At 44.5% G+C, this 72,089-nt stretch overlaps 2 protein-coding genes and 1 pseudogene across 3 annotated transcripts; 1 reads left to right on the forward strand and 2 right to left on the reverse strand.

Moving 5' to 3' along the window:
* Positions 1-19,916: 19,916 nt before the first annotated feature.
* Positions 19,917-28,411, forward strand: LOC307111658 (lithostathine-like; the record flags this gene model as incomplete). The annotated part of the gene is made up of 5 exons (XM_079791643.1): positions 19,917-19,992; positions 20,541-20,656; positions 20,850-20,987; positions 21,615-21,741; positions 28,350-28,411. The coding sequence occupies 5 exons, from the start codon at positions 19,917-19,919 to the stop codon at positions 28,409-28,411; spliced, it is 519 nt and encodes a 172-aa protein (XP_079647769.1).
* Positions 28,412-34,674: 6,263 nt separating this feature from the next.
* Positions 34,675-35,302, reverse strand: LOC307111615 (ribonuclease H2 subunit C-like; annotated as a pseudogene). Its single transcript has one exon. The product of its transcript is annotated as a ribonuclease H2 subunit C-like (transcript).
* A 6,053-nt stretch (positions 35,303-41,355) lies between these two features.
* On the reverse strand, positions 41,356-43,505 carry LOC307111796 (lithostathine-like; the record flags this gene model as incomplete). Its single annotated transcript, XM_079791893.1, has 5 exons — positions 41,356-41,423; positions 41,706-41,832; positions 42,424-42,561; positions 42,755-42,870; positions 43,430-43,505. The coding sequence occupies 5 exons, from the start codon at positions 43,503-43,505 to the stop codon at positions 41,356-41,358; spliced, it is 525 nt and encodes a 174-aa protein (XP_079648019.1).
* Positions 43,506-72,089: the final 28,584 nt, after the last annotated feature.

Raw genomic sequence — 72,089 nt, forward strand, 5'->3', positions numbered from 1 at the left:
CTGCCCCGTCCTTGTCTTTAGAGCTATTTTACCGCAGTGACTGATAACAACCAGATAATTCTTGTCTATAGACATGCCAAAAAAAAATCTCTTGGAACAGACCTCTCCCCTAAATCAATTGTAAATACCATGGTTTTGTAACCATTTCAAAATTCACTTTATCATTCCTGATCTAAAAACAGCTCTTTTGACTTCTTTAAACCTCTTGTAATATCTTCTTGGTCCCCTCACTTAAAAATGAATTGAATACAATATTTGACACAATTTATTTTAAATCTTAGTCTTGATGTTACCTCTTTTCAATATACCCTTTAACAAAACCCAGGAACCCATTAGCAGTCATAGTCGCTTTTTTTTTTTTTTATGGAAAAAGAAGCCAAGATTGCGATTCAGTCTGAGAAAGTTCCTGCTTGACCCTGAGGGAGACTTTCCCCATGTGCTTCTTCACAAATCCAAGCTCTTTAGCAAAGCTGCCTCTAAAGGACACCCCAATGAAGCCCTGTGGTTTGCTCCCCTAGACACTGTAGGAGGGCTAGGGCTCTGTGTCCCACCCAACCCCACAGAGCTTCCCCATAACCCACACCCCAACCTAACCTTCCCCAAGGCAGCCCTGCATCCTGGCCACCTCGAAGAATCCTGTATTCTGGATACTTTGAAACCATCTTCACTCCTGGCCAGGTCCTTCTTTTGGACAACAGTTATGCCATTACCTTCAGCTATGTGTCCAGAGCATTGCTGGAATCCCTGTGGTTAACCTGAATTGTAGGCCTTCAGTCTGCTGCTTCTCTCTCAGACAATGAGAGAAACAGCAGATAAGGGGGACAGGGGCTGAGACTGGCATCCTAGTAAATTCACAGGAATCCCTGGGGAGCAGTGTGCAAACCCCTTCCCCTTCCCCCTGCACTTTCACCTCCAGCTTCTCCCTGGAAGAAGGCATTCCACATGATCTAGCTCAAGAGGAAACTACCCCTACCCTCCAGCTTTGAGGTACTCCCATCTCCCGCCCTGGATCTGCCCCAGGCGGATCACTCTTCTTCTTCCTGTCCTTTGTAGATCACCAGACATTTCTCAGCTAAGTCTTAAAATGTGCCAGTTACCAGGACTGAGATTCAGATAAATGAATGAAGATAGAGATTTTTACTGAAAAACAACAGGGACTAGGGAAGCCAGGCAAAAGCCCACTTATTAGAATGACTGCACCAGGTCAGAATTGGACTGGGTCAAGCTGACACACCCCTGAAAAGCTGCCCCAATGTTCACCCCTGGACAGGGAACATCAGTGCCTCAAACAGAAGTGCAGGGAAATCCTTAAATCAGAAAGGAAATTCCTGGGCCCTCACAGACCCTTTAGCTGGGGCTATGGCACCCTCTTGTGTCTTCTTATGAGCAATGCAGGCTTCTGTCAGAACTGAGCTGCCTTTTTTTTTTTTTTTTTTTTTTTTGAGATCTTTAGCATTCCCATTTTTAAAAAATCATTTAAGCTGCCATATTCATTCCCCAGATAAATAACATCACCTCTAAATCCAATATCATTCTCAAATCTACGTATCATTCCATTTTACTTTCAAAATGTCCATCTGGAGAAGGAGGCCATGCAGGGATTGACCCCGTTAAAAATAGTGGAGGCAAAGGGCTTTCCCTGTGGTCACAAAGTTAACCTGTGACCCCAGGGCAGAGTAGCCAGTGACATCATCAGGGCTCCTGGTTGCACTGGGCTTCATGCTGGTTATTCCTCATTGCTTATTTCTCAGGACTTTGCAGGGTGAGCACAAGCCTCCACAGCTCCCGTCTCTCCCTGGAACAGGTCATCATCAAAGCAGGCAGGGGTCAGTCATCTCAAGCTAAATTAAAACGTATTTCAAGCTTACCCTGACTGGTCTGGATCAACGGATAGAGCGTCGGCCTGCGGACTGAGAGGTCCCAGGTTCGATTCTAGTCAAGGGCATGTACCTTGGTTGCGGGCATATCCCCAGTAGGAGGTGTGCAGGAGGCAGCTGGTCAATGTTTCTCTCTCATCGATGTTTCTAACTCTCTATCCCTCTCCCTTCCTCTCTGTAAAAAAATCAATAAAATATATTTAAAAAAAAAACATATTTCAAGCTAAATGAAATTTACTACTATTTTCAGCTTAAATAGTGGTAAATTTCTCCCAAGTCCTATTGATGTTGAAATATTTTTGATACTTTGGGAGTATTTCTTGAAGAACATCAAGTTATTTAAACTACAAGTAGATTGACTCTCAAGTCATCTATGGACCTACTTGTACAACTTTATTAAACTCAAGCTTCCCTTGACTGCAGTAAATCCATCTTTAAAGTGGGGCTATCATCCCAGTTATACTGGAGGGGGCCCCATTTGTGCTCTGCAGCTGAAGGGCAGGGCAAGGAGTCAGGAGCAGAGACCTCAGCACTGAAAGCTGAGTAGCCTGCACCCCAGCCACAGAACCTCACCCCAGGTCCTCTCCCCGGGCTTCCTATGCTACACCCACTCTGCTTCTCTGCCAAAGCCACATGGGCATGTGTGTGTTTCTTCATCTGTTCTCACACTGATCATTCTGCCTGGATGAATCCCCTGTTTCAGCCTGAAAAATCATACTCATCCTTCAAAGCCAAGTTCAAATGTCACCTCTTCCTTCTGGTTCCCTGATCATCACTTATTCTGTTACTAGAGGCCCGGTGCACAAAATTCATGCACAGGTAGGATCCCTAGGCCTGGCCGGTGATCACGGCCCATCCAGGCCTTCCTTTGTTCTGCGCCGCCCCCGGGTGGTCAGCGCACATCATACTGAGCAATTGAACTCCCAGTCTCCCGGTCGAACTCTCAATGGGAAACTTTGTATATTAGCCTTTTATATATATAGACTAGGGGCCCAGTGCATGAAGATTTGTGCACAGGGGGGTGGGGAGTGGTCCCTTAGCCCAACTTGCACCCTCTCCAATCCGGGAGCCCTCAGGAGAGCCCTCTCCAATCTGGGAATTTCTGTCTGTGTTTGCAATCATATGAGCGAATTGTCTGAGACTCCAACCCAGTTTGGTTTGGTGCTCACGGAATAATAGAGGTGTGTTTGTTTGTTTGTTTGCTCCATTGGCGGAGATTTGCTAGAAGTTGCAGGATATCTTTCCTTTAATTTTTTCCTCGACACTTTAACTTTACTTATGTCTCTCACCTTTGCTTTCCCTCCATCCCCCACCTGCAACAGTAACTTGCTCCAGGCTTACTTTGCTCTAGTGCCTAAGAGATCCCTCAACTTCTCTGCCACCAGAACTACGATTCCCAGCATTCCTGGTGCTCCCCATGCTCTTGGTTTCCTCTTTCAGTCAGGGGGCTGCACAAACCAAGAAGACTGCCAACTCCAGCTGCCCCCAGGCTGACAGGACAACACTCCAGTGGCGTTCTCGGACGCAGCTGCTCGGCGCCAGCATGGGGCACGCTGGCCACAGGCTCGAAGCGGGCAGATCCCGAGGACTCCCGCTGCATCACCCTGATACACGGAGGGCAGGTGGGCGTCCCGGCCTCTTTCGCCACCCCGGATCATGATCCCCGGGGCAGCTCTACCTCTGCCCAGTCCTCTTTTGCTGGAGTCACCCCTTGGATCAGATCGCAATCCCTGTGGTGGCTCTGCCTCTGCCCAAGCCTCATTCGCTGCCCTGCGGATTGCGATCCCCAGCTTAGCGCCTGGGCATCTCGGCCCAGGCCTGTTTGCCCAGGCAACATGACCGGCATCCCCAGACCCTCAGCAGGCAGGAGAGCATCCCACCCCGCCTCAGAGCTCAGCGTGCTGCCCACTGCCTACACACCCCTGCTTGCTCCATGCCCTCTGCCATCTTTGTCCTGCTAATTTGCATACTCACTCCTGATTGGCTGGTGGGCATAGCAGAGGGACGGTCAATATACATGTTTCTCTTTTATTAGTGTAGATGCCATTTCCATCACACACATATTTATCTCCTCTGTGGACTCATAATTTCCTGTGCACCTGTTCAAGACATATATTGTTTATAGTCATTGTCTCCCCTATAGTCTGTGAGCATCTTGATGGCAGAAACTACTCACTCATTTTATTTGGTGCCGATAGGAATCCACAGGGACCCATCGTAGAAGAATGCATGAGCTTTGGACCAGAGAGACCTGGGTGCAGATCTTGACCCAGCCACCCGGGGCAGTCGTGTGGGTTAGAGGCCACGCTGATGCAGAACGGAGAAGGAAGTGAGTGGAAGGCAATGGTTACAAGGAGTCCAGGGAGTCAGAGGCACTCTTTGTTGTTGTCGTGGCAGTTATTGACCCTCCTGCGTCAGCAACCAAACCAAGCCCTTCTGCCCAGTGACATTGGTGCCAACAGAAGGAGACTGAGCAGAGCAGAAGCTTTATTCTTTCATCCAGGAATGGAGAAGGGCGAGCTCACGCTCTAAGGGCACCTCCTCCCCAACTCGGAAGGAGCCCTCCCTATCTAGAGGCTGTGATGCCACATCCTTTTAGGCATGTGCAGTTATTCCCCTGTTGCACTCGGCCCTTTTGCACACGATGCCCCATTGCTAAATTGGCCTTTGCTCTAGGCACCTTGGTCTTTCCAATCGGCAATCAGTTCCCATAAGCAAGCAGAGCTCCTGACACAGTTTAGGTGCTGAGAAATGTTAGGGTCTTTGGGTGATAGCCCCGGGACAGCTGCCGTCCTCAGGTGGGCTGTCCTAAGGTAGCACAGAAATGTCTCTGTCCTGAACATCACCAGCAGACTCCAAACATGACCCTGTCCCCACCTATACCCCTACCCTACCCCCAAAAAATCTCATTTTCCCTGGTCATTAGAGCAGAAATTACCCCAGATCTAGACCATTTCTTGGAATTGTTTGTGTCAGGGCTCTGAGGCTCCATCTTGCTGAGCAGTCAGAGCGTCTCTCCCCAGCCCATCTCCAGTGTTTCTGGCTTATGAGCCAGGAACTTCCCCAGAGAGGCCAGGCTCTCAGCCATCTCTCTGGGCACTGAGCACACTCCATAGGCAGCTAGGTTGTGTCCCAAGCCCAGGCCTGACCCTGCAGCTGGATTCCATCCATGTCCAGGTTCAGTGCCTGGGTCTCCGCAGGCCTAAAAAACCCCTGCATCCTGCAATTTCAAGGACTCCCCAATGTTCTAGTCCCCAGAGTGATGGCAGGACAGTGGTGACCTGAGGCAGCTGCCCCAGGTGGGAACCACAGCCTCACTGCCAAAGCTCAAGGGATGTGGCAAAACTACAGCATGGCACCCAGCAACCCAGACATGTCCTGAGGTCTCCTCGCTGTCATGAGTGCCTGCTTTGCTCATGTCAGTCTCCAGGAGCCTGGCCTCTCTGCCCCTGAGATGCCCAAGTTTATGACCTAACCAAAAAGTGAGGTCCAGCCAACCTTCTGTTCAGCCTGTTGTGCTTTTTTGCATTTTCCAGTGATTTGTAGTGAGTACTTATTGCTCATGTAATCAAGGAGAAAGCAGCCACAGTCATTACAAAAACAAGATTGTTTTCCAAGGCTATATGCTCCTGGAAATGTTCTCTGGTTTTCTCAGGACATGCTTAGCATGTCTAGATCTCTGAGGCCTGGGTGACTCACTGAGTAACCCATCATGAATCATCCTTGCCATGGCAGGAAGAGCTGAAAAGTTAAATAAAAGAAAGATATCAAATACCCAATTCTTTGATCCACAATTTGTCTTTTATATGCACCAGCATCACATGTGTGTGTGTGTGTGTGTGTGCATGTGCATGTATTTTTCCCCATCTCAAACCCCACCTGTGGTAACAAACCCTGGGGTCAGATCAACTGAAATCTGGATGGAGACCTGGATAGACAGACAGTAAGTCGGTGCCTCCATATCTCCCTTTCTTGCCTCAGCGTGTGTGCATGGAAATAAAGGACACAAAGGCATCAGGAAAAGGGCAGAACAACGTTACAGAACAATGTCCATGCTCTTTCCCTCCTCCAAATTCTAGATCCTTGAACAGGCACAAAGGCATGCTCCATCAAGCCATCAGATGCTTAATTTATTTATTGTTTAAGTAGGGGATCTCCAGAAAAGTTGTAAATTCCTCAAACCCAGAAACAGATCATTTCCTGTAGATTTCTCCTCTTTAAATCCTTGAGCTTGAATTACAAGCGGAGGGCAAGGGCAGAAGCTCAGAGGCCGGCAGAGGACACTGACACAAGGAAATGGTGACCTCAGGAGGAACCTCCTGGTTCACTCTGGGAATTGTCACAGATGTGGTCTCCTTCCCGCAAAGAGTTTGGCAAACTGTCCAAGTCAAAGGCAGACTTAGCCCTTCCCCGAAGCAAGCAGGTGCCTAGTTCCCGTGGCCCTGAACAGCTCAGGAAGGAAACGATGGTGGGGGGAGAGAAGGTGGGCCGAGAGTGTGTGAACCTATAACAGGGCAATCTGTGAGACACAAGGACAAGGGAAGCGGATACACAGCATCTGGAGCAACTCTGCTTGGACAGTGGGAAAAGCAGTTTGAAATTCACATAACTGGCTTGTCCAACATCATACTTCTACTCTTTTTCTTCTTTCAGGTAAAGATGTTCTTTCTTTTGTCTCTGAACACCCACTTCTTACAGATTCCGGCTGTTGGCCCTCCCCTATTATGAGTTTCGTGACCTGTCCTCTGCCTGTATCACCCTGATATGTCACTGTACTCACTAAACCGGTCTTTTATTTATTTGAACGTTGACCATCGCACAAGTAGCTTGAAAGCCCATGATAAATTTCCTCTATTGAGCACACTTAAAGGTCAATCAAGATCACAGTGTCTTGTGTGAAAACACCTCTTAGTATCTGCTAAGCATCTCCCTGATGGGACCCTGCTGGCCTGCCCTCAGATCCTGCCATCGGGTGGAATTGTTTCTTAAATTTTCCTTGAACATCCCCTTCTTTTTTAAAAAAAAATATATATATATTTTATTGATTTTTTACAAAGAGGAAGGGAGAGGGAGAGAGAGTTAGAAACATTGATGAGAGAGAAACATTAATCAGCTGCCTCCTGCACACCCCCTACTGGGGATGTGCCCACAACCAAGGTACATGCCCTTGACCGGAATCAAACCTGGGACCCTTGAGTCCGCAGGCCGACGCTCTATCCACTGAGCCAAACCGGTTAGGGCTGAACATCCCCTTTTTCCTCAATAAAACAAGAGGGCCTGTTTCATTTATGAGAGTAAATGATTTTTAGAAAAAGATGATTTGCATGGGCTTAAGAGTCAGAGTAACAGATTGTTTTCCAAGACTATATGCTCCTGGAAACGTTCTGTGGTTTTCTCAGAAGATAAACCTGGAATATGTTGTAGGGTTTATTCTTAGAGCAGCTCACAAGTAATAAAGATTTAAAGTATAGGTGACAGCTTTCCGGTGTGGCAGCCCCTGGAATCCACTGAGGAGGGCAAAGGCAGGCACCAGACAGCAAAAGACCAGAGTTGGAAGCCAGCCTTCACTGCAGCACCATTTCTGTCCAATGTGAGAAGTCATAACTAGAACAGCAGAAATATTGATCATTCAGTCCCGCCACTTGAAGCCTGACATTTGAAGACTGCCAAAGAGATGAAGACATTTTCTGCAATAGTCACGACAAGCATGCATTGACGTTTATTTTGAACCAGGCGCTCTACCAAAGTGTCATCTTATTGAAGACGACATTCCGCCTAAGAGGTAGTATCATTTCCCTCAGCTACTGAAAGGCAGAGCCAGTGTGCAAACATCAGTCTGACAGATGGCAAAGCTCATGCTTTTAAATGATATGATATGTTGTCTCTCATTTATATACAAAAGGGCTAAGCTGGTATGAAACTCCAATACACACATGTACACACACACACACACACACACACACACACACACACACAGAGAGATTTACCCACTCAGTAGATTACTACATGAATCTTTGATAGATGATAGATACATACATAGATAAATATAACCTATGCTTTAGTCCTCACCAAATCCTCACGAATTATTAACATCACCATTTTCGTTGGTGTCCAATTTTAGAAATTCACAAGCTGTTAAGCACAAAGGTGGCCTTCTTCTAGAAGAGTTTTCTATGTGACACCTGATGGAACCTCACAGGCAGGACTGTGGAGGCAGGGCTGGCTGTCAGGCAGAGTGGAGGATGACCTTTTTCTGGGCATGATTGTTCTTGACAGGGACAGGCAATGTTTCAGAACCCTAAAATACATCACCAAATTGCAAAGCACCATGTCCCTTCTGGTTGATATAATCCCTCCTCCCTGAGCTTTGAACCTCCTTTATCATCAGTTTTTCTGTAATACAGAAGAAGCTCTTTCAAGTTTCACAGGAAAAACTATCAATGAAGAACTCCCTAGCCCAGCCATTGTGTCTCAGTGGTTGAGCTTTGACCTATGAACCAGGAGGTCATGGTTCGATTCCCAGTCTGGGTTGTGGGCTCAATCCCCAGTGAGTGTGGGAGGGGGGCGCAGGTGGCAGCTGAACAATGATTCTCTCTCATCATTGATGTTTCTATCTCTCCCTCTCCCTTCCTCTCTGAAATCAATAAATATATATATATTTTTTAAAGGACTTTCTCGTTTTCATTTTGAAATTCACTAGACTGAGGCATTTTTTCCCCCAGTCCTCAAATTTTAAAAAATCAATTATCCATTTGACTGCAAGTAAGTATTTATCTCTTTACAAGAACCACCAAGCCATGAGTCAGATGAGCTCAGCTTTTTTCTCTTCCGTTCTTGTTTTGTCTTCATTCAAAGAAAAGCATCATGAAAATGTACAATTTTCCCACTTTGCTCCTCATGCTTAATTGATTTCCAGCATGAAAAGAAGAGTATTCGCCAGGAAAAGGAAACCTCAAGCCTCATGCATATCCCCTTAGTAACGATTTAATCTTAAATTGTGTTCATAAATGCTAATTATCAACATCTTTAATTGTGCGTGTCGCCCACCACGGTTGAGTGTAATTCAATTTCTTGGGCTTTGACATAATGTCCTACTACTACATCAGTGGCCAAGGAACTGTCAGGAGTTGAGCTTTTTTACTTTCTGCTCAAGGAAGCAAAATTGGTCATCAGTTCAAGCCCAGTAAATCAGTCTCCATCAGTGAGAAATGTGTCTAGGGATGTTGCAGCCCGTGCCAGGGCGCGAGATAGAACCACTTGCAGGAACAGCTCTGTATTAATTAATGAATCAAGGGAATTAATTAATTCAATTACCACGTGCGGGGAACCTGGTGTAGTTTTCGAGAATCAGAGATGAGTTGAGATACAATTCCTGCCTCCAGAGGCAACTTTCATTAGAAAGAAAGACACTTTCCAACGTACTAAGGCCAGCCCTGCTGAGAGCTGTGATACTGGCTTGAGCAAGCAGTGGCAGAGGGCAGAGAATTCTTCAGACAGAAAAGAGACAGGGGAGAGGGAGACAGGCCTTCCAGGCAGAGGGAACAGCATGACCAGAATCTCACAGGAGACAACTTGTTTGAGATATTGGCCGGGGGGTAGGGAGAGGGAGGGGGGCGGGCTAGCCCTGTGGAGCTGTCTAGACTCTAGAGGGTGCAGAGTCCCTGCAAAGGCAGTGTGAGATCAGAGAGAGGACCCGTGATGTTTGCATAAGAGGCAGGGACTTCATCACTTAGACAGGGAGTCGCTGAAGTGATCTCACCTTCAATTGAATGCGATCACACTCCCATTCACAGACGCTGACCTGTGGCTCCCTTGTGTAGGTGATGTTTGTGACAGAACCCTCCACACTCTCGCTCCCCCCCCCCCCCCCGCCCCTTTTTGTGCTATTTCTCTTCAGACCTGGCACCCCTGCTCCATTGCAGGACTCCAGCTGAGGCTTCTTTCAGAATGGACAGGCTCTCGATGGATCTAGGCTTATGGCCTCCAAAACCTTAACAGGAAACAGCTCAGGAGCTGCTCATGTCTCCCTTTTACAGGATACTTTTCCTGTAAATGTCCCCCTTCTGGAAGGAAGCCGTCCAATGTGTAAGCAGCCTGGGCAGCCGCTGCCTGCCTGTGGGAAATCAGACAGCCTCAGTCCAGGCTCCCACTTCAGGGGAGAGTCCGAGGCAAAGCCAGAACTGCTATGTCCTGGAGTTGGGACTGATAGTGACGGCCACAGTGGGGGAAGGGCTTGCGGATGTAAGGAACTGAGCACAAATGCAGGCTGAGTGGGGAGAGACAGGGACCGCAGGGAAGGAAAGGGGCGGGAGAGGAGGTGTGGAGCTCAGCAATGAATTCACTGGACACCGTGCTGCTCTGCGAAGTGTTCTGTGACATTCTGTGAACTACAGCTCAAAAGCAGAAAACCAGGTGGTTTTTTCTTTGACTGTGAATCTCTTCATCTTGTTCTGACTGCTCATTCTCAGTGGTCGCGGAAATAAAGAAAAAAAAAAAGGAAACTTTAACTTTCCAGGCAAATATATTGCATTAATTTGTAGTTTAGAATTTATCTTCTAGGTAAATAGGCAATCAGGTTGTAAATGTAAAAAATGCATTTGTTTTTATAAAGTATTGATTTCTATTATTGAGATGAGTTTTTGTAAGACATCTTTAATAATAGAAATATTTTAAGTTATGTTAAGCACAGATAACCGGCACATGGAATATCTGTGTGCTCAACATACTTAGGACGAGATGGAAGGAGCAAAAGATACTTAGTAGCCATGAGGCACTGGGGTGTTAAATGATTGCTGTGCACTAAACATGCACAGGGCTTATGAAATGCTAATATGCTGAGGCACTAAATATATATGAGCACTTAATATACATGAGGCCTTAATCCTTCCTCTCTCTGAAATCAATCCATAACAGTTGGAGACTCTCATTCTGGCTCTGTGTCCTCTACCCCCAAAACACAAATAAGACAAATGAGGCAACTCTTTGGTAATTGGCAAGCTTAGCTGCTAACCAGACATAATTTCCCTAAGTCCAGAGCTAGGGTGCCACTGGCACAGGGCAAGTTCTGTCTGTGGGCCACTTGCTTGAACTTAAACTCTGGTCCTGTAACCATATCGGCAGCAGAGGAGGGGGAGGCTGAAGCATGGAGGCAGACCGGACACACAGACATCTTGAATCCCAGGATTCAGGGAGTGTGGTCCTTCCGTCCTACCTGCAGGCTCTGCAAAGGGTGCTAACTTGCCATTTGCCTGCATTTGTTAGGCTGTCACATGCCAGGACATCCTCATCCCAAACGCAGGCCTCCTCCAGTCCACCCAGGCCTCTCACACAGCCTGTTTCTCCCACAGACACATGGAGGAGCACCCAGCAAGATCCATGTGTGCCACCCCAGCCATCAAAGGCATCAGGAGGCCCACGTGTGGTTCATCCACCTAGATGCCTCCTTGTTAACAGGACTGCCCCTGTACCACACGGAGCCTGGCAGGAGAGTGCCACATTGGATAAGCTCAGATTACTTTCCGTATTCCTGGGTTTTTCATCCCAGATTTTTATCATCTTAGCCCTAAAATCAGCCCAGACCAAGGCCCAAGGGAATGGGGTACTGCATTTCCTTTCACACTCAGACATAGTAATTTAGACTTTGTTTAAAGATTTAGTCTCCATTTTCATTTTGGAGAACCTGCTCCGATGTTCTATTCTGTATCTCCCTATGCTACTTCTTAGGGTAAACCTCATCACTAAGACCTCCAAGCTTTGCCCTTAAATTTTTAAAGTTAAAAAATAATTTTCTAGCCCAGCTAATGTGGCAGAGTGGTTGAGCATTGAGTGGTGAATCAGGAGGTCAAGGTTGGATTCGGGTTGGGGCACATACCTGGGTTGTGGGCTCAATGCCCAGTAGGGGGCATGTAGGAAGCAGCCAATCAATGATTCTCTCTCATCATTGATGTTTCTATCTCTCTCTCCCTCTCCCTTCCTTTTTTGGAAATCAATAAATAACATATTAAAAATCCTTTTCTAGTTCATGAAGCCTTACACTGCAGGACTATGAATTGCCATAGACCTTGAGCTTCAAAATGGGGCAGTGGTCTCCCTAGGAAGAGGCTGGATTTACTGAACCACCCGATCAGACAGCTAAACAGAACTAAGAGTGACCAGGAATGCAAATACATTGTTTTAAAATCCCACTAGTAGCTCTATTTCAAAGGCATGCAATTGGATCTAGAGGGCTGTGCCAGCCTCATTACCTCGTGCTGTGCCAGGAAAGTCAGTGTTTCTCTTTGATTCTCAGAAGGATCTTGAGATCGTGTCTCCATTGTGTCACTGATGAGACAGGTGCAGAGAGGTTAAATTACTTGACTTACCTCACATAATCAGGAACTGTCAACACTCATATGCAAAGCCATTTCTGACCTGAAAACTCAGTTCTCTACTCTTCATCACAATGTTGCTGGAGGCAGAACCTGGTGTGGACCAGGCTGCTCCCCAGGAAAGCAGCACCACATCCTGCTGTTGGGATAAGTTTGGTGACTGTGCTGTCAAATCGCAGCCCATGCTGCTTTGCTTGCTGCCTGCCTGATTCTCTGAGGTGAAAGAAAGAACCTTAACACTTTAAAGCACACATAAAGTGTATAGTCAGAGGGACAGGACTACTGACTTTACCACAAACCATCCCCCTGTGAGATGATTAAAACATGTCTTAGACTTTTGAGTATCAGGAAGACATTGCTTATGAAGGGGAGAGGGGGGAATAATGGTGACAGTCACTGAGTCAAGGATCTTGGCTTTTGCCTTGAGCTTAAGCCAAGAATACCAAAGGAAGCCTATTCTGTTAAATACTGTAATTGAACAACTTGTCATATTTCTGTTGTCTTCTCCATTTGAACCCTGACCACCCACCCATTAGTCTCCATTAGTAGTGCTGGACTGTGAGCCATATCCTCTTCAGAGAAGAAGGTTCTGTTGATTCATGCTCATTCCCTGCAAGTGGAATGCCTGCAGGTGTGAGCAGCTGGTGGGGTACAAGGTCAATACTTTACTTCCCTTAAACCAGATGTATTAAACCATTGGAGGCTAGAGAACAAGCATCCAGAGATTTAAGTTCCTACTGGTCTTTCCCTTTAATAAAATAAAGCAAGTAGGACTGTCCACCTCTTTCATTTGACATAAAAATATAAATGTTCACCACAATGAGCTCCAAGAAAATTTTATATAAGAAAAATTGTTTTAAAAATTAGAGGCTAATATAAGTTCTACTGCTGAATTAGGAGTTATTTGGACATCAGTTTGATAGAGTGGACTGGGATTTTATACACATAAAATATGCACACACAGTTTATATGTATAAAATCCTAGACTGAATGACCTTATGAAATGCAGTTGACACTTGAGATGAAAAGCTCTATGAAAAGTGTGAAAAGAACAATGTTACTATCACCTGTGTTCCTGTCCATAGTTACAGAATAGTTTTCTCAAAAAGTTTTTACAGCATTGGTTCCACTAGATTCTCACATCATACCTCTGAACTAGGAAGGATCATGGGTGCACCATTTCTCAGGAATGGACAGTTGACACCAGAGAAGTTTCTTCCAAATTCATTGATTGTCCAAGCAAGCCAAATGGCGTTCAGGATTCAGAACACCAGTCTTTTACTGCAGAATTCTTTTGTACTATCTAGACCAAAACCCCACCAGATTAGAAGTCAGGAAACCTGGGTTTGAGCCTCAGCTCCAATAATTATAGTCACATGGCCTTGAGAAAAATCCCTTTACTGTGAGTCTCTGATGCCTCGGACTTAGGCCAGATCCAATGTTAAGGATTGAGATACAGCAATAGGCAAGAAAACTAGTCTCTTCCTTCACTAGCTTATAGCCGAGAGGGGAAATAGGTATAGGGTAACTAATGAACACAGAGCAGAAGAACCCAATCTAGACAGGATTTCAAGAAAGGACTTCCGAAGAAGTGATGTTTAAGCTGAGGCCTCAGTGATAAGTAGAAATAAACTTGGGAATGTATAAAGGAAGAAGAAGATGAGTGCTTCATTAAGAAGGAGGAACCTGCATCAAATGCTTGAAGCTGGAGAAAACATGGTGGGTTTAAGTATCATTTTCTCCACACTGGTTCCATTCATGTCAACCACACAGTCAATCAAAAGTGGCCAGTGTTTTAGTAGATCTACCTACTCTCTTATGGAATCTGAGTTCACTCTTCATGCTTCTAGCCTAGAAGCTGCTGAAATTGGACTAGATCCCCAGGTTGCCCTGAGACAAATCACTCTCATACTATCAGCCTATTCAGCTTGCCTGAGTTCCAGCCTTTGTTTTGTGGTTTGCACCTGAGTTCATCAGGGGTTGATAACCCAGTTTTACAAATCTACGCTTTACAACTGACAGCACCATTCACCAAGACTCTTAATATTTTCTTTTATTGTCTCAGATCCCTCAAATTCCAGACAAATGGCTGAGGCCTGAAACCACTGCAGCTCCCAGACCTTGACATTTATCCTCAGTCCATCCCTTTGGGTGAAGAAAGCTGTATCTAACACATTTCTGTTTGTGCCCATCCCTCACACTTATTGTTCTGAATTTGGAAGGCTGTCCTCTTATTGAGTTTTCTCTGTGCTCTTTAGACATGCTGATTAGAATACCTTCCCACTCCAGAGCGATTTTCTAGAATACACTGCAGTCAAGCTCTTGTATTACCTACAGCTGGAACAATTGTGGGAAAAGATTCCACCTGAAAAAAATCTTAGAATACATGTCTTCAGTTTTGCAAAGCAAGATCACTATTCTGAACCTATGTACACATACATGTGCACCTAAATTCACACATGTGAGTGCACATGCATTACCATGGAATCCCAATGGCTTTTTCAAGGCCAATGGTGCAACTGCAGACAAGAATAACTTAGAGCAATTCCTGCTTGCTCTCCAAAATTAATTAGACCAATATTACGTGCATTAAATATCTTTATATAAAATGGCATTTAAACTCTGCATGAGGGTTAGAATAGGTAACCAATCACCTGCTGAAAATTCCATTAGCAGAAAGCAAATAAGATGTTCAAAAATTAATGAATCCATCAACTCAGTTGAAACCTTTCAAAAACCTATCATGTCAAAGAGCAATTAATTGGATCTTTTCAGAATTTAACTCAATGCTGTTGAATGCCAGAAATAATGGAAGGAATTGGCAATTTAGACAATTGTCTAAATCAAAGAGAAGTTGGAGCTCACAGCATTTGCATGATTTATTATAGCTATGGGAACAATATCAGTGCTTGTCTGGAAACGGAATTGTTAGGATTGTACTTGTGTACATAAAGATGATCTGTTAACTCTATTGAAAACATTCTTTTTCTTAGTGTCCATTAGGTTAATGTAGCTTAGCAAATAACCACACATGGTCGTTGGTCACAGAATTTCCCTGGTGTTTTCAATCCTCTCCATGAACATACTATATCAGAAATCTGATTTTCTGGGCTTGGGTCTTCTAAATGTCAGATCCATCCCAATGGTAAATTAAATATCATAGAATAAACATTTCCTCTCACATAGTGCAGAAGTTAATGGTCTTGCAGCAAAGGCCAATACTCTATTTTTTTTTTCTAGGAAAAAATCTCTTTACTCCAGAAGTGAATAACATTGATTAAGACCATAGCTTTGGTGTTAGGGTTTTAATCCTCTTTCTAAAGAGGAATCACAGCCAAATTCAACCTCTCCAAAGTTTCATTTTCTTGTGTGAAAAACAACGTAAGCATAGCTGTCTCATAATGACGATCTGGATATTAAATACAATAATTTATGTAGAGTGCTTGTCTTAGTGCTAGGCACAAAATTACCAGTAGTGCTGAGTAACTGGTACCTATAATCAGATGAGTTTCTGCACAAATTCGTTTGGCAATTCCATGGTGACTGAATTTATGAGGAAAGTGCTTTCCGAAATTAGTAACAACTGAGAACCTTTTAAAAATAAAGATAATTTCATTGCACTTAATGCTATATAGAGAAAACAAAAGGCTGGATGGCATTGCTAGCTTGATGTCCTTAAGAGAACATTGTTAAAAGTCGGATCAACTCATAGGTGAGCTACACGAATAATTCAGAGGATTCACTGCTCCATGACTTACCTCTGCAGACCATATTTATGTATGTATGTTATTCCAGTGAAAATTATTGAGCATCTATTATGACACTATCAGGCACTGAAGATAATGTTATTAGTAGCTGTCATTTACTGTGTGATTATATGTATCTGGCATCATGCTTAAGGATATTCATTCATTATTTTGTTTAATTGCCACCCCAACCTGCTGAGATGGGTCTGTCTGACTTGAGAGCCCAACCTTTAATCACTATGCCTCACTGATTATCCTTTCCACTAACCCACTCTCTGGGCTGGCATGGCGACAAATAAGCATGGGTATCTGGAGGCTCTGGGAACATCTCGAATAAAAGCAAGTGAGCACCATAACTTTGAAGCATTCATACTCACTTAGATAATTTCCAGCCTAAGAAGCCTATTGGAAATCCCAACCCCATGTTTCTTTATTCCACACACCCAGGCTCCCTAGTCTGGTTGAGTCATCTAATTCCAAGTACCTCTGAGGGGTGGAGCCAGCATTCTCACCATTCCTGAGAGTATGTCCTCTTGAATTTGTATTCAGAAAGTTCTGCTCCTTGACTCTCTTCAGTTGTGTTGGATCAATCTCAGCTTTGAGACACACCATTCCTTTTCTGCCTAGAACCTAGTTTGGGGTATCTGATTATTTTACCTTCCTTACCTACTATTCCATTTCTAGCTAATACTCAGGTTGGTGTCCACATTTTGATTTGACCTAACTCTTGGTCATCCCTTCAGTTAAAATGGATTCTTATTCATGTCTCCATTCTCCCCTAAGCAACAAAGGTTGATCTATGAAGCATCAAGAGAAAAGGAATTATGAAAAAGAAAAGTTTTTGATGTTATGCACTGTGCTTTGAGTAGTATTTTCTATAAAAGTCCTTTCCTCTCTCTTCTTCCCACTCCAGACCATGAAATAAGAGGTTAAGGAGCAAAAGTTGCTTTCACTCTGAGTTCTAGCTAAATGACAAAATCAGATATCTGCTAACCAACAAAATCAGATATCTGAAGAATTTCAGATTACCTGATGTTTGCTTCCTGCACTTAATCCTTCTATTTTCTTTTCTTTTAGTAAACTGATGTCTAGAAATTGACCTTCAGAAGATTCTCTTTCATAGAACCTATTGCTGCATCAACCTGTGGACCCTATTCTGTTCTTTGATTTAGCTCAAATGTCAGTGTATTAATGTACACAGTCACCCTACTATACTCACATTAACCTGTAGAACAAGGAGTACTTAGAAACAGCACCTATGAAGCTTTACTAGGTTTGAAAAGAATTTCTGAAATAATATGATATTTTAGTAGCTGAATTCTTCCCTGACCATTTTTCATACATGTGCCAGTAGCCATGTGAAATACTTTAAGCACAGTGCTCTTCCTTCTCAAGCACCATAGGGGCTGAGCTCACAGAATTTAACAAATTATTACACTTTGAATAAAGATATTGAATTGAAAATATGATGAGCTGATTCTTTAAGTATAATATTTTATGCAAATATGCAAGGAGCTCCTAGCTTACGTGTTTTCATTTTGGAAATCAGTGGTTTCTAATAGCCAAGTAGTAACCACCTACCTCAATAATAAAGTGAAAATTCTCTGCAATGGCTCCGTTTCCATATAGGTTTCCTGGCAGTGTACTTTTCTCCACACTTGCTCACAAATGATCCCTCTGGTGCAATAAAATAAAAAAGATGGCCTTCTAAAAGATTATCTGAGATTTTAATATGGGCTCAGTAACTATTTTCCAGAGTGTCTCTTGACACACATTCCTGATATTCCAGCATTCCAGCCAACAATAGTAGGATTATAGAATGTACCTCTGAGACCTCTCTGGCCAACATCCTCATTGAAAACATGAGAAACACAGAGGCAAGGAGGCAAAGATAAAGTCACTTATTCAAAATGACACATTAAGTGGAAGAAATAACATCAAGATCCAAGTCTCTTAAACCTTTAAGGTATTATGCAATTAAAGGCAACTGCTACAATTGTCTAAATCATTGTGAATAAATAGATTAAGTTTTAAGTAAACATGATGTGTGCTTCATGTTTTTCATGAATACAAACTCAGGCTTGACCAATAGAGTATGATGGAAAAGCATTATGTCATTTCTCAACCTATTCTAAGAGGACTGGCAGGTTCTGCTTTGCCATCTGGGGACCCTGACCAACAATGAAAGAAGTCCTGCTATCCTGGCACCTCTGTATGATAAGAAATCCAAGCTACATGTCAAAGTTCTGTGTTGATACTGTTTAACAGCCCCAACTGAGCCCTCAGCCAACAGTTAGCTTCAACAGCCACTCATGAGTCATCATCTTTGAGGTCCAGTTCATTTGATCCTTCATATGACTAAAGATTCAGCCACTATCTGCATGAGAAACCCCAAGGAAAAACCATATAAGTAAACCCAGTCAACTCACCGAACCATGTGAAATAATAATAAATTGTTACTTTAATCTCCTAACTTTGAAATAGTTCTTGTACAGCAAGAGGTAATTAAGAGAGTCAGTAATAAAGGAACCACTGAAAGGTTTTAAACAGAAGAGTGATAATAATTCAGTTCTTAACTGAACATTTTGACTAGGCAGGGTCCTAGGAATCAGATTATTTAGCAAGGAGGAGATAAACACTTTGACCCTACTCCCACCCACATTCAAGTTTATTAGAAATTTGAGAGCTACTGGATGAAACAGAGTGACGCTCCTCCTCCCACATACAAATGGTATGTTTCACATTGATTCAGAAGGATCTCCTAAGAGACAGAGAAAAGAAAAAAGAACCAAAATGCTTACACAGAACTTCAGACCCATGACTGACAAAGTACCAGGTTCCAACTCTGGTAGCAAGCTATAAAGATAGCACGAATGATCCCTAATTCTCAGTATTCACTCGCATGCTGTGTAATTCCATGCTATTTCAGATAAGCTGACCCATGTAACGAATATGATACTGCAGAAATGGCCATGGGCAATGTGTGAGGCTAAGTTAAATGGCATTGCAGATTTTGTCTTGCTTTCCTGAGCCACTCATGCTGGTCAAATTTGCTATCCCCATATCTGTATTACTTTATGATAAAAAGCCTTCTGTATTATCAAAAAATTCCTTACCTCATGTTTTTCTTCAGAAATTTGTTGACTATCCGTGGTCCTTTGTTTTTCCCTCTGAATGTTTAAATTAGTTTTTGAAATTATCAAGAAAACCTTATTTGTATTTTAATTGTACTTCCATATACAGAAAAAAAAATAAAACATATCTATACATATGCTAAGAAGCAGATTGCTAAAAAACACACTATTGACATTTTCCTTATCTACCCAATGACACATTTTCTAAACCATGTAACCTCAGAATTTGTGCCAAAGGCTGTCTTCATTCCCAGAAGTTTTGCAGAACAAAATATCCGGGCATGGGATGATAAAGTCCCAACTTCACCTGTTCCTAAGGAAAGCGCTGGCCATTGCCAGGAAGAGGCTGTAACCCATAGCATCAACCTCCTTGAAGCAATGCCAAGCCCTTTCCCGCTATTCCTGTCCTGGGTTCTTGTTATTCCTTTCAGGGCCCCACCCTCAGATCCCCTTATAAAAGCCTAGTCTTTTCTGACTTGACCAACCATCCCAGATACCTGGAGAGGTAAGTGGGAGCTGAGAGAGGTGAGAGCCATGGCAGGGGTTCACCTCACACATTTGGGGGAGGGAGGATTCTAGGCTTCAACAAACATTGGTCTCAAGGGAAGGAGGGTATACAGATTCCCCAATTATTTCCAGAATCACATAGGGAATGATGTCTTCAAGTTCAATTTACTCATAGGGAACTAGCCAAAAGAAAGACAAGATGGAGAACAGAGTGTTCTCTGATTGACCTCTCTCGGATCATACTTCATTAATGATCTCTGATTGCTTCTTCAAGTTAGAGACACGATGCTGCCTCCCATGGCCCTGCCCAGAATGTCCTGGATGCTGCTGTCCTGCCTGACGCTCCTATCTCAGGTGCAAGGTGAGTTTTCTCTGCCTGTAGCACTTGGTTTCCAGTGAATGCTCAGAACCAAGAAGACCAGGAAGCCTCCTGTGTGACCCATGTGGCAATGGTGAGGTAAAGCCTCACCAAGTGAAACTGCAATTTCTCCATCATCACTCCTTCCTTCAGGGCAACTCAGGGTGGGAGGCACCACAGTGGTCCTTTAACAAAGGCTATTTTCATTTTGTGAGTGAACTTAATTTATATTGACAGGTGAAGAGAGAAAGCATGAAGGGTAATTGGTGAGATAAGCACAAGAATGAATAGAGGACCCAGTGTGAGAACAGTCAGCTCAGAGTGGGGGAAGTGTTGGACTTTTGAATAAAGGGGAAGAGTAGAACAAAAGGGGATGGTCCTTCATTTAATGAGGCTAGTCTGAGAGCAAGCTATCCAGTGGTGAGGTAGTCAGGAGTTGGTGTCACTTCCCCAAGCACTTGCCTCACAGATACTCCCCAAGGTCACTTCCCAACACCCATTTACACTCTTCATTTCCCTCCATCCCTCTCTTTTATGCTCTTCCTCCCCAGGTGAAGATACTAAGGAGGAGTCTCTCCCAAAAATCAGCTGTCCCAGAGGCTCTTATGCCTTTAGCTCCTACTGCTATGCCTTGTTTAGGACACCAAAAACCTGGACTGATGCAGATGTGAGTAGATTCATTTATAGTAAGAAGTGATAAGGGAAAGAACATTAGATGTGACAGAGGTCTGCATTCTCCAGAGTTTCTTGGGGGTGAGAGTCAGCACCCTCGTCTTTTGCACACACACCTCTTCTCTCCTACATTAGCTTCCCCTGCTGACATTTCAAGCTCCTCCTCAGTGTCTTTCTTCCCCACACAGTTGGCCTGCCAGAAGCGATTTTCAGGATTTCTTGCATCTGTACTCAGTGGAGCTGAGGCATCCTTCTTGGCCTCTCTGGTTAAGAAAAATTTGAACACCTGCGATTACGTCTGGATTGGGCTCCATGATCCCACAGAGGTGTGATAACATCTCCTATCTGTTACCTTTCTAGCTGCAGTTGTTACCCAGGCCTACTCCTTCTCCCATGTGCCTCTGCGGGAAATATGATAGAGAGCCCTGGAGCTCAGAGATTCCAGGGCTTATTTGGGGTAAAGGTAGGACCTTGAGGCCAAGTGAAGAGCTAAGTTTTGTGGAGGATCATAATTTCCAGTTGAAAATAATCTATCTCTTATGAAACTTTTTACAACATTGGCACATGAAGCTTTGTAATTCAGTTCTCTGAGTTTACTGAGTCTACACATAGTGTCCTGATGGAATCCTAAATGAAAATAAGATGCATTTTCCCCTATAGAATAGACATTATCTTTGAGGTTCAAAGGGTAATTACAAATGCACCCATTATTGTCCAGCCAATAACATGTTACTCTTAGTGGCACCATTGGTGTTTGTGATTATGGCTTTGAGATTTTTCAGTAGGAGCAAGTTGTTAGGGAGAATTTCCCAGTGGAGAGCTCTGTGGCAACATCTGGAATAGCAGACCAAATGCCAGCCGGCTGAGGAGGGGATCAAACATCCACCAGAGAGGGCTATGCAAAAATTCCAATAGACATTCAACCTTACCTGGCGCCATTCTCTACTCTCCAGGGCCTTGAGCCCAATGCAGGTGGATGGGAGTGGAGTAATAGAGATGTGATGAATTACTTTGCCTGGGAGAAAGACCCCGCCAGCATCCCAAACCCTGGCCATTGTGGGAGCCTGTCTCAAAACTCAGGTAAGAGACAAAGGAGCTCCCTTCTTGCCAGCCTTTCTATCCCTTCATCTTCCACTTCTGGGTCTGAACTTCAGGGAATCCTCCTCAACTAGGAAAGGCAATGTAGGTTTGTCTTTTCCCATCTGCTCTCATCTCTCCTTCCTTTGAGTCTCCTTCCCCTGGAGTGGGTCCCTGGTGACGATGAGGGCAGGGCTTTGAACCCTAGGCCAGAGTCTGGGATGCCTCTCCTTTGTGTCATAAGCTCCACCAGCCCCATTCACTTTATCTCTTCTCTCTCTCCAGGATATCTGTTATGGCAAGATTATAAATGTAATGATAAGTTACCATATGTCTGTAAGTTCAAGGGTTAAGTCAGGTGGGAGTCAGCTGCCTGAGTTGGGATGCAGCTGATCGTGGAACCACATGAAGACCCATCCCGGAAAGGAATATTTTCCCCACACCCTCAAACCTGACCTCTTCTTTTTTGACCTTCCCTCCTCCTCCCCTTAATTTCAAGCTTTACTCTCTGAGACCCCAATAGCCTGAGGTCTCAGAGAGTAACAATAAATGTTTTACTTAATACTTGTGTGCCTTTGTGTTCCAGTCTCATAGCAAGACTGAGGAATTATTGGGTGTGAGGAAAAATCTAAGTGTTGCCTTTGTTTCATTTCATTCAGGCCCCTGGGACAATGATTAATGTACATCCCCACAGTGAATCTGTGATGAGTATGAAGGCACTGCTCACATAGGATTTAGGTTGTGTGCAGACAAATCATTGGGCTCCACACACTCTACTGCACCGTCCTCCTGATGGTGTGACACCAGCAGTATCTGTGGGGTGACTGTTAGCCTCTGGTGCTATTATAACAGCAGTTCTGAAATAACTTGCCAGAGGGCTGATTTTTTTTTTCTTTAATTTGCAATCTACCTTGGACCATAACTTTCATAAAATACAGTAAAGTATTAATCACTTGGACTCTGGTAACAGTGCTGAAGTGTAGAGATCATTAAAAGTTGTTACTCTTCCTTAAAACAAGAAAAAGTCTGAACTATTTGAAAACCAACAACTTTTCCTGGGCTCCTCACCCTGATGCCTGCAGAGGCTCCAGAGGGCAGGGCCCTTGTCATTTCTGCCCGGAGCAGGAGCTGCTGGAGCCTTGAACTCTTAGGAACATTACATGGTAACTGGAGGCCCAATGCATGAAATTCATGCAAGAGTAGGCTTCCCCCGGCTGCCAGCACCAGCTTCCCTTGCAGCCCTGTCTTAGTCTAGAAGGTCCTCTGGTCTAACTAGCATATTACACTTTTATTATTATAGATTGTGACACATTGTGGGATGCTGAGTGTGGACTGGGGTTTGAGAGTGCGAAACTTCAGTCTTAGGGAGGTTGCCACTCTTCCATGGGTTTTAATTCTGGAACCCCACCAGATTCTTGTGATGAAGAGAAAAGTAACCATTTTGAAATGTGTCCAGAAAAAGACGCCCCAGGAAAAGAAAACTGCAGGATAATGTCCCTGATAATTATAGTAGTAAGGATCCTCAACAAAATGTTTGCAAGCTGATTTCAACAGAACATGAAAAGGGGCATATATTGTGAACTCAAAAGATTAACTATATCCTCAATGAACAAGTACATTTTCTGGAGAAAATCTGAGTATTCTAGCTAGAACTGGGTATTCATCCCAGTCCCAGGTCAATCAGCCGGGGTAAGGAATATTAGGAGTCACATGGTATTATTATGGGAGCTACACTAACCTCTTGAGTAGGACCTGAGGATGAGACCCAGTTATTAGAAAAAGGGGGGGCAGGAAGGCACCCTAACAGAATTTCACTGCAGTGAATAAGACTTAACTGTCTTATTCTGACCTTGGCTTCTTTTCTGACATAGACTCTCTTCCTCGGATACTGCCATGTTGCCCAGGTACCATATGTGCTTCTGATCTTGCCCTGTCCTGCAGACTTCCAGGACTTGTCCAGCTGACTATTGCTCTCACCACTTTCATAGCATGTATGCACTCTTCAGCTGTTTTGAGAACTCTGTATTTAGCCTGTTGTTATTCTGCCAGTCCCTGTGAGCCAATGAACTAGGCAATTTTTTTTTCCTGAACTGAGGGACCCTATTTTCGAATGTCCTGACTGTCACTTGGTGATTCACCCCTTTTAGTTTGAACAGAGTTCTTCCCTCTTGACCTCCAAATTTCCTACCACGACACCAGATTTATCCATTTATCCTCTAATTTTTGTGAACTCAAAAGATTAATATATTGTGAACTCAAAAGGTTAACTATATCCTCAATGAACAAGTACACTTTTATTATTATAGATTGTGACACATTGTGGGATGCTGAGTGTGGACTGTGCGAAACTGCAGTCTTAGGGAGGTTGCCACTCTTCCATGGGTTTTAATTCTGGAACCCCACCAGATTCTTGTGATGAAGAGAAAAGTAACCATTTTGAAATGTGTCCAGAAAAAGACGCCCCAGGAAAAGAAAACTGCAGGATAATGTCCCTGATAATTATAGTAGTAAGGATCCTCAACAAAATGTTTGCAAGCTGATTTCAACAGAACATGAAAAGGGGCATATATTGTGAACTCAAAATTGGACACCAGATTTATCCATTTATCCTCTATGCTTTTTAAATTGCACCTCAGGGGGTCACTGCACACCAGCCCCTCAGATCTCTGCTACATTTTTTGTGCATTTGGTACTTGGATTTGTTTGTGGATTTCTTCCTCAGATTAAAGCAGAATTACCCAAAATCTCATTCCTTGGAATACTCATTTCATGAGCTACTCATAGACTGTTTAATTTTGTTGCTTATGTATACTTTGGGAATACTCATTCAATAGTTAGATTAAGAAAACACTAAGTTATGCAAAGTGAAGCAGGTTTCCTTACTGCAGGGATTTTCCAAGTCTTTGTAAGCAAATGTATGAAAATAAAATAAAGGAATAGGGTGGGCAGCTTGTCAGGCATTTGGTTACAGGTGTGTGTGTGTGTGTGTGTGTGTGTGTGTGTGTGTATTTGAGAGAAATACCTATTAATAGATTGCAAGATAAATTCAGTTTTAATAGTAGTCTAATGAGTTGCAAATTACTGGTGCTTGAAATTATTAAATCCACTTAGTGGTTAAGCTAACATAAATGAAAGGAGACCAGAATAGAAAAGTCCACAGAATATTGCACAAAGACAGAAAATACTATTTTTGAAACTTTTATTTTAGTTATATATGTGTATGTGAACAGAGTTGAGATTTAAAAGATAGTTTTTATTATAAAAAGCAGTCCAAGTTTTGAATGACACTAGCCTAAAGTGGTGATTTTCAACCGGTGTGCCATGGCACCTGGTGGTGCTGCAAGAAATTTTAAAACATGCAACACCTGACTATTTAGTCAGGGGCATTGACCTTTTTTTCCTTAGAATGTCAAATAAGAAAATGACAACAGCCATCACAATGATAGCTGTCCAGTGTGAATAAATCAAAATTATATCTAATTTTTGTTAGATCAATAAAAAATATAACATATTTTTGGTGTGCCACAGAGTTTTAGTAATGAATTTTTGTGTGCCATCTGATGAAAAAAGTTGAAAATCACTGGCCTTTATCTTTTAGGTAACTGTAGGAAGATTAAACAAGTGGCCACTAGAGGGAGAGTTGGCCCAGCCCAGAGTCTAGCTGCACTAGACTAGGGAAAATTAGAAGCATGAGCTGGCTGCTTCTAAAAGCAGAAATGGTTGGAAAAAGACATTAGGAAAAAGTTTAATCTATCCCTACATCCTCTAAGATTAAATATCTGCTTACAGTAGCACATAGCAGAAAACAGAGGAGCAAATCTTGCAAGTGAAAATACACAGTATGTAACAGAGAGTTCAGCACTGGGTCATTCAAAGGGAGGCGGGGAACCTCTGGGATTGGATAAAAAGTGAAATGATGGACACATGCTTCTTTTATTTAGGTGGGTACAGGATAGTTAACAATTAACAGGATAACAGTTACAATGAGGGAATTTGTGGTCTCCACCCTGGTGCCTTTTTGGGGCCCTGAGGGGTCCGGAAAAAGGGAACTTACAAGTTACCCTGACATTCCACAGGTATGTTATCTTAGAGACAGAAAGTCATTAGGTTCAGTAAAGATTGAGTTGATCTTTGTCAGGAAAAATACTGGTCTAGGATGTGACTACCCACTCCAAACTGCTTTTAGTTAAATTTTTAATTTTAGACCATCCTTTGTGATTACTTTAGGTCTTTGAGTTTGCAAAACTGCCATGCAGGCCTTCCCTGAGCTGGTCAAGTTAGCATGTGGCTTTTTTTTTATTTTTTATCCACAACAGAAAATAATTTCCTTCTTCTCTCCAGTTCTCATAGCATTTGACCTTAAATTCTTAGCAAGAAGGGCATGCTCCAGGCTTTGACATTCTAAATACAGTCTTCTCAGCATCACTTAGAAGTTTGTTAGAAATACAGAATTTTAGGTTCAAGGAATTGAATCGTGTTCATTTAAACAAGATTTCCAGGTGATTTAAATGTGTAGTAAAGTTTGCAAAGCATTATTCTGGTGTACTAACTTTTGGTGAGACAAACTGACTCCTGATTCATGAGCTGTAGAAGGCTGTAGACCAAGCAGGTTAGCATCCTTTGGGGATAAGTTCTGGTCTGGGCTTGTCAAATAGAAGAGTGTCCATATCTCAGTGCAATTATTTTAAATTTATCTTTATTGTTGAAAGTATTACCATATCTCAGTGTAATTCATCTTTAGTGTCTGCTCTTCTCACCTATTCATAAGGTCTCCTAAATATAGCCTGGTCCCAGCTATTACTGGGAGCATTTAAAAAGAGGTCTCTGCTGATTGTCATGTAGCCACACGGTAGATGACAGTAGCAACCAGGGACCAGGTCTAGAGGTGGTCCCTCTCATGGCAGAGCAAACAGTAAATGTGACACATATGCAAATGGCCGAGGAAGTGAAACAGTAATTTTAGAATTGGGGTCCATGGAAAAACACAGGGCTACAGATTGGAAGAAGGTACATCTCCATAACACAAGGAAGCCAGGTGCAGTTACATCTCCATAAGACAAGGGAGCAGCAACAGGTACATCGCCACAACACAAGGAAGTCAGGTGCAGGGAGCAGCAACAGTTGCATTTACATAAGACATGGGAACTGGAAATGGCCAAACGGGTCTATATTTACAAAATAAAAAAGAAGAAAGCCAGAAAGAAAAGAACAAAGAGGGAGGAGGGCATCACATGTCCCATGTGGTGTTTGACCTTTGAGTTCAGGAGTTACTATAGTAACCAGTCTAAGGGAATAGTGACCAATCAGAGGGGATATCAAGGCACCAGGATCTGCAGCCTTTATAAGCCATAGGGAAAAAGAACTCAGTGGGACTCTTCCCCCTCCCGATGTGGAAGCCTGTACTTGTTCTTCAATAAATCTCCACCTTTGCTATACCATCTTCTGTCCGTGGATTCATTCTTCAACTCTGGCAGACAAAGAATCCGGGTTCCAGTCCAAAATTTCCATTTCAGAAGTAAGCAATGCCAGCAGGTTCTGTGGAGCATGCATGCATCCCCTGAGAATTCTGAGTGACAGAAGGAGGGGACATTATAAGAAGTTGGGTTCCAGAAAGTCAGTGGATGGGAGCTTCGTCTCAGTGACCTGGCGATGTTACCTCATTGGGTAGTCACATGTTGGTGAGATACTGACAATCTAAGAAGTGATACCGAATTTTTGGACTGGAACCCAGATTCTTTGTCCGCCGGAATCGAAGAATGAATCCACGGACAGAAATGTGGTATAGCAAAGGTGGAGATTTATTGAAGAACAAGTACAGACTCCCATGTGGGGAGGGGGAAGAGTCCCACAGAATGGACTCCCAAGTAGGAAGGGGGAGAAGGGTCCCTGAACTGACTCCCACTTGGGGAGGGGGAAGAGTCCCACTGAGTTCCCTTTCCCTATGGCTTATAAAGGCTGCAGATCCTGGTGCCTTGATATCCCTTCTGATTGGTCACTATTCCCTTAGACTAGTTACCATAATAACTTCTGGGCTCAAGAGTTGAACCTCACATGGGACATGTGAGGTTCTCCAACCACTCCCACCACACACATCCTTATTGTTTTCCCATTCCCTTTGGGCTTTCTTCCTCTCCTTCTGAATGAAGGGCTTCCTTCTCTTTATTTTGTAAATATAGACCTTTCTTGGCTACTTCCAGTTCCTTTGTCTAATGTAAATATACCTATTGCTTCCTCCTTGTCTTATGGAGATGTAACTGCACCTGGCTTCCTTGTGTTATGGAAATGTACCTTCTCCCAGTCTGCAGCCCCACCCTTTCCATGGACCCCAATTCTAAAAAATCCCTAAGTTTGCCTATGTCCCCCTAAAATTCCTGCTTCAGAAGCACAGACAAGGAGCACCTACCTCCAAAACCTTTTAATTCAATACCAGGCTGTATTCTTGCTAATGGCATGCTTGGTCTATTCTCTACCTCTGTCTGGATTTGGCTTTCAGATTTCTCTTGGCTAATCACTCCATTGCAAGCCTCTAGCCCTCCGCTGCCTTTCTTACCAGAATTGAACTGGGCATGTCCCTGATTCTAAATATGTGTTAAATTCTTTTGGTCTCACAGCCTTCTCCGGCCCATTTTCCTACTTCATTCCCATATCGGAGTTCACAGCAGAATCTGCATGAACCTTTTCATGATGCCCACTTGCAGGATAGCAAGAGGCAGGGAGGTTGAGATGTGAGGTAGGAAGACATAGAGCAGCTGGGTTGGGATCTGCCCTGGGGTCCTGAACAGGGGCTGGACCAACATTGCCTTCAGACTACCTCTCTATGGGCAGCCCAGCAGCCAGCAGACCTCCTGTGTTCAGAACCAGCCAGTTCTTGGTGCAAAGTCAGAGGAAGACAACATGACCTCAATGTGACCTTACTAAGGTCCTGGACTAATTATAATAAAATTTGCATTTTGGTTTTGACACACTCCCCGCCCCACCCCCACCCCGTGGATGCATTATGGGTAAGGGCATGCCCAAAAGAAATAGTTATAAATAGAGTTATATGACCTTTTTCTGTCCATCATCCCAGAATGCAGATGATGGTTTCCACCCAGAAAATCCCTCTGTTAAACCATATTGTTACAGAGATTCTGATCAATCAAACAATGCAGGAGGAGAGTTCGGAGAGACTTACTTTATTCACCGCCGTGGGCTTAGAGAAAATGAATTCAAATTCTAAGCAAAGGTATAAGCAGAACTTCCCTTTTTATTAAAGAGCCAGCCCTATGTGCATTTAGTGGTTATCTCGCTGCTGGCCTTGAAAACAACACAGTTCTATCCAATTAAAAGTACACCTGGCATGGCATTGAGAGTATGGGCATATCTAGTGTCTGGCCTACAAAGTCAGGCAGCTAAGTTTATCTTTCTCATTATTCAAATAGGCTAAAGCAAAGTTTTTTGCTTTTTGTGTTTTGTTTTTTTTAGAAGAAGAGTCTGTCTAAAACAACAGCAGAGAATTCCAAACAGTAGTTTTACAAAATAGGGGTTTTCCTTCTCAATATAACCCAGGAGTTAGGGGCCATCGTCTCTCTCTATTGGCCCACTCCTCCTCATTTGGAATCTGTCTTCAGTAAACACCACTTTGCTTTACTTTCATTTTCATTGGCCTTAACATCTTTTCTGCATCAAAGAGAAGAACCATGGTCCCAGCTGGTAACCCCAATCAGTGATAGAGGGAGGGGGTGATGGGGCATGTGCAGAAAATGCTGGGCATGACATGTGCCACTGAACTGCTGATTATAAGCAAAACTCACTCAGAGAATAGATAAGATTTCACTAACGAACATAATAGCTTACTATTAAAACAAAAGTAACAAAGCATATGCTTGTGATTTACAGAAACTGCTAATTAAATATGGACATGCTGACAATTCACTAAAAGTGGTGTCACCACTTAGATTTTGGCACTCCCAACCCCTTCCACCCCACCACCCCCGACCCCGTCTGCAAACATAATCTGAGCTCTGCAGACCATATATTCCATCTGTTTGTTCATGCCAGCAGTGCCAGCTCTTCCTTGGAAAACTCTGGAATGCTCCCCAAGAGAGAGGAGTGGGAGATCTTTGCAGGAGATTCTAGTGGCTGGATTTTGAATGAAGTGAGAACATCTGGTAGCTGACTTCTGGCAGCTTCTAGTTGACAAATTCTGATACCACCAGGTTCCAAGTAAGCTGTCCTCAAAAAGGGAAGGAGCAATAATTGAAAGTGTTGCAAATTGGACTCTGGCTGCTTATTCGCTCCCAGATCTAAATACATCCACATCCAACTGCCAAGTTTCCAAGATGTATGGAAACCTACAGATTCTCTCAGGTAACAGACTGGTTCCTCTCCAACCGAAGCCATTGGATGCTTTGCTCCTTCATGTTACTATAAAGTTTCTGGTGCTTCCATATTATTTTTCTCTTTCTTCTTCTTCCCAAACTATTAAAACCTTCCTCTCTTGGAATAAAAATAGAAACATCTCTGGCCCTGGCCAGTGTAGCTCAGTTGGTTGGGCATCATCCTGAACACTGAAAAGTTGCTGGTTAGATTCTTAGTCAGGGCACATGCCCAGGCTGTGGGCTCCATCCCCGGTAGAAGAGGGGGGCCGAGCAGGAGGCAGCCCACTGATTTCCACGTTCACATATATGTTTATTTCTCCCTCTCCCTTCCTCTTGCTCTAAAAATCAATAAAAATATTTTTTTAAAAAAACACATCTCTGGCAAAAGGAATCCAGGCCTGGAAGTGAGACAGGCACCTGTCTCAGACACCAGAGGCATGTTATGGACAGCCCCCTGCATCAGAGGGAGAGGACAGCCCCCCCGCCATCCCACCCCCCCGAATTCTTGCCATGCTCCTAGTGTTACAGAGATCCGGAACAATCAAACAATGCAGGGGAGTTTGGAGATACACTTTATTCACCGTGGTGGGCTTAGAGAAAATGAATTCAAATTCTAAGCAAAGCTACAAGCAGAACTTCCCTTTTTATTTAGGAGCCAGCCCTCTGTGCAATTAGTGGTTATCTCGCTGCTGTCTTTGAAAATAAACACAGTTATAAAAATTATAGGCATACCTAGTCTTGATCTACAAGGTCAGACAGCTAAGTTTATGGTCCTCATTATTCAAGCAGGCTAAAGCAGGCTAGAAAGCAAAGGTAATTTTTTTAGAATAAGAGGCCGTCTAAGAAAAACAGCAGAAAATTCCAAACAGCAGTTTTTACAAAATAGGGGTTTGCCTTCTCACTAGGAATGAATGCAAACAAGTGACTTCTGAAAATCATTGCATTGTGTTAAAGTGAATTTGTTTTAAAAAGTAAAGAAAGTGAGTTTAGTTTAAAAATTAAAGCATGCACATTTATTAAAGACTGAGAATTTTAAACAGAAACAACTGTATTAACATTTTTATTCTGACTGTAAGATTCATGTTTGTTTAATTAGTCCAATTTATTTCTGCATTTACTAAAAATAGTTATACCTTCTTAAGAGCTTATAACCACAGAAATTTGTCTTTTTATTTTTTTATCTTTTTTTTTTTTAGTTTATTTTTTAATTATATTTTTGTTCAAAAATCACAGATATCTCCTTTTTATTCCCCATTGACCTTCTCCTCCAGGCTCCCAACCCCTCCCCAGGCCTTCACCACACTATTGTCCATGTCCAAGGGTTGTGGGTATATGCATATAAGTTTTTTGGTTAATCTCTTCCCACCTCCCCTACCCCTTCCCTCTGAGATTGGTCAGACTGTTACATGATTCCATGTCTCTGGATCTATTTTGTGTGTCAGTTTATTTTGTTCATTAGATTCCACATATAAGTGAAATCATGTGATATTTGTTATTCTCTGATTGGCTTATTTCACTTAGCATAATAATCTCCAGGTCCCTCCATGTAGTCTAAAAGGGTTTTGCTTCAGGATCATTTTTTTTTTTTTTATATTAACAAGACTTGTTGATTTCCCTCTCTTTAGTGTCTTTGTGCTTAGCATGTCTAGATCTCTGAGGACTGAGTGACTCACTGAGTAACCACCCATCATTAATCATCCTTGCCATGGTAAGAAGAGCTTAAATGGTGAATAAATGGAAGATATCAAACACCCAATTCTTTGACCCACAATTTGTCTTTTATATGCACCAACATCACGTGTGTGTGTGTGTGTGTGTGCGCGCGGGCAAGAGCACGTGCATGTATTTTTCCCCATCTTAAACCCCACCTGTGGTAACAAACCCTGGGGTCAGATCAACTGAAATCTGGATGGAGACCTGGATAGACAGACAGTAAGTCGGTGCCTCCATATTTCCCTTTCTTGCCTCAGCGTGTGTGCATGGAAATAAAAGACACAAAGGCATCAGGAAAAGGGCAGAACAATGTTACAGAACAATGTCCATGCTCTTTCCCTCCTCCAAATTCTAGATCCTTGAACAGGCACAAAGGCATGCTCCATCAAGCCATCAGATGCTTAATTTATTTATTGTTTAAGCAGGGGATCTCCAGAAAAGTTGTAAATTCCTCAAACCCAGAAACAGATCATTTCCTCTAGATTTCTCCTCTTTAAATCCTTGAGCTTGAATTACAAGCGGAGGGCAAGGGCAGAAGCTCAGAGGCCGGCAGAGGACACTCACACAAGGAAATGGTGACCTCAGGAGGAACCTCCTGGTTCACTCTGGGAATTGTCACAGATGTGACCTCCTGCCCGCAAAGAGTTTGGCAAACTGTCCAAGTCAAAGGCAGACTTAGCCCTTCCCCGAATCAAGCAGGTGCCTAGTTCCCGTGGCCCTGAGCAGCTCAGGAAGGAAACGATGGTGGAGGGAGAGAAGGTGGGCCGAGAGTGTGTGAACCTATAACAGGGCAATCTGTGAGACACAAGGATAAGGGAAGCGGATACACAGCATCTGGAGAAACTCTGCTTGGACAGTGGGAAAAGCAGTTTGAAATTCACATAACTGGCTTGTCCAACATCATACTTCTACTCTTTTTCTTCTTTCAGGTAAAGATGTTCTTTCTTTTGTCTCTGAACACCCACTTCTTACAGATTCCTGCTGTTGACCCTCCCTTACTGTGAATATCCCCCCATGTCCCATGTGGTTCAGGGTTTGGGCTCTGGAAGAGGGGCTGAACACAAATGAAAGAGACAATACAAGAGATAATTTAGAAATATTGGTGGTCCAGGCGGGAGCCCAGCTCAAGAGGAAGGAATCCACTTGGGCTCTGGCTTTGCGATCCTTTTATTCAATTTGGGATCCACTTATAGCCCTTAGGCAGGCAATTTCCACTAACAGGCAGACAATCTTATCAGTAAGGATTTACATGACTGTCTGATGCGAAAGTTGCTACAGCTACCATTGTCTGGACTAAACAGTGGGTGTACAGCCCTGACCATTGGCAGAGCTTAAGGTTCACCAGCCTTCCAGGATCCTTGTCCACACTTCTCTGCTAGTGAAGACAATGGGCTGTTTCCCACACCCTACTATGAGTTTCCTGACCTGTCCTCTGCCTGTATCACCCTGATACGTCACTGTATTTACTAAACCGGTCTTTTATTTAAACATTGACCATCGAACAAGTAGCCTTAAAGCCCATGATGCTCTTTCTCTATTGAGCGCGCTTAAAGGTCAATCAAGATCACAGTGTCTTGTGTGAAAACACCTCTCAGTATCTGCTAAGTATCTCCCTGATGGGACGCTGCTGTCCTGCCCTCAGATCCTGCCATTGGGTGGAATTGTTTCTTAAATTTTCCTTGAACATCCCCTTCTTCCTCAATAAAACAAGAGGGCCTGTTTCACTTATGAGAGTAAATGATTTTTAGAAAAATATGATTTGTATGGGCTTAAGAGTCAGAGTAACAGTCTGTGCAGAGCTGGCAGCAGAGAGATGCTGAACATTTGACAATCTTGGAAAGGATGGAACTGAAGGATAAATACACCCAAAGCATTATACAACTAGAAAACTTTCATCATTCCCCATGATAAATTCTGAGTAGCACCTAAGATATTACAGTCATATTCTGCACATAGCATCTCTGGTTAACAGTTTCTTAATAGAAAACCTCTTGGTTTTTAATTAACCAAACTCCATAGTATTTGTATATCCCTCAGTGCAACATTTTTCAGCCAAAGTTTATATGAGAAAATTTTGCATATGCATCTCCAGATTTCCACGTAAATCTTTCAGTACAATAACAAGTGGGATGAGCCTCAAGTTACATTCAAACACAGTTGATAAAATATCAGAATCACGTGTTCTTTAAAAAGAATACTAAGGGTCAACAAAGGGGATAGATGTTGCTGGTGTAAGGAGAGGCATCATTGGGTCACAGTACCTCATACAAATAAAGAAAAGCTTTTAACAAACTCTTTAATAGTCTGCCAATCAGGAAGTCAAATTTAAAAAAAATTCCATTTAAACATGATAGTTTCCTATATATATGAATGTTTTATGTGTTTTAGAGAATTGATTGTGAGGTTGGAATAGAAACCTACTTAATCATATTTTTTTAAAATTTTTAAATAATGTGGTATAAACTCACAGGTAAAATGGTTATACTAAAGTTATATTTTTGGTTAATACTTATGGTTGGATTCAATTGGAAGAATTATTATTATTATTTTTTTTTATCATCCTCACCTGTTACCACCAGATTCTACATAGATAAGTCCTGGTCATTTTCATTTATTTGGGAGAAAAGAATCAAGAGGTGAAATGGGCTGTCAGTAGAAGGAATGTTCTGTCTACTCTTTTCTGCTTTTCTCTTCTACTAGAGGCCCAGTGCATGATTGAATCATGCACGTGTAGGGTCCCCTACACGCTTTCACTTTTCACGGTGGAACTGGGTGCCTGTCCACTCGTGCACCAGGCCTTTCAGAAGCCTCCGGCTCGGTGGAGGCTTCTGAAAGGCCTGGTGCCGGAGCAGACAGGCACCCAGGTCCCCCACTTTTGTTTTGTTTTTGTTTTTGTTTTTGTTTTTGCTGTGAAAGAGCTCATTTATTGGGGTGGTGGACTCAGTGGATCCAAAGTGGAGAGCTGGTGAAGGGATCGGTGGCTTCCAGTTTCAAGCGCTGGTTCTCAGTCCTGCGGCACCTGTTTATGGATCGCTTCGGCGAGGCTGGGCCAGGTCAGGGCCGCACGCACTTTGGCATCCGGGCCAGGGATGCTCTCCAGGCCCCACAGGGTGAAGCGGCTGAAACTGGCGGAGGCACGAATAAAGCGGTCGAAGTCCCGCTCCAGCGCCTCCGGGGGTTCCACCAGCTCCTGCTCCTCCTTGTCGGATCCCGCTGAAAAGTCCTGCTTCCCCACCGACTTCTCTTCCATCACCATCACGTATCCCAGCAGGCCAGGCGGCACCTCCACCTCCTCGCCCCTCAGACTGCGGCCCCGAAACGACACTTGGAGTCCATCGGGACCCTGACGGATGGCCGGGCTGAAAAAGTGCCCCACAGGGGCGGCCGGTTAACCCGGACTTCACAGGGCAGGAGGTGCAGCGTGTGCGCAGAGTGACGGGGCGTAGGTGGATGCGGTGCTTCTCCATGTCTTCCTCGTCGCTGCTCTCCATCCTCTGCCGGGTTTCCGTGGTTTCCGTGGCTCGCTGACTGAGGCCAGAGCTCACTCCCCCACTTTTGATGATCCGCGGCCGCTGAGGGGGTCTCCCCTGCTGTTGAGAGGCACAGGGGGTGGGACCCCCTCAGCGGCCCGGATCTGGCCGTTGAGAGGCACAGGGGGGCCTCTCAACAGCAGCGTAGCCCCCCTCAGTGGCAGCGGATCCGTGCCTCTCAATGGCCGGATAGGCCACCCTGAGTCCCGCCCCCCAGCCTCCGCCGCCCAATCGTGGGCGTAGCGGAGTGATGGTAATTTACATGGTACGCTATTATTAGATAGGATGAATCTCCCCCCCAAATACTTTCATTCTTCTCAGGCCTGGTTTCCTTCATCCCCTTCTGGACCATAGCCTCTATGAAAAGATCTGGTTCTCATGCCCTCTGCCTCTCAGGGGCATGGGAGCTGGACACCTGCCTGTACCTAGAAAATCATAAACTCCACCTTGGCCTGAAGGACAGCCGGTACAGACTGTGGGGAGGGTGGCTTATGCTAGGCCATGCCAGCCTCTGCCAGAAAGAGCCCCTTCCCACACTGGGATTCTCTCTGAGCTCACATCTCCTGTGTTCTCTCTCAGTGTCCTATTTGCTCTGCTTGCTTGCTCAGCTGTGATTTGAGCTCTGCCTCTCTCTTAGACCCTGTTTATGATAAAACTTCCCCATCCACCCTGACAAAGGCACTCAAGCTGGACAGTAAGTTGGGAATGAAAAAGGTGGACCTTTATTGCCTCCTCCTCCCACATGTACATTTTATAACTTAACTGTGAAACATTTCAGCGTAATTTATAATGGTTAATATTCAATTCAATAGCTGTAATGCAATTTATTAAACATATCTAGTTTGTTGAATGTTTATTATTTTAATTTTAGAAAACACAGAAGTAAATATTATTATTTTTTAATTTTTAATCCTCACCCAAGGATATGTTTATTGAGTTTTAGAGAGAGGAAGGGGGAGAGAGAGAGAAAGAGAAAGAAAGAGAGAGAGAGAGAGAGAGAGAGAGAGAGAGAGAGAGAAACATCAGTTGGTTGCCTTCCATACGCTCATGACTGGGATTGAACCAAAGCCTGGGTATACGCCCTGACCTGGAATTGAACCAGCGACCTTTGGGTGTGCAGGATGATGCTCCAACCAACTAAGCCACACTGGCAGGACATAAATATTATTTTAAATAAATTATTTAAAATTCTAATGATTGTTTGCAATGACGTTTCATTTTTTTTTTTTTTTTTTTCATTTTAAGAGAGTCAGAAAGTACTTCTTTCTCAGGAAATGGCTGGCAGCAAAAACCTGGTTATGATTTTTTGGCATTTTAAGAAGTTGCTTAGCAGCGGCAGTTGGTTTATAGACCCAGAACATGGGTAGTAGGTGACGTTGTAGTAGTTCCAGGTAAGTTGAATATCATAGGGTCTACCACATTCTAGGAGAACAGTGATGAGAAGAACCGTGCCGCAGTCACATAATTATCTGGGCAAAGGGAAAGTACAAAGGACCATTCACAATGTAAGTTGGCAAAAAGAACCTAAACAGTACAACCAAAGGTACAAGAAAAACTGGAAGGATGATATTTTATGAAGTCCGGTGTCAATAGCAAACTAACTATAAGAAAGTGAGTGATTCTTGACTTGAAGTTTGCCAAATTTGGGATGACGCCCCTCTCTGGACATACCTATATTTTTATTTCTTCGAGTAGTAATATGGTAATTTCTGATTTCCAAACAAATAAAAAGAGAAGGCTTCCATCATTTTTCATATCCTTTACTCCAAATTTATTATAAAGTCAAGTTTTCTGTACAGTAGTTTCCCTTTTCTTTATTCACAGTTCCTCCTTCTAAGGTTTCAGTTACCCATGGTCAACCATGATCTGAAAATATTAAATACAAAATTCCAGAAATAAGCAATTCATAAAATTTAAATCGCACCCCATACTGAGTAGTGTGATGAGATCTCATGCCATCCCACAGCATCCAGCCCAGGATGGGAAGCACCCCTTTGTGCAGCGCCTCCACGCTGTGTGCTCATGTCCGCCAGCCACTTGAGTATCCAACTTGGTTATCAGGTCCACCTTCTCAATGTCTCAGTGCTTGTGTTGAAGTAACCCTAATTTCACTGAATAGTCACATTTATGTAACTTTTATTACAGTATATTTTTATAATTGTTCTATTTTACTATTAGTTATTGTTGTTAACCTCTTATAACAACAATCTGTATTGTTGTTAGTCCCTAATTTATAAATTAAACTTTATCATAGGTATGTATGTATAGGAAACTAATGTAGTATCTACAGGGTTTGGTACTATCTACAGTCTCAGGCATCCACTGGGGGACTTGGAATATATGCCCTGTGGGTAAAGGGGGGGGGGTACTGTACTTCTAATTCTCAATCTGAATGTGTGTGTGGTTTAATTATTATTTTCCCTAATAGCAACCAGATGTTCCACTAAAAAAAAAACCACTCCCTTTGTCCTTCTAAGAGTAAACCTTCCTGAGGCTTAGTTGATAATATTACACTACAATACCCTATTAAGTTTATAACTCATGTGACTCAACCAGGATAGTATGTACTCTGATCTCCAATAATGGTTTAAAGATGTGCAGTAATTCAGACTTCAAGCACCACTCATGACATTCACCTGGCCATCAAGATTTGCTCAGGTTTGTCTAAGAAAAGGAAAGCTCAGGATTTTTCCTTCTGATATTGATGAGGAATCCGTAGACCCAGCGGTTGCTGGCAACTATCTTGAGCTATAAAAGGAAACCAGGAGAGAGATAAAGCATGCAGATAAAAGAGAACTCAGACAAGAGAACCATGGATAAATGGCATGTGAGCCAAAGGTACTTACTGGAATATATATATATATATTCCAGTAAGTACCTTTATTCTAAGACCAAATTATATTGGGATCTTTCTTACTTGCAAATACAAGTGTCCTATCGTATGCAGTGGTTCTCCAAGAGCAGGGTCTGGTCCCCACAGCTTTGATGGCTCACCTGCCATTAAAGGGAGAACTCAAACTAAAACAGGAACTGGCACAAGCACAATCACTGTGAACATTTCTAACCCATTTAATGAACTTAACCAGGGCAGAAAATAAAAGCCCATGGCATCAACCAACCATAATTTATTTAAACTGATGGAAAAGTGTTTTTAGCAAAAATGCTAAGTGGGTTTTTAGTCAAGGCATTCTGTCTTAGAAAACGCAAAATAAATTTAACAAACATCAATGAAAATAATGATGCTGTCATTTATCGCATCTACTTATTTGAGAAGCAATACCTGTTTATGACACTGTTGTACTGTTCTTGGTCCAAATGAATAACTTTTTTTGTGTCCTCATATGGATATTGCTTTTTCATATTAAGGAACTGTCCAGGTATATATTTTTTTTCGACAGTAGAAGCATGTGGGCAGGGAGGGCCAGTGGTAAGGTGGAAAGCAGAATAGTGGTTTTGAAATATACAAATCATAAAAAGTCGGGCTTGCCTTCATTCAGGTAAGATAAATGTTTTTTAAAATTATATTTTTAATTTTTAAAAGATTTTGATTTTTTTATTGCACTTTATATTAAACTAGAGACCCAGTGCACAAATTTGTGCACCAGTGCCTGACCTGTGGGATTGACTGAAAGAGGCTCTCTTATATCCCCCAACAGGTCCCGGATTGCAAGAGGGCGCAGGCCAGGACGAGGGACTCCACCAGTGCATGATCAGGGGCCAGGGAGGGACGTGGGAGGTTGGCCAGCTGGGAAGGGACCACGGGAGGGCTCCAGTGTCCGGCCCATCTCACTCAGTCCTGATTGGCCAGACCTCACTAGCAAGCTAACCTACTGATTGGAGCATCTGCCCCCCCTGGTGGTCAGTGCATGTCATAGTGAGCGGTTGAGCAGCCTTAGCATATCTATACTAATAAAAGGGTAATATGCTAATTAGACTGGGAGACTTTTCGGGTGACCTTCTGGACATCCTTCTGGACAAAGCCATGGTGGTGGGGCTAATGCAGAGGTGGTTAGGGGCAATCAGGCCAGGAAGGGAGGGTAGTTGGGGGTGATCAGGCTGGCAAGGGGGACAGTTGGGGGTGAGAAGGCCGGCAGCGGGGGTAGTTAGGGGTGAGCTGGCTGGCAGGCAGAGTGGTTAGGGATGATCAGGCAGGCAGGCAGGTGAGCGGTTAGGAGCCAACGGTCCCGGATTGTGAGAGGGATGTCCGACTGCAGATTGGGCCTAAACTGGCAGTCGGACATCCCCCGAGGGCTTCCAGATTGGAGAGGGTGCAGGCCAGGCTGAGGGACATCACCCCCCCCCCCCGCTTTGTGCACAAATTTTGTGCACCAGGCCACTAGTCATTAGCATATTACCCTTTGATTGGTTGAACAGCCAACCGGATGACTGGACATTTCTCATATTAGGCTTTTCTTATGTAGGATTTTTTTTTTCATTTAAAAATTATCAATAAAAAATCCTGCCAGACATTGAAGTCATCCCAATTCCAACCTAATTGAAGTCAGAGTGTGGTTTTTTTGTTGTTTTTTAGCTATAGAGGGAGGGACAGAGACAGAGAGATAGAAACATGGATTGACTGCCTCCTGCAGGCTCCCTACTGAGGACTAAGCCAGTAACCCAGGCGTGTGCCCTAATCTGGGAATCAAATTGGGGACCTCTTGCTTCATCGGTTAGTGCTCAACCACTGAGCTATACTGGCGAGACAAAGTCAGAGTGTTGTTTAATATATTTTTATTGATTTCAGAGAGGAAGGGAGAGGGAGAGAGAGACAGAAACATCACCGTTGAGAGAGAATCATTGAATGGCTGCCTCCTGCACGCCCCCCACTGGGGACTGAGAATGCAACCTGGGCATATGCCCTGACCGGGAATTGAACCGGTGACCTCTTGGACCCTGGGTCGATGCTCAACCACTGAGCCACACCCGGCTGGGCAAAGCCAGAATGTTTTAAAGCCCAAAGATAGAGGACCTGCTGGGGTCTATTCTGGGAACAAAGCAACACATAATTCTATGGACCATTGCTCCCACTCAAACAGTTTTCCAGCCAACCAGGGCATGGTAAGTATAGAAATTAAAAGATATTAGAAAATTTTATAGCAAGTTGACATTATTTTTATATCTGTGTAAAGTAATAACAAAAGGTATATATTTTAATTAATTATATTTTATCCAGTTTTGTATTTATTCATTGTAGTTTCATGAGAGATCAGAATTTTAAAAAAATATATTTTATTGATTTTTTACAGAGAAGAAGGGAGAAGGAGAGGGATAGAGTTAGAAACATCTATGAGAGAGAAACATTGATTCAGCTGCCTCCTGCACACTCCCTACTGGGGGTGTTCCTGAAACCAAGGTACATGCCCTTGACCGGAATTGAACCTGGGACCCTTCAGTCCGCAGGCCGATGCTCTATACACTGAGCCAAACCAGTCAGGGCTAAGTTCAGAATTTTTTAATTTAAAAAGAACTTAAAAAAATTAATAAACCAGTTGCTTCACTTAATAAGTATAGGAAGTACTGGGGCTGGTTGTGTCATTCTACCTGGCCTTTGGGAACGTGTGAGCAGCAGAGTTGTGAGAGAGCAATGTCTTCATATGTCACCTAGATCCTACATGCACAGGGCTGACACACTTCAACACAAATGTAGGGTGTATATGTAGTCATTTTTACAGGGATGGGGTGAAATTGGGCAGAAATAATTCTATGGACCATTGCTCTATAGACCCACAAAGTCTCCTCCCCCACCGATTTCCTCTTCTTCTCTGTCTGTCAGTGAGAATACAGCACACAATACAGGTAATAACAGACTAAATTTTTATTATTTCTCTTATAAAATTCAAGTTATGTAATTCTGAGCAGAGCCTGAAAAGAGGATGGGGAGGAAGGACGGTCAGAATTTGGTGGTCAGGTTTGAAGTGTGGGAAGAATATTCTCTTCTTGGGTGAATCTTCTCACTTGGTCCCATGTCCATGATGAACTATTTATGAAACTCAGGTTATTGACTCCCACCTGACCTAACCTTTGAACTTGCAGACATAGGGTAACTCCTTTTTACAGTCATAATCTTTCCATAACAGATATCCTGGAGAGAGAGAAAAACTAAAGTGAATGGAGCTGGTGGAGTTTGTTACCTAACAGGAAGGCATCTTGGACTCTGACCTAGGATTCAAAACCCTTCCCTCATCTCCACCAAGGTCCCACTTGAGGAGAAGGAGACCCAAAGAAAGGAGAGATGAGAGGAGATGGGAGAAGACAAACCAACATTGCTTTTCCTAGTTGAGAAGGATTCCCTGAAGTTCAGATCCATAAACAGGGGGAAAGGGGATGGAAAGGCTGGCAAAAAGGGAGCTCCTCTGTCTCTTACCTGAGCTTCCTGACAAGCTCCCGCAATAGCCAGGGTTTGAGATGCTGGCAGGGTCTTTCTCCCAGGCAAAGTAATCCATCACGTCATTATTACTCCATTCCCATCCACCTGCATTGGACTCAAGGCCCTAGATAGTAGAGAATAGAGCCAGGTAAGGTTGAATGGCTATTGGAATTTTTGCATAACCCTCTCTGGTGGATGCTTGATCCCCTCCTCAGCAGTGTGGAATTTTGTCTATTATTTCACACGTTGCCACAGAGCTCTCCACTGGGAAATTCTCCTTAAAGACTTGCTCCTGTTGTCCAATTCCAAAGCCATAATCACAAACACCAATGGTTCCACTGAGAGTAACATGTTATTGGCTGGACAATAAATAGTGCATCTGCCATCACCCTCTAAACCTCAAAGACAATATCTGTTCTATAGGAGGAAATGCTTTTTATCTCAGCAAACTCTGTGTAGATTCAGTAAACTCAGAAAATTAAATCACAAGGCATCATGTGTAAATGTTATAAAAAGCTTGACAAGAGATGGATTAATTTCCACTGGAAATTAGGATCTTCCACAAAACTCAGCTCAATGCCCTACCTTTACACCAAACAAACCCTAGAATCTCTGAGCTCCATGGCTCAGATTCCTGCAGAGGCACATGGGACAGGGAGTAGGCCTGGGTAACAATAGCAGCTAGAAAGGTAACAGACAGGAGATGTTATCACACCTCTGTGGGATCATGGAGCCCAATCCAGATGTAATTGCAGTTGTTCAAATTTTTCTTGACCAGGGAGGCCAAGAAGGATGCCTCAGCTCCACTTAGCACAGACACAAGAAATCCTGAAGGTCGCTTCTGGCAGGCCAACTGTGTGGGAAAGGCAAACACTGAGAAGGAGCTTGAAATGTCAGCGGGGGAAGCTAATGTAGGAGAGAAGAGGTGTGTGTGCAAAAGATGAGGGTGCTGACTCTCACCCCCAAGTTACTCTGGAGAATGCAGACCTCTGTCCCATCGAATGTTCTTTCCCTTATCACCTCTTACTATAAATGCAACTACTCACATCTGCATCAGTCCAGGTTTTTGGTGTCCTAAACAAGGCATAGCAGTAGGAGCCAAAGGCATAAGAGCCTCTGGGACAGCTGATTTTTGGGAGAGACTCCTCCTTGGTATCTTCACCTGGGGAGGAAGGGCATAAAGGAGAGGGATGGAGGGAAATGAAGAGTGTAAATGGGTGTTGGGAAGTGACCTTGGGGAGTATCTGTGAGGCAAGTGCTTGGGGAAGTGACACCAACTCCTGACTACCTACCTCACCACTGGATAGCTTGATCTCAGACTAGCCTCATTAAATGAAGGACCATCTCTTTCTGTTCTACTCTTCCCCTTTATTCAAAAGTCCAACACTTCCCCCACTCTGAGCTGACTGTTCTCACACTGGGTCCTCTATTCATTCTTGTGCTTATCTCACCACTGACCCTTCATGCTTTCTCTCTTCACCTGCCAATATAAATTAAAGTCCACTCACAAAATGAAAACCATCTTACTCCATTGTTAAAGGACCACTGTGGTTCCTCCCACCCTGAGTTTCCCTGAAGGAAGGAGTGATGATGGAGGAATTGCAGTTTCACTTGGTGAGGCTTTACCTCACCATTGCTACATGGGTCACACAGGAGGCTTCCTGGTCTTCTTGGCCTAAGTGTTCACAGGGAACCCAGTGCTACAGGCAGAGAAAGCTCACCTTGCACCTGGGATAGGAGCATCAGGCAGGAGAGCAGCATCCAGGACATTCTGGGCAGGGCCATGGGAGGCAGCATCGTGTCTCTAACTTGAAGAAGCAATCAGAGATCATTAAAGAAATGTGGTCAGAGAAAGGTCATTAAGAAAAAAACTGTTCTCCCTCCTGTCTTTCCCTTTGGTTAGTCCCTTGGGAATAAATTGATCTTAGTGACATTTATACCCTTCTGTGATTCTGGAAATAATTGGAGAATCTGTACACCTTATTTCCCCTGAGACCTATTTTTTTGAAGCCCAAAATCCTCCTCTAGCCTTCTCCCAAATGTGTGAGGTAGCCCCCTGCCATGGCTCTCACCTTTTCTCAGCTTCCACTTACCTCTCCAGGTATCTGGGGTGGTTGGTCTAGTCAGAAAAGCTTAGGCTTTTATAAGGGGATCTGAGGGAGGGGCCTGAAATGAATAACAGGAATGTGGATCCAGGACAGGGATAGCGGGAAAGAGCTTGGCATTGGTTCAAGGAAGTTTGGGGCATGGGGAGTAGACTGTTCCCTGCAATGGCTGGGAATTGCCACAGCTGTTGTTTCTTTCCTCTTAGCAGGCATGCACTTTGCCCAGAACCAGATGAAGTTTGCTCTTACTCCAGCTCTTTCTTGTTACTGGCCTGTGGCACATGTGGTATTAAATTTTTAAGGGGGGCACTTCCTGGAGTAGTTCTTTTGGTTGATATCTCACTTCTATAAACATATATATGTATTTATTTCTGTCTTGTATGGTACAATTAAATCAATGATGGACTACAAGAGGAGGTGAGAATGAGAATTATAAGGGTCACAGATTGCTGAGGGCATAGAAAGAACTGAAGCTAAGTATCAGTGATGGTTCAGAGTCGTCTCTTAAACGTGGTAGCTAGTTTGAAAAAAAAATCATTATTTATTCAGAATCATCTGTCAAATCGATATATGAGCCAAGATCTAAAGCAAATCAGATGAATAAACTCGTCTTGCCATTTGTGTGAGAGATGGAGCTTCCCTGATGGATAATGATGACAGTGTGATAGAACAGGAGGCAATGAAGGAATCTGAAACTAAGGATGATGACAGTCCAATGATGCAGAGCCAAAAGAAGAATGAGTGAGGGTGAAAAAGGGCTTAGAGCAGGAACAGGATAAATTTGGAGACAGGATTTATATTGCATGGAAGTTAGATCTCTACTGCATCAAGATGCTCACTGCCCTAGGCTTCTAACAACTTTCTTATAAGACTGTCATCTGTCTTAGATCAATATCATTTTTATTACATTCTTACTGTTAGGGTTGGCAGGTTCACGGAGGGATACTGAGTAAAGCTCATTAGTCAGATTTACTTCTGAGTTGGCAATTTTGTCAACTGTGAGGAACATGCCATGTAGTTCAGCTTCAGTTTGGTCACTCTGGGAAAAAGGTAAGCTGGGATTTTTGACAGACCTTGACTCTTATACTATTATTATAGGCCAGCTTGTTGGCAGGTGTCTACTGTAGGGATTAATCATGGGATCCCTAAACAAAGGTCAAATTTATTCATGTACTCAGAATCCAAAAGTCAGTAGAACCCACAAATAACCTAATAAGCAGTATAGCAAACAAATCCTTTTGTTAAAAAGAAAGAAAATAAATTATTTTATAACACATATACAGAAATATGTAAATACAAAAACAACTAAAGGAGATCTCCATGGAAATTAAAGTTTAAAATAATATCTTATGCAAAATGTGAGTTAAGATGATTTTAGAATTAACCTTGCTAGACTAAAATAATTACTTGAGAAGAAGTCAATAATAACAATCACAAAATACATAATGGAGTATGCTCTTGAATTCCTAAAAAAATCAGTGTCATGGAGGGAAAAAAACACCCACATTTTAGATTAAAAGAGCCTAATCTAGTGAGTACATTTTCATTGGATATTTATTAATAATGTACGTCATTTCAGGAACAACTGGGTAATATAATTATAGGCAGATATTTTATCATGTCAGACTTCTAAATCACTTTCTTGTGATAATAGTGTTATAGTTAAAGGAAGGATTTCCTTACACCTTCAATATTTATGGTGAAGGACTTAGAAATAAAGTGTCATGATGCCTGCAACTTGCTTTCAAACTATTCAAAAGAAAGGTATAGGTGTGTGTGCATGTGTGTGTGTGTGTGTGTGTGTCTGTGTGTGTGTATGGGGGAGACAGGCAGAGAGAGAAAGAGAAAGAGAGATGGGCCAAAGACAGAGAAGCAAAGGAAATATTATAAAATGACAATTACTGAATATAAGCTGAAGATATAATTACTCATACTATTATTTTAATGTTTTTGTACACTTAAAATTTCTAAATAATAAGTTATAGTTCAATTTACATCTATAAATAATAACACATTTCCCCATCACTAGCATAAGCTACAAAGAGCTATTTAATAGAGCAATAATATTTATGTGCAATCATATATACATATACACATTGAAAATATATTATAAGAATTCAAATAAAATATTGAAGTGTTATAAATAAATAATAAAATATCTGAATGTTTCATGGTTGGGCTACCAGATTTTTTGTACAAAACAAATAAATAAAAACAAGGAAATTAATATTAAATACTCATTATTCAAATACCAATATTCTGTGTTCAACCAGAACAAAAATCATCTTCCTTCAGAATTACATTTTTAAAAATATATTTTTACTGATTTTAGAGAGGGAGGGAGAGGAAGAGGAAGATAGAAACATCAATGAGGAGAGAGGATCTTTGATCAGCTGTTTCCAGCACGCCCCACACTAGGGACAGAACACACAACCCGGGCACCTGCCCTGACTGGGAATCCAACTGACCTTCTGGTTCATAGGTTGATGCTCAACCACTGTGCCACACCAGCCCAGCCTGAGTTAAATTTTTTGATCATCAGACTCCACCTTGAAAAACAGAGCTTACACACTTTTGAGTATGGAAAACTTCTGAGTCTTTCACTTATCTATAAGAAGCAGAATTAAAGGGGGCTCTTTATGATCTCATACTTTTCAAGCTGTGCTTGCTCTACTGGCCTCCCAAAATTTTCTCTTACCAGGAAGAAGACAGTTAAGTTCAGATCTTCCCACAAAAAGTTATTAAATTTCACTTTTTAAAATTTACTTGAAATAATGTGATATTAAAAATAAGTTCCCTAATGTAAGATTTTTGTTTCAATGACAACTCACAAACCCCACTATAATTTAGTTGCTTTTGTTTTCTTTGTAACTGTTCTTCCTAACAATCCTTCTTAACCAGGTACTGAGAAGTCTGTTCAAATACTCTATTTAGAAAGTTGCTTTGAGGTCATTTACAGTCCACTGCATGTGGTAAAAGAGGAATGTGCACGCTTAGAGTAACCGAGCCTAAGCTTTAAGTACCTTTCTTTGCCAAAAGATAAGATGTCCAACTTGTACATCTTATTCCAGGTTATCTTCCAAGTCCAACAATATTACAATTTGCAGATACGGCACCGTATGGTTATTCCTAGAATTAGTACAATGAGGAAATGATCACTTTTAGGCCTCAAGGATACCTTTTTCCAAGAATGGTGAAATGTGATGAGTTCCTGGGAGATGACTTAGCAGAGTCCAGCTCAAAAAAGGCTATGAAACATATTTTATTGGAGATTTATCCCCAAAGCACACCCCTATGGGGCATGTTAACCAAATATCCAGGATTCTACTTTAGTGCCTTGGGCTCATCCTAAGTTTAGCAGAAGAAATGGGAAAAGGGCAATGAAATGAGGCCCAATGCACTTTGTGAAACAAAGCATAATGGCCAAACCTCAAACTCCCTGAAACAAATAAGGTAAATTATCACGCATTGGAAAGATAATCCCATAGCTAGTTACTGGAGTTTATTTAGCCATATGTAAGTAATGAACAACAACTATCTTGTGATCTGTAATATTGGGAACAATAAAGTTTTTATAAGGAAACTCAGTTTTTATTTGGTTTCAATATCTCACATTGGTCTTGGAACAGTTCCCTGTTGCATCAGAAGAACTAATATATCTATTGTGTATTGTATAAAAATATTGGCTGTTTTTCCTTTTCTTTTAGGATAAGCTAGTCATAATTTAGTGATTCTCTGATAAGTTATCAGAATCCAATGATTACTATCAATTTTATTTATTTTTGGTGGTAACTGCAGATTTGAATTGCGTTTACACCATTCACATTTCTCTTGTCAACAGATAAAAATAAATACTTCCACAGACATGTTGCTTTTCTTTTTTATGATAAGTTATATTTATAGTACAGAAAACATTTAATAGATGTAGAATAAACAGTGTAGAATAAATAGTGATCATATCTTGCCCTCTTTCTTTATATTTTAATTTTTTAAGAAATAAGGAAACACTAGGGCTGAGTAGCTAGTTGGTTGGAGCATCGTCCCATACACCAAAAAGGTGCAGGTTCAGTTCCCAGTCAGGGCACATACCTAGGTTGCTGGATCCATCCCCAGTCACGGCACATACAGAGGGCATAGATCATTGTTTCTCTGTCACATAGAGTTTTCTCTCTCTCCCTCTGCCCCTCTCTTCCTCTCTTTCTCTCCCTCTAAAATCAATAAACGTATATTCAGGTGAGGATAAAAAAAACCCAAAAAACAATAATAAAGAAATAATACAATACAGTAATAGTTTGTATTATTTTTCAGTACAATTTCTCTCTTTATATTTACACTATAGGCCCGGTGTATGAAATTTGTGCACGGGGGTCCCTCAGCCCAACCTGCACCCTCTACAATCCAGGAGCTCTCAGGGGATGTCCTACTGATGGCTTAGGCCCACTCCCCATGGTTCTCTGCTCTCTGCGGGGTCTGGAGGTTTCCCTGCAGCCATGGAGATGAAACTCCATGCCCTGCTGTCCGTTCTCTGCCTGCAGCTGCCATGCGCTATGCAAAGGAAGCCCCAAGGCCTTGCAGTGTGCTCTGTCTGCCAGGCCTGGGGTCTTCGCCAACACGGACACACTAAGGAAGCCCCCATGCCCTGTTGTCTGGGCTCTATCTGTGGAGCCTGTGGGTATTCCCACCGCCACCTTGCTAAGGAAGCCCCCAAGCCCTGCAGTCTGGGCTTTGTCTACTGGGCCTGGGGGTGTTCCCGCCACCTCTGCCCTAAGGAAGCCGCCATATCCTGCTGTCCAGGCTCTGTTTGCAGGGCCTGGGGCTTCCCCACTGCCGCACTAAGAAAGCCGCCATACCCTGCTCTCCCGGCTCTGTTTGCAAGGCCTGGGGCTTCCCTGCTGGCTCAGAAGCCTCCAAGCCCTGCTGTCTGGGCTCTGTTTACTGGGTCTGGGGCTTCCCTTCTGCCGCACTAAGGAAGCTGCCATGCCCTGCTCTCCGGGCTCTGTTTGTTGGTCAGACAGGCCAGACACTCCAGCAGTGGGGCTGAGGGGACTGGGCACCACCATCTTGTGGCTATGGGGGCCGCCATTTTGTTGCAGAGTGATGGTTAATTTGCATATTGTTCTATTATTAGATAGGATTATTAGATAGGATTATTAGATAGGATTATAAATTTTCTAATCATTCTTCTAATTTAGGTATTTAATAATTTATTACATATACTAGAGGCCTGATACATGAAATTCATGCAAGAGTATGCCTTTCTTCCCCCGGCTGCCAGCACCAGCTTCCCTCTGGGACCTGGGACCCGGGCTTTCCTTGCAGTCTTGGCTTTGTCTGGAAGGTCGTCCGGAAGGATGTTTGGTCTAATTAACATATTATGCTCTTATTATTATAGATAAATATCAATTAACCATATGTAGTATTAGTTCATCTTTCTGGATTTATGTACAGGTATATGTTATGTAATATTCTGGAACTTTTTTGTTTATATTATCATAAATTTTAAAATCTATCTACTTTGAGAGAAATAGTTCTTTATTGATTTTAACTGCCCTTTAATATTTATTCACATAAGTATTTCAGAACTATTTATGTATTCCTTTACAGGTGAATACTTACCATATTTTGTTGATTTTAATTATTTATTATTATTTTTAAAATACATATATATTTTTTACTTCAGAGATGAAGGAAGAGAGATAGAGAGAAAAATCAATGATGAGAGAGAATCATTGATCGACTGCCTCCTGCACACCTCACACTGGGGATTGAGCCTGCAACCCAGGCATATGAATGGGTTTCAGAGCAGACCGTGACTTCCAGGTTCATTGGTTGATGCTCAACCACTGAGCAACACCAGCCAGGCATATTTTGTTGATTTTAAAATGTGCAATATGACACATTTGAAATCCAAATACAGTGCTAATATTAACACACATGGCCTTCATCTACTCTGTGTAGGACAAGGGTCAGCAAACTTTCTGTGTAAAGGGTTTGATAGTAAATGGTTTGGGCTCTGTATGACCATCTTGGTCATAACTACTCAACTCTGACATTGTAACGCGAAAGTAGCCAAAGGCAATATGTAAATGAATGTACATGTCTGTCTTCCAGTCAAACATTAATTATGGACACCAAAATATTAATTTCATATTATGTTTATGTATCAAAAATATTGTTTTCTAACTTTTAAAAAGTGAATAAAAATTATTCTTATCTTATGGGACATATATAAACAGGCAATAGGCCAGATTTCATCCACTGACTGTAACTTGCTGACACCTGGTATACAGATAATATAATGAATGACATACCCTCCTTTATCATATCTACCAAAAAAAAAAAATATTTCCTTCTTTAATATAAAACATTTAATAAAATAAGTCAAAAGTGAAAAGCTCAGATGTTCTACATGATGATGAGCAAACAAGTGACCTAATGAAAAATTCTCTCTCTCGCCACTGACTTAGCCAAAGTGCAGAAGTGTCCTGTGTTGAAGGTATTCTGCAGGGACAGAAGGTCAGAAAGCAATGCTGGGTGGATGAGTTAACCCACAATACTGAGCAAAGGAGGCCTGGCAGCAAGGAGCCAGGGTGGCCTCCTGGTACTGCGCAGAGGCCCCACCAGGTGGCGCTGCAGCGTCAAAAGCGCCTGGCTGGCCAGCCTGGCAGATCTGACAGGAGTGGGGGGGCCGCGAGTCACAGGACCCACTGGGCTTCCTGGCTCGCGCTGCTGCCCCGCCAGGGTCCGCCAGGGTCCCGCGGGCGGAGGAGCCGTTGGAGGCCGAGGCCAGCTGGTGTGGATGCCGCCTCCGCAGCCAGACCAAGTGCATCTGCTTGAAGTCCAGGCCACCATCCTGCAGGTGCTCTTCTCCCTCCTGTGGGCTGGATCCACTTTCTAATCTGAGGGGGGAGCTGGAGCTGAAGCTGGTGAGGGGCAGTGCTGGGCCAGACCACCTTCCTCAGTGTCACCAAGGTGAGTGCTCTCCCGCTCACCTGCCTAGAGCCTCCTGCCTAAAAGCCCTGTCGAACCCCCCCACCTCCTCCTCCCCCTACTCCGCGCAACTGAGTACTGGTTCCAGCCTATCTGGCACCTCCCTGAGCCTGGACTTGGAGTGTCCCACTTTGTGGTGGCTGTAGTGGGTGTGAAGGGTTCATTCCAAGGGTGAACTTGGGCTTGTCAGGTATTTAAAACACTTGGAGGATTGGGGTTTCCCTGGGCCTTGCTCTGGGGGCAGCCAGGGGGGCACTTTCCGGGAGGGTAGGATTTGGCGAGCCCCTGGGTCCTGGGAGAAAGTAGGAGAGTGGAGAGGCTCCATCAAGTTGCCACCTGGGACCAAGAGCCCCAGTGTGAGACCAAGAGCCCCAGTGCGAGACCAAGAGCCCCAGTGCGGGCTCCTTCCCTGTGCTCAGCTGGTCCCCTGTCATTCTAATGCAGGCTGCATGTGCTCCCAGGACCTGGATGAGTGGTGGCTGCTGAGCTGACAGAGGCAGCTGGAGACAGAGTTCCAGCCAGACCCCAGCAGGGCCCCGAGTCTATTAAGCCAGGCACTGAGGGGTCCTGCTTCTCAAGGGCTTGTATCTCAAGCCAGGGGACAAGAGGGATCTGTAGTCCCCAGAAAGTTAACTACCTGGTCAAACAGGGTGTGGGGGGGCTGAGGGGGGCGCAGGGGAGGGTGGAGAGGAGAGCTGAGGGAAGGGAAAGGGCAGGGGCAGAGCTTATTCCAGGCCCTGGGAATGTGTCTAGGAGGGAAGTCACCATGTGAGCCCATATACCACTTGGTGTTTATTCAGTAGTGACTTGAGTGCAAGGATGATTATTAAATTTTGGTTGGTGGGGAGGTTGGTTGGTAGGGTGGTTGGTTGGGTGGGTGGGTGGTTGGGTGGTTGGGAGGTTGGTAGGTTTGGTTTCAGAAGAAATAAGAGTGAGAGACAATTGTCAGTCTTAACTGAGAGCTCAGTAGTGGCCTGGCTGGGTCTTGGCTGGTAGGCCTGTCCTTCTCAGGCTGAGTTTGGAACTGTCCTGAGAGAGATGGCAGCACTTCTTGCCCCTGTGGGCTGAGTCTGGCATCCTTGCTGCCTAGCAGGCTGGCCGTCTACCGGCTTAGTGGCAGGAATGATTCACACGTAGCTCCCTTCCTCACAGGAGAGAATAGGTGACATGTGGCTCTCAGTCCTTGCACTAAGCTGATGTCAGGATGGAGCAGACCCTACATGTAAGTATTCAGCTTCACAAATCAATTGAGTGAGTTAAATCACATCTATTATGTTTTTTAAACTTTTAAGGCAGAAGGTACAGCCACATTTTCTTTCCCTGTTTACAAGAGTTTATGTTTACCTAAAGAAAATTGACCTCACTTCTTTTTCATACCTGGGAAGTTACTTGTTGAATTTTATTAAAAGTGACATTAGTGCTCAACACATCTGTATTTCCTGAGCCTATAATACAACATTTTCATATCAATACAAAGAATATGCAATTGATGTTTTAAAAAGATAATGCTAAATTTACTATTTTGGGTTAAAGGACAGTTACTAAGAAATGTTTAATAGTATCTACCAAAAGGTTATAGGATAAGTTTTATAGAGATTTTGTACTTTTGAAATGAGTAGTATTATAAAAATGTGTTAACATTTTTGTGAAGTGTTGCTACCAGAAAGGTTTATCCAAGGAAAAGTTTATTATTGCTGAGATATTTAGGAAGATTGTAGAAATCTGAACCTACTATTACTTTTTTAAGAGTATGTAGAAACCTTAAGAGGTCTAATTTTACCCTCATTCCATAGATGTAGCTAGGAGAACCAGAAAGGTTAAGTGAATTCATAAGACCACAAAGCTAATTAGTAGCAGAGATCTAATGAGAACCCAGGGCCAGTGTTTCTTCCACTTTTCCTGTCGGCCTCTGTAGAGCCAGTTGTGGTTAGAATCATAGAGCTGTGACTTAGGAGATCTTAATCCTTTAAAAATCTTTTATGTATAAATATGCTCTTCTTATGGACTAGATAGCATTATTCAATTATTTTGCAGTAAGAATGGCAAAAACCGTTTTAAAAGAAAATTTGCTGTGGTTCATGTCTAAAGTTTACCAAGTCTGAACCTATACTGAAGACATCAGCCTTCCAATGTGGAATTCTTCAAATACAGCCTGAGCTTTAGACATGAGGCATCCTGCCTAGGAGCCTCTCTTCACAGTGCCTGCCCTGCCCCCGGCCCTACCCAGCCCCCTCCCCTGCCATGCCCTGTCCCCAGCCCTGCCCCACACCCAGCCCCTGCCCCATTATTTTTTCCAAGCAGACCCAGCATCTCCAAAGTCCAGTGTTCTCATTCAGGAGATGGTAGAGTGCAAGAATGCATTTTAAAGATATGTCACAACCCAAAGCACTTTTTACGTTTCTCAAAGGTAAGTGGGTGGTCACTGAACATGGATACAAAATGCATTTACACTAAAAAGAGTTTCTTAAATGTTTTTAATTTTTTTCTCATTACAAAAATAATACAGGATTATGGGTAGAAATTTTAAAAGAATAGTATAAAGTAAAAGAAACAACTTCTTCCCACTATCCAAGGTTAATCATTGTGAACATTTCCAAGTATTTCCTTTGGTCTTTTGTAAATTTATATATCCAGATACCATTTTGAGGTGATACTATTCATTTATTTATATTAATATATTTTGTATTGACTTCAGAGAGGAAGGAAGAGGGAGAGAGAGATAATAGCCATGAGAAAGAATCATTGATCAGCTTCATCCTAAAAGCCCCCTACTGGGGATGGAGCCCACAACCAGGGCATGTGCCCTGAAGGGGACTCCATGAATGACCTCCTGGTTCCTAGATCAATGCTCAACACTGAGCATGCCTCCAGGTCAAGATGATGCTATTTATTAAGTGTGTATCCTGATTTGTTTTATTTATGATTTATGCATTCCACTACATCTATAACCATTTTTCCCATTTATTAAGGCACTGTTTATTTTTCCCAGCTTTATTGAGAAATAATTGATATACACATTGTATAACTTTAAGGCAGACAGCACAATGGTTTGATTTACATACATTGTGAAATGATGATTGCATTGGGTTCAGCTAATATCCATCGAATATGTGACAAACCGACATTGAAATCTCTAATGTAATTTGAGTTAGTTTTTTCTTGAAAGTCAAACCTACAATTCTTACTGTTGCAAAAATGTTGTGCTATTTGCAAAAATGAGCTTGTACTTGAAACTAACGTGCAGGGTGTGGTGGGACTACAGGCTGGGGCTCTACATGCCTGGCCTCTTGCCCTTCACCCCTGTGCCTGTTCCCATGCAGTTCCTTTCTCCTTCCAGACCTCAGAGGAGGCTGGTGATGGATGTGCTGCCCCTACTGGACGGGCTCCACAGTCTGTCTTCCCACCACTGAGTGGCAGAGGTGAGAGCCCACTGTGTCAGCCTGTGGAGCATATGAAGTTCACACCTCACTTCTGTCTCAGCAGCTCTGGAGGTGACCTCAGCAAGAGCGTGCATAGAGCCTATGCTAGCCTCTGGGGTGTGCTCTGTGTGGGCCCAGCTCACCCACAGCTCCTCTCCCCCTGCATCTCAGCCACCTTCCCGGTCCTTCTGCTAGAAGCTCTGGTTCTCTCAGAACCTTAGATTCCTCTCCCGCCATGAGCTGTGTTGAAGCTTCTTATAACAGGATGGTTTTCCGGGGAAACTGGCAAGAGAAAAAGAAAAAAAAAAAGCATTAGCAGGATTCACCCCAATCTTTGAAGTCCAGGGCCCCATTGTCCCAGGTCCTCACCGGAGGTGGGTTTTCCTGAGCATTTGAGGGGATTATGCCCAGGCCATGGCTTTGGAGCCAGGCCAGAAAAGAAGAGGGAAGGGTCCAGGGCAGCCCCCAATCTGGCTCCCACAGACCCCTGGTCCAGTCCCCTCTGAGTAATTCCCGTCCTGCTCACAGAGCCAAGGTAAGACTCACTGCCTTCAAGACGAATCAGCTCACCACCGTGCTGGTCACTCGTCAGGTTCTCACTTCTATCCCGTCTGCTCACTGTTGTTTCTCTCTGGAGTCCGCAGTTACTATTTTGTCCTGAAACTGTGATGGCATCATTGGGTGGACATCTGGCCATTGACCTGCTCCATCCTGTGGCTCCAGAATGATGTGACTGTTCTTTGAGAAGAAGAAAAGGAAGGAAGAAAATGGGTCTGGACAGCAAGTAGCCTTGCTTTGGAAATACATGGAGAGGGGTTTCTTTTCTCTTAGTACTTTGAAGTGCTATGTGCATTGGCATGAAGTACTTTTATTTTATTTTTCTCTCTGGATGTTCTTCCTGAAGAAGGTGACTGAGTTGGCTGGCTGCGCAGGTGCAAGAAAAAGAGGGTGAGTGTGCTGTCCTATGTGCCAAGATGCAAGGTGTCTGTGCCGTTCTGCGTTTCTGAGCCTCTCTCACCATGTGAGTCAGGTCTGGCCAGAGGCAAGAACAGCCATGAGTGGCTCCTCCCAAGCCTTCCTGATAGCACTCGTCTGTCAGACCTCTACACCATTGGTCTGTGCTCATTGCCAGCTGAATCCACAAGCCAGAGGAGCCCTGGATCCCTGTGTCACTGTGTGGAGAGGATGAACTTTGGTGGCTCCCTGGCCCATATGATGGACCACAAGGAGCAAGATGTTACTGGGTTCAGACACTGAAAAGTCCTTCATGACAGCCCACATTATCACCCTAAAGTCTCAGTCTTTGATGAACAATTAGAACCTCCCTGACTGGACCAGAGTAAAGTGTCAGACCTTTGAGGAATGACACAGTGTCTCTCATCTTCGGTTAACCCCCTAAAAACGGCGGGGTGGGGGGGGGGCGGTGATTTCACTCACCAGCATTACTTTTTGCATTTCTTAGTCAAGTTGACAGGTAAATTGGAGCCATCTCTGGAAGGAGAGAGCATATGAAGACAAGGTATTATTTTTACCTTAATTTGAACACCACACTGCCAAGTACACAGAGAAAAATCATTTATCCTTCCTGACCTTTAACAGAGCATAAGTGTCGTTTCTGCAGTTGCGATCAGTAGTTGATTAAAAGGCACTTCTTCCAATGACAATGCTGCCTTCCTTCATCCTTGTCCTTGGGTAGCGTCTCTCCTTGGCACTTTGCCCAGGACCCTGCCAAGACACCGAGGAGTGAATCTGATCTGCTGACAGGACCCTGGCCCAGCGTTCCTGGAATGGCACAACACGCCCATTCTTGTCCCTTGGTGGATGTGGATAATGACGCAGAGGGTCACTGTGGGAGGACTGTGCTGCCCATGTTGTGTTTGTGAGATGGTTAAAAGGTTTGGAAGCTCCTTTAAGAAACCATGTGGTACAGTGAAGGAACTGTTCACCCAAGGGATCACATTAGAAGTGGCTGAGACACAGCAGCTTTATTAAAGGCTGTGGAAACTCCGTGATGGGATGAGAATGTAGCTGTGGAGGTCACTGGTCTGGAGGGTGGCCCTCAATCATACTGACTCCCAGTTCCCATGGGCAATTCCTTATACTCAGCCCCAACCCCAACTGGACCTGATGAGCCAAAATCTCTGGGACAAGGCAACGGATCTGTTTCACCCCTTTTATTTTTTAACCTTTTTAAAATAAAATTGTAGATTCACATTATTTGTAAGAGATAATGCAGAGGTGGCCCACTTAATCTGACCCGGTTTCCCTAAATAACAATTTATAAAAATCTCACAACCACGATATTGACATTGATCCCACCACCCAGGTAGGGCAGGTTTTCTGATTCCCTTTTTGCCCATTTTCAAATGTGAGTATTGAGTCCTGTGCTCTTTTATCATGTGCATTCGCCATGCGGTCCAGATAGGGAACAGCTCTACCTGATTCACCTGCACCGAGGACAGTGCCTTCTATTTTTTGGTATATTTTTATCACAGTAAAATATACACAATGAAATTTACCATTTTAACTATTTTTCAGTGTGCAGTCCACTGATGTTAAGTACAGGCATATTGTTGTGCTGCCATCATCACCATCACCTCCATCACTGTTCTCATCTTCTCCAACTGAAACTCTGCCCCCACTAAACAACAACACTGCATCCATCCCCCACCCCTGGTACCCTCCATCTTACCTGTGTCTCTTTGACTCTGATGGCTCCAGGGACCTCATGTGAGAGTGATCACACAGTATTTGTCTTTCTGTGACTGGCTTATTTCCCTGAACATCGTGTCTTCAGGGTGCATCCAGTTTGTAGCATGTGTCACAATGTGCTATTTTTCTAAATTGAATTTATTGGGAAGAGATTGGTAATGACATTATGTAGCTTTCAGGTATACAGTTCTATAACACATCATCTGTATGTTGAATTATGTGTCTCACTGCCCTTCCCCCTCCCCCCAGGTCAGGTCTCCTTCCATCACAATGTATCCTTTCTAAACCCTCTTCTACACACTCCCTTTCTCTCTGATAATCACCAAACTGCTGTCTGTGTTTTTGAGTTCTTTTCTTTGCTTAATCCCTTCACCTTTTTCACCTAGTCCCCCAACATCCCTCCCCTCTGACAACTGTTAGTCTGTTTTCTATATATATGAGCCTGTTTCTATTTTGATTGTAGTTTATTTTGTTCATTAAATTCCACATATAAGTGAAACCATAAAGAAGTTGTATTTCTATGACTGGCTTACTTCACATCACTGAGCATAATACTCACCAGCTCCATCCATGCTGTTCCAAAAGATAAGATTTCCTTTTTGGGTGTGCAGGTGAGTAGTATTCCGTTGTGTTAATGTAGCACAGCTTTGTCTCCGCTTATCTACTGCTGGGCACTTGGGCTGCTGTGAAATCTTCGCTATTGTAAATAATGCTGCAATGAACATAGGGGTGCATATATCCTTTCAGATCAGTGTTTCGGGTTTCTGCAGATATATTCTCAGAAGTGGAAATATTAGGTCATAAGGCAGCTGTATTTTTAATTTTTGTGGAAACTTCATACTGCTTTCCACCTTCATACTGCTTTCCACAGTGATTGCACCAATCTGCATTCCCACCAAGAAGACATGAGAGTTTTCTTTTCTCCACATCTTCACCAGCACTTGTTTATTTTTATTTATTTATTTATTTATTTTTTACTTGTTTATTGATGATAGCCATTCTGACAGATGTGAGGTGATAAGATTTTAATTTCTATTTCTGTAATGATTAGTGATGTTCAGCATCTTTTTATTTGTGTAATGGTCATCTGCAGGTCCTTGTTGGATAAGTGTCTATTTAGGTCCTTTGCCCATTTTTAAATTGGATTGTTTAATTTATTTTTTTTTTTGATGTTGAGTTTTTTTAAGTTCTTTATAAATTTTGGATATTAAGCCATTACCAGCTTTATCATTGGAAAATATGTTCTCCCATTCAGTGAGTTGTCTTTTCATTTTGTTGATGGTTTCCTTTGCTGTGCTAAACTTTTTAGTTTGATGTAGTCCCATTTGTTTACTTTTTCTTTTGCTTCCCTTGCCCAAATAGATACATCAGAATAAAAAAAAAATATTGCTATGAGAATTTATTGCCTTCATTTTCTTCTAGAATTTTTATGGTTACGAATTTCACATTCAAGTCTTTAATCCATTCTGAGTTTATTTTTCTATATGGTGTAAGAAGGTAGTCTGCTTCCATTTACTTTTGTACATATCATTCCAATTTTCCCAATAACATTTATTGAATGGACTATCTTTAGCCCATTGTATGTTCTTGTGTCCTTTGTCAAATACTAATTGACCATAAATGCATGGGTTTGTTTCTGGGCTTTTTATTGTTCCAATGACTTATATGTCTGTTTTATGCCAGTACCATGCTATATTTATTACTCTGGTCTTGCAGTATAGTTTGATATCAGGTAGCATGATTCCTCCAACTTTGTTCTTCTTTCTCAAGATCACTGTGGCTATTGGTTTGGTTTTATTTTGATTTATTTGTGTGTGTGTGTGTGTGTGTGTGTGTGTGTGTGTGTGTGTGTGTGTGTGTTGGTTCTTTTCTTTTCTTTTCTTGTACTTCCATACAAATTTTTGTGATATTTGTTGTAGCTCTCTGAAATATGCCATTGGGTATTTTAAGGATGTTATCTTCCTATCTGTGAACACCATATATGCTTTTACTTATTTGTATCTTCTTTGACTTCCTTCCTTCCTTCCTTCCTTCCTTCCTTCCTTCCTTCCTTCCTTCCTTCCTTCCTTCCTTCCTTCCTTTCTTCCTTTCTTTTGGATGTGTGAATCCTCATCATAGGATATTTTTTTCCTTTGCTTTTTGAGAAAGTGTGGAAGGGAGACAGTGAGCAGAGAAAGAGGGAGGGAAGATGGGAGGAAGGGAGGAAGAGAGGGGGAGAGAGAGAGAATATGATATGAGACACATTGATTGGTTGCTTCCTGCACTCACACAAAAGGTGGCCAGGGATCAAAACTGTAATCCAGGTCTGTGCTCTTGACCGGAAATGGAACCTGTGACCATATGACACTCTAACCATTTGGCAACAACGGTCAGGGCTTCAATTTCTTTCTTCAGTGTCTTTTAATTTTTTGAGTACTGGTCTTTTACATCCTTGGTTAAATTGAATTTTAGGTATGTTTTTATGTGATTGTAAATGAGATTTTTTTTCCTTAGTTTCCTTTTTGAGAGTTTATTATTGGTGTATAAAAATACAGCTGATTTCTGGATATTTATTTTCTATCTTGCTCTGTACTGAATTCATTTATCACTTCTAAAGTTTCTTTTTTTTTTAATGGAATCATTTGGGTTCTCTATATATAGCATTATGTCATCTCCAAATGATGACAGTCATACTTCTTCCTTTCTAATTCAAATGCTTTTCATTTCTTCTTTTTTCCTTCTAATTGCAGTGGCTAGGACTTCCAGCACTATGTTGAATACGTATGGTGACAGCAGACATCCCTGACTTGCTCCTGATCTGAAGAAAAACACTTTTGCCTTTTGTCCATGGAGTATGATGGTGGCGGTAGGTTTGTCCTACATGATCTTCATTATGTTGAGGTGCGTTCCCTCTATTCACACTTTGCTGAGAGTTGTTATAATGAAAGGGTGCTGAGTTTTGTTGAATGCTCTTTCTGCATCTATTGTTATAACCGTGTGATTTTTATTCTTTATTTTGTTTATGCTGTATCATGTTCTTTATGTGCAGGTACTGTACCAAGCTTCCATGTCCGGAATAAATCCCACTTTTTAATGTGTTACTGGATCCACTTTGCCAATATTTTGTTGATGATTTTAGCATCTGCGGTCATCAGGGATATTGGCTTACCATTTTTTTTTCTTTCTAAAGTCTTATTCTGGTTTTGGGATTAGTATAATGCTGAACTCATAAAATGAGCTTGGGAGTCTCACCTTGTTTTGGAAGTTTTGCATGAATTAGAGTAGAACAGGTATTAGTTCTCTGAATGTTTGTTGAAATGCACTGTGAAGCCATCAAGTCCAGCACCTGTGTTGGTTGATAGGTTGTTTTTTCTTTTATTCTTCACCCAAGGATATTTTGTCCAGTGAATTTTTATTTTAGAAAGAGAAGATGAAAGTAAGGATGGAGAGAGGGAGGGAAATGCAATTCAGGTACCTGCCCTTGATTGGCAATTGAACCCATGATCCTTTGGTGTGTGGACCATAGCTCTAACCACTGACCCAAAATGGCCCGTGTTTCTTTGATCTCTTGTTTGTTTTTTACTCTTTTGTTTATTTCTGCTCTGATCTTTATTATTTCCTTTATTCTCCTCACTTTGTGGTGTCTGTTTTTCTTTTGCACTAGTTCCTCTAAGTGTAAAGTTATATGATGTATTTCAGATTTTTCTTGTTTCTCGAGGTAGGCTTGTAATGTTATGAATTTCCCTCTTAGGACTGCTCATGCTGTGTTCCATAGAGTTAGGATTGTTGTGCTCTCATTTCCATGTCTTTCAAGGTATCATTTGATTATTTCCTTGATATTATTGTAACCCCTCCATTGTTTAGTAACATGTTAATTAGCCTCCAAGACTTTCTGCGTTTTACAGTTTTTTCTTTTTTTTAATCCAATAATTATTAATTTTATTGTGATCAAATAAATATAAGATTTACAGTTTTATCCACATTTAAGTATAAATAAAGTATATTGACGTGCAACTCTTACCACTATCTCCAGATTTTTTTCTTTTTATTGCTTTTATTTCTTTGTTAGTAAATTTATTGTGGCAAGGTGGTTTTCGGTGTGTACAATTCTGTAATAGATCACCTGTATAATATTTATTCTTATTGACTTCTAGTTTTATACAGTTATGTCCAGGAAAGATTCTTGATATGATTTCAATCTTCTTAAATTTACTGAGACTGCTTTTGTGCCCTAACATGTTTTATAAGAGAAAATGTTGCACATGAACTTAAAAAGAATGTGTATTCTACTGCTTCAGGGTGAAATGTTCTGAAGATACCAATCAAATCCATTAGATCTAGGGTGTTATTTAAGGCCATTCTTCCTTCTTGATATTCTGTGTTGAAATCCATCCATTGATGCCAAAGGGATGTTAAAATCCCCTAGTATGACTGTATTATTGTTGGTCTCTCCATTTCTGTACATCACGATTTGATTTACACATTTAGGTGCTCTTATGTTGGGAAAATTCATGTTTTCAAGGATTATATTTTCTTGTTGGATTGCTCCCTTTATCATTATGTGGTGTCCTTCTTTATCCCTCAATATAGTCTTTTTTAACAACTATTTTGTCAGCTATAAGTATTACCTCCCAGCTTTTTTTTTTTTAATTTGCATTTGCATGAAATATCTTTTGCCATCTCCTTACTGTTTGTCTGTATATCTTGCATTCTGAGGAAGGTCTCTTGTTGACTGCATATATGTGGGTCTTGTTTTCTTGTCTATTCAGCTACCATGTCTTTTAATTGCAGCAGTTAAGCCACTTACATTTAAAGTGATTATTCATAGATATGTTTTATTCTTTCAACTCTGTTTTCCTTTTATTCCTTCTTGACAGTTCTTATACAGATGGTTTGGTGGTAACACGCTTCTTTTGCTGTTTCTTTTCTGGGAAGCTCTTTATTTCTCCATCAATTTTAAATGACAGCCTTGCTGAGTAAAGAAGTCTTGGTTGAAGGTCCCAGCTTTTCATTACTTTGAATATTTTGTGCCAATCACTACTGGCCTGGTATGATTATGTAGAGAAATAAGCTGACAACAACTCTGTATCTGGTCTATTGCTTGCCTCCACTTCATTTAGCATTTTTTTCTGGAGGTGCCTTTTGTTCTTCAATTTGGGGCATGTTACTTTTTCTTTGCTTTTTGTCTGCCTCTGTTTTTTTGTTTCTGTGTATGAAAATCCAAGTCTTGGTAGTGTGGCTTTGTGTAGTAGTTGTTCTATGAAACCCAGTGGAAAAGTCTTCTTGATCACCTGAGCTGAGTGCTCCAGAGATGCCGCCTGTGTGTGTTATGTGAACCTTCCTGTGGTAATTGATTCTTGATTGACAGTTACCCTTGCAGGTAACTGACTATCTTTCTTTTGTTAAGATGTCCTGTCTTTAATCTTTGTCTTTTTAATTGTGATATGTCTTGGCCTTTTTGGGTTCATCTCGTTTGGGAATCGGCGCTTCCTTGACTTGTGTGTCTTTTCCTTCACCAGGGTAGGGAAGTGTTCAGTCATTATTTCCTTTAATAGGCTGTATTCCCTTAATCTTTTTTTTCTCCTCCTTCAACTCCTATAATGTGGATGTTGCTATGCTTCATGTTGTCCCCAAAGTCCCTCATTTTTAATTTTTTTTTTTTGCTGCTTTTGTCTTCTGTGACCTTGTCTTCCAAATCACTAATTCAATTCTTTGCTTCATCCTACTATTCCTCTAGTGTATTCTTCGTTTCAGAGATTGTAGTCTTTATTTCAGACAGGATCTTTTATGTGGCTTAAATGTTCTTTTTCATGCTTACTATCAGTTTTCTAGTTCCCACTGATTTCATCCATTCTTCACCTAACTTCTATTAACATCCTTACAACCATTTTTTAAAAACACTTTGTATCTGGTATATTGCTTGCCTTCATTTCATTGAGCATTTCTCTGGATGTGTCTCCTGTTCTTGAATTTGGGGCATGTGTCTTTGTCTTCACTTTTTGGCTGCCTTTGTGTGTTTGTTTCTGTGTATGAGAATCCAAGTCTGGGTAGTGTGGCTTTGTGTAGCAGGTGTCCTGTGGAACCCCGTGGCACAATCTTCTTGATCACCTGAGCTGAGTGCTCCAGGGATGTCCCCTGTGTGTGTTAGGTGAACTTTCCTGTGGTAGTTGATTCTTGATTGCTATTGGCCCATGCCTGTATTGAGTCAATGTTCAGGCTAGTTGGCTGTGACCACAGTGGACCCTGCCTACAGTGTATGAGCTGCTGACAGGTGTTGACCACGTGGAGCACAATTCATCTCAGCAGGGTCTGAGTCTCACTGGATATGTTGCTTGTTATGTTAATTGCATCCTGCTCTGATGTGCTCTGAAGCTGGCCCCTGGGAGTGTTGGTCCTGGGGCTTCCTGGGAGGGACTCTGGTGCTGACCAATGTCAGATGCTTTATGTGACTGGCCCAGGGCAATCTATTCGGATCTACAAAGCAATGCACAATTTGTGACAGCCACTGCTGAGGCTGAGTGAGCATAGTAAGGTCCAAGCAGGGCACCGAAGCTGGCTTTTACTAGCACTGAGCCTGGGGACAGGTCAGCAAAACTCCCAGAGCACCCCGTGTCCTGCCTCTCTGTCTGCCTCCATCTGCTGGGTGCCTGTTAGCCTCAGTCAATGACAGAGCCTCTGCAAGTACTCAAGTTGCAGGAGGACAGTTCTCAGGGAGTCCCCAGGTAGAGGTGAGTGGTGTTCACCATATTGACGCAGGTTCAAGCTCAGTGTCAGTGTCGGGTCTGATGCCACTCAACAAATGTCCCAGGGTACACCAGGTCCAGCTGCCACCCGCTGGGTCCTCACACATCTTTGACCAGTGTACAGAAGACCCAACCTGGCATTGTGTGTAGGAGGAGAATGAAAAAGTCAAAAGAGGCTGCTTTCTAGGGTTTAAGATGTCTGGGGTCTGTATTCTGAGATCAGCTGTGTGAGCTGAAGGGCTTTGCAGAGGGTCTGTGGATTCTCAAAGGCCAGAGAGCTGCTTCCTGTTGTGGATGATCCTGGGTTTCCTGGGAGGATAGTGAGAGCATATCGGGATCATGCAGGTGTGCTCCCTTCATCATGTAGTGAAAAGCAGAGTCCCCTCATGCGTGGCTGATTTTAGCAGAGTCATCCCTCTACTTCTATCCTGAGAGAACTGCAGCTCTCTCCACCTTCCCACCACATGCATGCTCACTGGCTTCCAGGCAGCACTGTCCCTGCCTTTATTCCTCAAGGCTGGGTGAGCCAGGCTGGCTGGAGTGTAGGGCAGGGGGGATAGAAGTCCGTTTGGTGGGTTGAAATTCTATAAGGACCATTAAGGCTTAAATTTATTTTTTCTGTGTCTGCTCCCACACTCGAACTAAGCAGCTGAAGTGATGCTTAGCTCGCTCTCATGGAAGCACAGTTCTGCCTTGCACCAGTGCCACATGTCACCAGATCAGTGCAGAGAGCAACTGGAGGAAGAAGACAGGGCATTCCTCTCCCAGCTGTGCAACACCATCGCAGGCATGATGCTGCCTGGAGAGCTGACCACTGCTGGAGTGCTGAAGGCTTTTAGGCACAGAGTGAAATGATCTGATTTATATCTTTTCAAGATCACTCTGATTTGCATTTTTATTTTATTAACAATCGTTTTACTAATTTAATTTTTTTTCAATTAGAGATCACACATTCAATATTAGTTTCAAGTGTACCAAATAGTGGTTAGACATTCATATAACATATAAAGTGATCCCCTGATAAGTCTATCATGAAGTATCATTTAAAGGGGTATGAATCCTATTCATGAGGGCTCCAACCTCATAACCAAATCAACCTCAAAAACATACCTTTTATTTATTTTTAATCAAACTTATTTGGGTGATATTCATTAATCAAATTGCATAGGTCAGGTGTGCAATTCTATAATGCATCATCTTTATATTGTATTGTGTGTTCAATGCCTTCAAGTCAAGTCTCCTTCCATCACCATTTATCCCCCATATGCCCTCTTTTCCCTCCATCAACTCCCCACTCCATACCCCTACCTCCCATCCCCCACACGCCAACCCCACCTGACATCCCACACCCCACACCACCAGCCCCCAACTACCACCACCCACCGGCTAGCCCCCACACCCCATGATTACCCCACCCCACCCCCCACACTAATGCTCCACCCCCACACCCACCCACCACCCTGCATCCCACACCCCGTACCACCCAGTTTCCACCCCCACAACCACCCCCCACCTGAAATCTCAGACCCCTTACCCCCCACCCCCCTTCCCTTTCCCCTGCTTGTGATTTGACATTTGAAATGATATTTGAGATGTGTCTTGAGGGCTCATGGAGGATTCAGACAGATGAAGAGGGTGAGAATGTGCTTCAGGAACAGAGAGTGGACACTCAGCCTGGAGGCAGGAGAGATGAAGACTGGACAGACCAGAGCATATGCCCCTCAGGTGCCTGTGAGTGAGGGGTCAGGGCAGGGAAACAGAAGACCCTCCATGGAGGGAAAAGGCAGAGGGGAAAGGGGACCAACCACAGAGAGATCAGAGCAGGGGAGACAGGGGTCCTTCCTTGGGAAGGCAGGCAGGAGGACAGGGGACCACTGGAGGGGCCGATGGACATGTAGGACAGAGAACCCTGGGAATAGGAAGGGCTGAGGAACAAGGGCCCCACCATGTGGGGACAGGGGACTCTCCATGGGGGGAGGGTGTTTCCCCTGTTACCTATCTCTACTCCCATGTACCCCCTTCCCTGGTCCCTCAATGGATGGTGCCCTAACCCCACTATCTCGCTCAGACTATGCGGGGTCCTTTGCCTTCCCTGCCCTCCTACCTTCATGGAGGATGCCTTCTCCCCTTGCCCTGCCATCTATTTAAGGACCTGAGCCTAAGCCCTTGCTGTCTCAAAGTAGGGGTCCCTATCCCCCCAGCCTCTCCTCTGCATGGAGGGTTCCCTGTTCCCCCTCCATGTAGGCTTCTGTCTCCTCCCTGCCCTTCTCTCTCAAAGTGAGGTTCGCTGTCCCCCTGCCTTGCCCCCTCAATGGAGGGTACATTCTCAGCCTGCCCCAACCTGTCAAACTGGGGTTCCCTACACCTCTGCCATGCCCCATCCATGGAGGGTACCTTCTCATTCTGGCCCCTCCCTCTCAAAGTTAGGGTCCCTGTCCCCCTGCCCTGCCCCCTTCTTGGATAGTTCTGTCTCCTCTCTGTCCTGCTCTCACAAAGTGGGTTCCCTTTCCTCCTGACCTCCTCCCCTGCATTGAGGGTTCCCTGTCCAACTGCCCTGCCCCCTCCATAAAGGGTTCCTTGTTTCCATTCTCCTCCCTGCCTGCCCCCTCTAATTGGGGTTCCCTTTCCTCCTGCCCTCCCCACTGTATGGAGGGTTTCCTGTCCCCACTATCCTGTCCCTCCAAGTGGGGTTCCGTATCTCCCAGCTCTGACCCCTCTATGAAGGGTTCCCTGTCCACACTGCTCTGCCCCCTGCCTGGAGGGTTCCCTGTCCCCCTGTCCTGCCCCTCCATGGAGGGTCCCCTCTCATCCCTTCCCTGGCTCCTCCATGGAAGGTTCCCATCCCCCTACACTCCTCTTCCATGGAGGGTCCCCTCACCTTCCTGCCCTGTCCCCTCCATGGAGGGTCCCCTCTCCTCCCTGCCCTGGCCCCTCCATGGAGGGTCCCCTCTCCTCCCTGCCCCCTCCATGGAGGGTTCCTATCCCCCTACCGTGCCCCCTCCATGGAGGGTTCCTATCACCCTACAGTCATCCCTCCATGGAGGGTTCCCTCTCCTCCCTGCCCTGCCCCCTCCATGGAGGGTCCCCTCTCCTCCCTGCCCCCTCCATGGAGGGTTCCTATCCCCCTGCCCTCACCACTCCAGGGAGGGAACCCTCTCCTCCCTGACCCTCCCCCTCAAAGTTAGGATCCCTGTCCCTCTGCCCTGCCACGTTCATGGATAGTTCTGTCTCCTCTCTGGCCTGCTCTCTCAAAGTGGGTTCCCTTTCCTCCTGATCTCCCCCCTGCATTGAGGGTTCCGGTCCAACTACCCTGTCCCCTCCATAAAGGGTTCCTTGTTTCCACTCCCCTCCCTGCCTACCCCATCTAATTGGGGTTCCCTTCCTCCTGCCCTCCCCGCTGCATGGAGGGTTTCCTGTCCCCACTATTCTGTCCCTCCAAGTGGGGTTTCATATCCCCCAGCTCTGACGCCTCTATGAAGGGTGCCCTGTCCACACTGTACTGCCCCCTTCCTGGAGGGTTTCCTGTCCCCCTGCCTTGCTCCCTCCATGGAGGGTCCCCTCTCCTCCCAGCCCTGCCCCATCCCTGGAGGGTCCCCTCTCCTCCCTGCCCTGCCCCCTCAATGGAGGGTTCCCATCCCCCTACCCTGCACCCTACAAGGAGAATCCCCTCTCCTCCCTGCCATGAAACCTCCATGGAGGGTCCCCTCTCCTCCCTGCCCTGTTCCCTCAATGGAGGGTTCCCATCCCCCTAACCTTCACCCTCCATGGAGGATCCCCTCTTCTCCCTGCCCAGTCTCCTTCATGGAGGGTCCCCATTACCCCTTCCTTCCCTCCTCCATGGAGTGTCCCCTCTCCTCCAAGCCCTATTCCCTCCATGGAGGGTTCCCATTCTCCTACCCTGTCCCCTCTTTGGAGGGTTCCTATCCCCTACACTCCCCCTTCCATGGAGGATCCCTCTGCAACTCTCCCTGCCCCCTCCCTTGATGGTCCTCTCTCTTCTCTATACTCTCCCCTCCATGGAGGATACCCATCCTCCCTGCCCTGTCCCCTCTATAGAGGGTTCCCATCACCCTACACTCCCCCCTCCATGGAGGATCCCTCTCCTACTCTCCCTGCCCGCTCCATGGAGGTTCCCCTCTCCTCCCTGCGCTGTCCCCTCAATGGAGGGTTCTCATCCCCATACCCTCCCTCCTCCATGGAGGGTCCCCTCTCCTCCGTGCCCTGGCCCTTCCATGGGGGGTCCCCTCTCCTCCCTGCCCTCTCTTTTCCAAGGAGGGCCCCTCTCCTCCCTGCCCTGTCCCCTCCATGGAGAGTCCCTTCTCCTCCCTGCCTTGTCCCCTCCATGGAGGGTCCCTTCTCCTCCCTGCCTTGTCCCCTCCATGGAGAGTCCCTTCTCCTCCATGCCTTGTCCCCTCCATGGAGGGTCCCCTCTCCTCACTGCCCTGTCCCCTCCATGGAGAGTCCCTTCTCCTCCCTGCCTTGTCCCCTCCATGGAGAGTCCCTTCTCCTCCCTGCCTTGTCCCCTCCATGGAGAGTCCCTTCTCCTCCCTGCCCTGTCCCCTCCATGGAGAGTCCCTTCTCCTCCCTGCCTTGTCCCCTCCATGGAGGGTCCCTTCTCCTCCCTGACCTGTCCCCTCCATGGAGGGTCCCCTCTCCTCCCTGCCTTGCCCCTCCATGGAGGGTCCCCTCTCCTCCCTGCCCTGTCCCCTCCATGGAGGGGCCCTTCTCCTCCCTGCCCTCTCTTTTCCAAGGAGGGCCCCTCTCCTCCCTGCCCTGTCCCCTCCATGGAGAGTCCCTTCTCCTCCCTGCCTTGTCCCCTCCATGGAGGGTCCCTTCTCCTCCCTGCCTTGTCCCCTCCATGGAGAGTCCCTTCTCCTCCCTGCCTTGTCCCCTCCATGGAGGGTCCCTTCTCCTCCCTGCCTTGTCCCCTCCATGGAGAGTCCCTTCTCCTCCCTGCCTTGTCCCCTCCATGGAGGGTCCCCTCTCCTCCCTGCCCTGTCCCCTCCATGGAGGGTCCCCTCTCCTCCCTGCCCTGTCCCCTCCATGGAGAGTCCCTTCTCCTCCCTGCCTTGTCCCCTCCATGGAGAGTCCCTTCTCCTCCCTGCCTTGTCCCCTCCATGGAGAGTCCCTTCTCCTCCCTGCCCTGTCCCCTCCATGGAGGGTCCCCTCTCCTCCCTGCCTTGCCCCCTACATGGAGGGTCCCTTCTCCTCCCTGCCCTGTCCCCTCCATGGAGGGTCCCCTCTCCTCCCTGCCCTTCCCCCTCCATGGAGGGTCCCTTCTCCTCCCTGCCCTGCCCCCTCCATGGAGGGTCCCTTTTCCTCCCTGCCCTCAGCCCTCCATGGAGGTTCCCCTCTCCTCCCTGCCCTGTCCCCTCCATGGAAGGTCCCCTCTCCTTTCTGCCCTGGCCCCTCCATGGAGAGTCCCTTCTCCTCCCTGCCCTCTCTTTTCCAAGGAGGGTCCCCTCTCCTCCCTGCCCTGTCCCCTCCATGGAGGGGCGCTTCTCCTCCCTGCCCTCACCCCTCCATAGAGGGTCCCCTCTCCTCCCTGCCCTGTCCCCTCCATGGAGGGTCCCTTTTCCTCCCTGCCCTCACCCCTCCATGGAGGGTCCCCTCTTCTCCCTGTCCTGTCCCCTCCATGGAGGGTCCCCTCTCCTCCCTGCCCTGTCCACTCCATGGAGAGTCCCCTCGCCTCTCTGCCCTGTCTCCTCCATGGAGGTTCCCCTCTCCTCCCTGACCTGGCCCCTCTGTGGAGGGTGCCCTCTCATCCCTGCGCTGCCCGCTCCTTGGAAAGTCCCCTCACCTCCCTGCCCTGTCCCCTCCTTGGAGGGTCCCTTCTCCTTTCTGCCCTGGCCCCTCCATGGAGAGTGCCTTCTCCTCCCTTCCCTCTCTTTTCCAAGGAGGGTCCCCTCTCCTCCCTGCCTGTCCCCTCCATGGAGGGTCCCCTCTCCTCCCTGCCCTGTCCCCTCCATGGAGGGGCCCTTCTCCTCCCTGCCCTCTCTTTTCCAAGGAGGGCCCCTCTCCTCCCTGCCCTGTCCCCTCCATGGAGAGTCCCTTCTCCTCCCTGCCTTGTCCCCTCCATGGAGGGTCCCTTCTCCTCCCTGCCTTGTCCCCTCCATGGAGAGTCCCTTCTCCTCCCTGCCTTGTCCCCTCCATGGAGGGTCCCCTCTCCTCCCTGCCCTGTCCCCTCCATGGAGAGTCCCTTCTCCTCCCTGCCCTGTCCCCTCCATGGAGAGTCCCTTCTCCTCCCTGCCTTGTCCCCTCCATGGAGGGTCCCCTCTCCTCCCTGCCTTGTCCCCTCCATGGAGAGTCCCTTCTCCTCCCTGCCTTGTCCCCTCCATGGAGAGTCCCTTCTCCTCCCTGCCCTGTCCCCTCCATGGAGAGTCCCTTCTCCTCCCTGCCTTGTCCCCTCCATGGAGGGTCCCTTCTCCTCCCTGCCTTGTCCCCTCCATGGAGAGTCCCTTCTCCTCCCTGCCCTGTCCCCTCCATGGAGGGTCCCCTCTCCTCCCTGCCCTGTCCCCTCCATGGAGGGTCCCCTCTCCTCCCTGCCCTGTCCCCTCCATGGAGGGTCCCGACTCCTCCCTGCCCTATCCCCTCCATGGAGAGTCCCTTCTCCTTCCTGCCCTGTCCCCTCCATGGAGGGTCCCCTCTCCTCCCTGCCCTGTCCCCTCCATGGAGGGTCCCCTCTCCTACCTGCCCTGTCCCCTCCATGGAGGGTCCCCTCTCCTCCCTGCCCTATCCCCTCCATGGAGAGTCCCTTCTCCTTCCTGCCCTGTCCCCTCCATGGAGGGTCCCCTCTCCTCCCTGCCCTGTCCCCTCCATGGAGGGTCCCCTCTCCTCCCTGCCCTGCCCCCTCCATGGAGGGTTCACTGATTCCCCTTCCTTGATCCTCCATGGAGTGTTCCCTCTCTCTCTGCCCTGGTCCCTCCGTGAAGGGTGTTCTGTTTCCCTGCCCTGTCCCGTCACTCACAGGCTCTGAGAGGAATGTGCTCCGGTCCCCAGTGTTCATCTGTCCTGCTCCAGGCCGTGTCCACTGTCTGTACCTGAAGCACATCTCACCGTCTTCATCTGCCTAAATCCTCCCTGGCTCTCAGGACACATGTCAAATATCATTTCAAATGTCAAATCACCAAGTCATCTTTAAAAATATAAATCAGATGACCCTATTCTCGTGCCTAAAAGCCTTCATGCTGTGACACCATTTTCAACCCACACTGGAGTCCTTTCTTTGCCCCCCTGCCCTCTACTGTGTCCATCCAGCCTGTCTGTCCTTGCTCTGGGGCACTGACTCCTTTTGGGGTGGCTTCTCCAGGTCTCCATTTGGCCAGCTCTGTCTCAACAGCTACGTCTAAGTTTAAATATCTTGGGGAAGCCCTTCCCTGAACCTGCTGGGGAGTCACCGGCAGTAACTGCTGGGGAGCCCCTTTATAGCACTATGGGGTACACCTGGCAATAGGTCACAGTACTAACAGAGGTCAGAATAGTAAGACAGGTCATAGAGGTAACCTAGCAACTCTTTCAGGTCAGGCAGATGGGCCAACCTCCTAAGTTTTTCTTGTGTTGTTGTTTAAAGTCAGTGAATACACATTTATTGACACCAACAACACCCCAGGCCCTCTTCAGAAAGCACAGGTGGTGTGGCTCACCCCAAGGTTTTGGCCCTCAGTAACCAGGGATTCTTGAAAGTGACAACTGGGTAGTAGGGTGGGTCAGAGGAGCAGGAGGCTGGCTTTGAGTCTGGAGGCAGCGACCAAAGGCCACAATTTTTGGGAGCCCCCAGGAAGCTGGGAGTGGCTTTGACAGGGACACAGAAGGAAACTGTCCCGTAAGGAATGGATTCTGCCAGCTCCCCAGGACCAGGCCTCCCCAGAGCCTCCTGGGAGGAGGGCAACCAAATGAACCGACTCAGGTTTCTGACCCACAGGACCTGGGATCCCACACTTTGTCTTGTGAGACACTGCGTTTGAGGAAATTGGTCAGGGCACCAATAGAAATCCTTGCAGTCCCTGTGGTTCCCTAGTCATATAAGCCAAGTCTGTTTTCTTCATGGCTCTTCGTATCTCCTGAAATCAAGTGTTGCCTTGGTTCTTGTTGGCCTGCCTGTCTCTCAGCCCCTCTCAGCACCTGAAAGGTGACCTGTGAATGTCCTGCCCCCGAGACCCAGGTAGAAGGCCCACACTTGCTAAATGAATTCCTGAGCAAAGAGCTCTTTTCTGATTTCATAATTTTTACATTTGTAATAAATGTGATTCATTAACATGTACATACATATGATATCTTAAACCTCTTTAGGACATCCCACATAGATTCACGAATTTTAAAAAATGTTATTTTTTTCTTTTGTTAAAACCCATGTCTCAATTTTTTTGTTCAGAAATGTAGTAACTGCTTTGTGAACTGCCTCTGGAGGGAGAGGTTCCTGACTGCAGATCCGGT

The sequence above is a fragment of the Cnephaeus nilssonii genome (assembly GCF_951640355.1).
Source record: "Cnephaeus nilssonii genome assembly, chromosome: 15".
NCBI lineage: Eukaryota > Metazoa > Chordata > Mammalia > Chiroptera > Vespertilionidae > Cnephaeus > Cnephaeus nilssonii.